The sequence below is a fragment of the Anarrhichthys ocellatus genome, unplaced genomic scaffold (genome assembly GCF_004355925.1).
Source record: "Anarrhichthys ocellatus isolate YVR2014 unplaced genomic scaffold, GSC_Weel_1.0 scaffold6, whole genome shotgun sequence".
NCBI classification, from domain to species: Eukaryota; Metazoa; Chordata; class Actinopteri; order Perciformes; family Anarhichadidae; genus Anarrhichthys; species Anarrhichthys ocellatus.
The window spans coordinates 11332253-11385379 of NW_022280036.1; the positions used below are offsets into that span (position 1 = coordinate 11332253).

The window sequence follows — 53127 nt, forward strand, 5'->3', positions numbered from 1 at the left end:
TCTATCTATCTATCTATCTATCTATCTATCTATCTATCTATCTATCTATCTACACACACACTTGACTTGGCATATTTTAAAACGGCTCAGTACAGAATTTGTATTCCGATGTTGTATTTACAATCTTCTGTACTTTAGATGTGCAGGTACTCTGAGTGGACCCGTCCCATCATCGTGGACATGACTGAGCTCGCTCTCTGCGCTGAGAACGACCCGTGTAACTTCACCTCCAAAGTCTGCGCCAATGACACAGTCCTCCAAAACCTGTTGGCCAATCAGGACAACACCTGGTTAATAAAGTACTGTGCCAACCATTCAACCCCAGGGGCATTTCCAAGTGGGGGACCAGGAACAGGCCTGACTGGATTCATCCCAGCAGAGCAGTGCCAGTACTCCAGCTGGAGCATATCTCTTCCAGATGCAGCACTTCTGGCTCTCTGCTGGGAGCACGACCAGACCAGTTTTGTCTCCTCCATCTGCCCTAACGCTGGTCTTCTCTATTTGCTGTCCCGGGAGCCCTCCAGCATGTGGGTCGGCAGCATGTGTACCACCTACACCAACTACACCACTACTGCCACCAACAGCAGCAGCAGCAGCAGCAGCAGCACTACCACTGCAGAGCCCAATGTTTGCCTGGCCAAAAGCCTAGTGAGTCAGTTCAACTGGACCTGCTCAGCTGACTTCACCTCAGCCTGCCAGCCCGGGGCCAGTCAGAATATGGCCCTGCAGATGGTAGTGCGCTGCTGGGTGGAGAGTCTGAGGTCCAGGGTGAAGGATCTGCTGACTCCACCTGTGGCCACAGTGTTGGAGCAGGCCGTCAGCACTACTGTGGTGATCCTGTTGGCCCTGGAGGAGGTCCAGAACACCTCCCTGCATGTCACAGACAACATAAGAATGAGTGTGTTAGCGTCTGTAGTTCGCTATCTCAAGACGGAAAACAACTTTGACAAAAAGAGGGTGTTGCTGCAGTGCTTTGGGGTAGGTAGTTATATGGTGCTGTAGGTGTTTGAAGGGGAAAGTATCTTGCTATCTGTGGTGGTGGAAGTATTCAGATGATTTTATCTAACAATTAACAATCCTGCATCGGAAATGTATTGTTATCAAAATGTGCTTTTACGATTAAACGTATTCATAATTAAGAAATATGCTCTGTGAAATGGAAACATTCCAGTAAAGTACCTCGAAATTCTACTTGTGTACAACAGTTGAGTAAATGCACTTTGTTACATTACACGACTGCTTGCTATATTATTTGTTACCACTTATACTGTATGAGTGACTAATGATGCATATTTTAGCACAGTGTGAATAGAGATTCTCCCTCATCTTTTATTCATATTGGCTCAATCAGTTTCTGTGTCAAACAATGAATTGACTTTATAGTTTATCTAATCATTCATCCATATCAGTTACCATTAGCGTCGTAGCAGCTGACCTCCAGTGTACAGACAGCCTGCAGCTGGTATACAGTTACACTCCTGTCATCGGTATCTCTTCCTCTGGCTGTAATCTCTACTGGCTCACACTTGATTTGACAATTACAAGAATGTGTTAAAACAGATTTCCAGATTATTTTCTGACATAATCCCCATGTTTTTAGTATCCTAACCCTGTGTGTGTGTGTGTGTCTCTTTCCTTTCTGTAGAGAGTCTTAACCAGCCTGATGCAGACAACAAGAGACGTGACCGGTGATGATATGTTAATCATTAAGGTGATTTATACCACACCAGCTTAAATGTTATTACCGGGTTTTAGCCATGCTAGCTGCATGGCTCTTGGGATGGCAAAGTCAGTCTGTTGGTCAGTCCACCACTTTGGTCCAGACTTAAATTATTTAACAATTATTGGATGGATTTCCGTGAAATGTTGTACATTCGTGATTCCCAGAGGATGAATCCTAATGAATTTGGCAATTCCCTGACTTTTCCTCTGGTGCTATCATGAGGTCAAAGTTTAATTAAAGAAAGTATAATTCCATTGGGATTTGTAAATCTCTTTTACAAGAGGGTCCTGGTCAAGATGGCAGCATGCATAAACATGTGAACACACAGATAAAGGATTTAAAAACAAAACAACAAATTGCAACAATCAACTGCTGCAGCTGCTTGCATGGCTATAGATTATTTTTCCAATGATGCCCTTGTATTCTTTCTGTCTTTTTGTTGGACTCATTTCTTTGTGTGTTCATGTGTCCAGGAGTACTTTAGGATACCGGTGAGCAGCTTGAGCTCTGTGCTCAATGCAGCGCACATCAACACCGTCAGACTGATCCTTCAGTACTACAGCGGGAACAAGGATACGCTGAAGGTGGATGAGCACACCATTACACCACCATGTGATTCCTACACTAACCTCATTTCTTCCTAGTTCACTGTAGCATCTGTTTAGTCTTAGTACACAGTTTCGTATTTGCTTCTGTTTGCCAGTTGCCCGATGAGTACCTGTCCACCATGGTGTCAGTGCTGCTCCAGACCCCCCTGGTAAAAGTCGGTAGTCTCTTCCCTGAGCTGGCTCCACTTCTGCCTGCAGCGAGCCTGGCTGACATCCAAGCTTTGCCCTCACTGCAGAACGACATCAATGTGTAAGTAAGGGTGTCACCTAATCATTTCTAATGATGCAATACTATAATGAGCCTGATACTTATTATTTTAAGGCACATTCATGAATGATTAGTGTGTCACTTATTCTAACTAGTATTGTTTCTCTGTTGTATTGGAATTGTTTTTTTCATACAATTTGTAAATGAGTTGATTTTGTGCTGCTGGAGTTTTTACCTCTAAGATTGCCTCCATGCACCTTGTCAGTAGGTTTAGACTCTCTTAGCAGCAAGAGACATCTTACTAAGTATTATTTATGTGTGTCAAACAAACAAGTTACTGAGTTTGTCTGTGTTACATCTGCAAAGAGTATTTAGTGACCACCATTATTTATTTCCATGGTGCACAATCATGCAAGCTTACTTTCCTACATATTATTATATTATGTTTCCATCTGAACACAGCACTGGTGTCCTCTGCTAGAAGTGAAGTGTCATTGCACCCCGAGGTGCCAGGAACATGCATTGTACATAGAAAGTAAAGTAAACAGGTTCACTGACTAGATTTCATTCTAGAAAGGGGTTATAATGTTTATATTCACTGAAGGGAAGTTGTGTCTGCAGACAGTGCACACATAACAAACGCATACAAAACATGTCTGACAAACAGTTTGTTTTCTTAAGGTAGAAATGAATGAGTCCACTGTCAGATGATACCAATATGACATCTGTATGGTAAATATGTAGCTGGTGCCAGAAGGCAATTAGCTTAGCTTAGCATTTAGACTGGAAACATGGGAAAAACAGTTAGCCTTGCACTGTGCATAGGCATCTAAACTAAATATGTAAATTCCCATCATAAATTCCAGCACACAAACCCCGTACAGCCACAAAGTGTCATCCTTACACTTAGGATTTTGTACAGATTAAACAAAAAAGATGTAATGTGTTAGTTAGTAAACTTAAGTCGGCAGATTTTTTTACATTTACATCCTCCCTGTTTCAAGTCTTTATGCTAAGCTAATCATATTGCTTCCTGGTTATGGATTTATACAGGGAGAGTGGCATCACTCTTCTGATCTAACTCTCACAAGAGTGAATTGAAGCGCATATAATAAAAAAAAAAAAAAGTAAAGGTTTTTCTTTATTATTTAGTACCTGGCTTTTCTCCCAACCTCACACTATGTTTAGATTAGTTAAATGCAATCCTTCAAGTCACATGCAAAAAAACACAGTTCCTGTAAATCACACACCTTTAAGCAACACCTATTATTGTTGTTTTATTTTATTATCACTTTATTTCTAGGAGGGAGACCATTAACAGACACTTGGCGCGCATGACTTTGGACCAGCGGCGGGCATTTGGCATGTGGCACAGCAGAGTTATGCCCCCCTCCCTCATCATCAGAGGCAAGCAGTCACTCATCAGGGACACAGGAAACCTGATCGCCTACCTGCCCTTCAACAACTTCCAACACCTCTCATCTGCTCAGGTAACATCCCTCTGAGCTTTGACACCTGGCTGGGAAACCCTAGAAGCCAGGACTCTGTCAGTTCTACTTGCCCCAGGGCACAGCATAGCTACTTGTCACGAATGGTCAAAGGAAAGCACAGACAGACTCTTTTTGTCTCCACCAATGTGTAAAGATAGGAACACATTAATTAACAATGACCTGAAGATAAAAGGGTAACTGACCTTTGAGTGCTCAACCAGGCAAGGTTTTAAAGGAATAGTTTGGGAAATACATTTCCTCGCTATCTTAATTAAGAAGCTACAGTCAGTAGTCAGTTAGCTTATCTTAGCGCGAACTGACACAACCACAAATATGCTTTTGTATGGATTTGATAAACAAGATGTCACTTTTTAATTTGTGAGCTTTAGAGGTGAGACAGATGTTGCTAACCTTTCAACAGAGCCAGTCTAGTTGTGTCTTTACACTAAACTATGCTAAGCTAAACTAAGCTAGTCAGCTGTTTAGGTAGCTTCATAAGCATATTTCCCAAATTCTACAAGATTTCATCCGTGCCTAGTAGTAGACTAAATGTCGATTTTTTTTTAAATTTTTTTTATTTTTATTTATTTTTTATTTTTTTCCACCCAACCTTGCAAGAGGACAAATAAGCACATTTCTGAGAAATGTACAACTATTATTTTGAATGAGTTAATGATTCTGAATAATTTCTTGTCTAATATTTATTTCTCACATTTGCAAAAAGTATTTAATGTCACATATTCAGACAGAGATTCTATTTCTGCATTTCGGTCATCATGCATCTCCACAGCTGTTGGACGGGCTGGATGTGTTGCAGAGAAACACCCTCACTTCTCTAAAGCAGGAGTTCGTAGCTCACAGCCTCATTGGTACCTACAGGAACTTGACAGCTCGGGATTTTACCAGGTTGGCAATGACTGATTGGAGGCACCTCCAACCTTTCTGTGCATGTACACTGTTTTCTAGACATGAGATCAGTAGGTGCAAACTTTGATAAAACCTGGTTTAACACTTTGAATTGAACATTCTTCAGAGAGTAAATGACCTCAAGGACAATGATTTTGTTTCACTGACCAAATTATAATGAATAACAGCAAAAAAAACATTTGTTTTTACAAAATGTCTACATTTTTTGAAAGGAAACCTCTCATCTGCTCCCGGGTTTGTGTTGTTAAAACGGCGTCTGTAATTTTAGGTTGGGAAATCTCTCATGCCTGGCAGACCCAGAGGACCTCCTCATGTACAAAAGCACTAAGGTCTTCAGTGTCATCCGGGACATCGTTATGAACTGCACTCGAGAGGGACTCAGTCTGCCCAGCCATCTGGTAGGAACAGAGAAGTTACTATGTGGTTTCTCTATTGTTTTCTTAATGTGTGTGCTTTCATTTAACAATTTAATTTAAGAAGTAAGTATAATATATACGCTGTCTTTGTGCTTTTTCTGAACCACATTTCCAGATTTCCAGTGTGTTACTGAACAGCGCAGAATTAAAGATCCCGTCTTTGCTCAGTTCTGATCGACTGGCAGAGCTCGGTCACCTCCTGCCCTTGCTGGGTGTGACTTTCCTGCAGGGTCTTACACCGTCTCAGCTGCTCGCTGCCCTCCCTGCCCTCGTGTCTGTTTCATTCAGCCCTGTGCAGGTAGAGGAGCATACTCAACCTGTAATGCACAGTGAAAGATGTAGCGGTCATCATTTAAAGCTTGATTTCTGTTGCCATCTAACACTCACAGTTTTTTCCTGTGTAAAATAAATGTCAGGGTAGTCGGTCCCTTTCACTGCATAAACTCCTATTTATTGTACATGGTTGGGTATCCTGGCAGCTGGTGGGCTTTGCATGCTTGAGGAACAGCTGACAGCCAGGCGGTCTTCAGCACACTGACCCCCGAAGTGAGACGGCTAATGAGGCAAAGACCTGAGCTCTACTCCACCCTCAGCTATCATATGAGCTGGAGCTTTTTACTCTCAGCCTCACAGCTGTCGTCTCACTTGTATATGTCATAAGGAGTCTTGAGAGGATGAACCTCTTAAAACCTACAGATAGTTTGGCAGGTCCATTATACAAACAATGTTGTGTGGGCAAGTTTTTTTTTCAAGTCCCAAAAAACTTCAGTAGAAATCAATGATATAGAGCTGAAGCAAGTATTTATTTATTACAGGTAATTCCTGGTATTCCTTTTCTGTCATTTGTTTTTCAGGCTTCCATAATTGTAGAAAAGATGTCTTCAATTACCACCGTGAGTGATTTTGTAAACACATCTCAATGTGAATTTAGTAAAGAGATGCTCTCTGCCTTCGTTGCACCTTAAGCCTCACACCTTCCTCCCCTCTGCCCAGCTGACCGCTCAAGGCCAGCTGCAGAAGATCGGCTCCCTCATTGTGGGAATGAAGACGGAGACCTTGTTGACACTCACCTCAGACAGGCTGCTGTCATCCCTGCCTGCCATGGCCCAACGCAAACCAGGCCTCAGCCCGCCACAAGTCAATGCTGTATCCACCAAACTATGGGTACAACACACACATGCAAAGAGCAGGGAGATACATTCACATTGAAATCTCAATTTTTTTTCTATAAATTTAAGGTGTCAGTTTGGCTTTGTTAAAGTCAAAGAAAAAATGATGTAATAATAAATGTACAGTCAAATGCAGGATTTATAAATGTCATAGTATTAATAAGAACACAATACCTTGTCAGTTACACTAGGTACTGTATATAACACAATTAAAAGAATAAAGCTTTTCCCTTTATCTCGGTAGATTTTATATTTGATCATCAGCATTCGGTCAAAGAGTTTTTGGGGTTGTGTGAGTTTTTTAATCTGAAAATGGCAACTGCAACACGTTTCCTTGTGTTATCGCACCTCTTGTCTGACCAGGGCTTCCCAGAAGTGGTCCGTTGGCTGGATGAAGTGGAGCCTTTGCTCTTGCGGACGCCCCTGCTCAGTGTCCTGCCCAGGACTCAACTGCTTGTGAACAACATCACCACTGCATCCACAAAACCGTGGAACACACAGCAGGTATCACACAGCCCACCTGGCATCAACACACAGCGTAGAAGCCATGTTACTCAAACTTTTTTTACTCAATACCTCTTAATAACTGTGATACCACCTCATGGGACATCATCGCAGGGTGCATATGCAGAGTGGTAAACAGTTGAGGCAAAAATTAATTTTCATTTGTCAAATATCAGAGAAGCCCCACAAGCTAGAAAGTATCAATATATTTAACACTATTCTGTAAAAATACGTGTGTCAAACTTATTTATCTTTGCTTGTTCACATCGGGGCAACTAATACAGTGTTGTATAACATTAATGCTCAATCTAACAAAATAATAAAAAGAAAAGTGTGGATTAACAGAGGGTGGTGGAGCGGGCCATCGAGTCTTTAGTCAGTTCACTTTCAGTTGCTTGAAAGCATCTAACCCTGAACCTGTGACTTCTACTTTGTGTTATGATCTCTTCCTGCTTCCTCTGATTAAATATGCTTCGTCTGTCTGCCATGAGAAGGTGTGTATGACAGTATCTTGATTCACTGCTAAATTATTAAACGGAAAAGGCAAAAGCAAAGATGTCATCATCCCTGACACTGTGAATGGACTTTCCTGTGAAGACAAACAAGACAGAGAAAAGAACTATCAATCACTATTTATATCAAGTTACCCTCTCTGATCATGGAAACTGGAAACGGAAGCAGCTCACAACCTGAATGAACCAGCATGTTGCAACATAACACCTAAAACACTTGTTTCCATTTTCTTCCCCAGGCTAAAGCAATTTTCAAAGAGGTGCTTGATACGAAACCAAACCTAATTGAACTGAATTTTCTGTAAGTACAATTAATTTCTGTGATGAATATGTATACACTATTTTCTCTTTGCATACTTCTTGTCTGCATCCAAAATGTATTCAATACTATTGGCAGATGCTTTCAATTTCCTGAGTTTCTTTTAACTGTGTTGGTTCTGGGTGGACACTCACTTCTTTCTGTACTCAGGAGTCTGGGAACAGTGGGTCAGGGTGTGAGCTGCAAGGTCTTACAGGAACGTTTTCGTGCTGACTCTTCGGTTTCTTCAGTGAGAAGAATCCTGGCCTTCCTCAGGCAGCAGCCTGGTCCTCTTCACACCTCACTGGTACACATGCCTGTTTGATTGATGCCATTCTACTGTCTATTAGATATATGCTTTTCGTCTATCATACATGTGATATATTTCCTTTGTCATGCGTCTTTGGTTTTCTGGACAGAAAAAGTGTGTGATCGAGGAGCTGTATCAGTTTGAGTTCTTCTCTGAGCTGCTCAAAGATCTTGGAGCTGAGATTGCCCTGTCCATGCCGTAAGTCAGAAGATGGCATTAGTCGCTCTGCTATTAATGTGTTAAGTTGTTTTCCAGACATTCAAAATGATTGCAGGACAATAGCCATCTCATTATGAGTAGACAAGAATTACATTTCAAACACTTTCACTACATGTTGGCAGGAAACATGGTAAACCCTTGTGTATTTATCACATTTAATCTATTAAAACAAAAAAGCATATCAAGTATAGTATATTATAGTAATATTGAAGGTAAAATGGCCACTCCCTCCTTTTAATAATACAATATGTATTGGATGTATTTATTCACAATATATAATGAAAATATTCCTTATCATTTTCTTTCTGTGTGTTTGCTTGCAGGGTGAGCACCATTAAGAAGTTTCCCACAGATATGATGGACACTCTAAGGAAGATGATTGTTCAGGACCGTCTGCACTTTCTCTTGCTGTCCAGAACAAAACAGGAGCTGCTGGTTGACAGAATGGTGCAGAGGATGGTCAGTAGAGCCACACTGTGTTGCTATACCGATCCATTTCCTCTGTTAAAATGTTAAAAGGCAAAGAAACAAGAAGAAAAAAAAAATTTTTGAGTTTGAAAACAAGAACATTTACAGGAGATCAGCAGTGGAGAGTGTATTGTGTTTGCTGTGTGATCAGTGTTTTGTGGACTCTTTCTCTGCAGGGCATGTACACGGGGGTGTTTACTGAGGAGGAGTTTCGTTCACTGGGCATTATGGCACCGTTTGTGGCAGATGAAGTTTTCATTAAACTTGACCGAAGCTTCTTCATCGACAACCTGGACTTCCTCCAGGGGCTCTGCTACAGCAGCAGCAAGATGGACATTGTGGCTCGTATCCTGCTGGAACCTGCAGCATTTGGGTAACAACAGTTATTATATCACATAGCCTGAAACTGAATGTTTTAATAGTTTGGGTCAAGAAAATCTATTTTTTAAGGCTTTTTTGAACAATGAATTAACAAATAACAAGACAGTATGACATTACTTGGCCCATGTCTGATTAGTAGAAAGCCATAAACATTCAATGACAAAAATAAAATATCAAACAAGATTTTTATATTATAAAATGCATTGAAAGTGGGCTTTTTTTTGTGTGAATTTGACTCGTGATATTTTGCCATTATGAGAACATAGCTAATCAGCAACATTTCTAGTTTCTCAAACTAAGCAAACTTATAAAATTTGCCTCTTAGTAGAGTTTTAAAAGTGTGTTTGTGGGATTCTTCAACCTATACATTAAGATTGATAAGATTACAGTTAAGGAGGAAAACATGGGGTTTTCATATATCAAAAGCTTTCTGTATCAAGGTGATGAAGTGTTCTTCTGTTTCCTCACAGCCCAGTTAACAACTGGAACCAGACGACACTAAGTCAGGTGGACCGGTTTCTCTTCTTCCTGCCGAACAACAAACTGCAGGAGATATCCCTTGTGAGTGTGCTGTTGTACGTTTGGTCATTTGGTATTACATCTTAATTGCTCATGAGATTGACTGACAGTTTGCACCCACGATTGTGGAACGTTCATTCAATGTACTAAAATCCATAGTGAGGCGTTGGGATTGTAACTTGATCCTGGCAGGTTCGCTAACAAAGGCTGTAAATAAATCCCTCAGGTGTCAAATCTCCAGTAGGTGTCAGGATCAGGGGATGAAGTTCCTGTTTTCCCGTAAACCATCAGTGTGTGTGTCTCTTTGTGTCCATATGTGTTGCTGTTTGTGTTCCCACAGGCGTTGATGACTGTGGGGCGTATCGAGAGGCTGTTCATGAGCCAGCATCGATGGCAACGTGGGAACGTGGGGATCCACTGTTCAGACGAGAACGAGCGTCAGAGACTTTCTGAAAAGCAGCAGTTTGTTCTACAGTTTTTCCTGGGCTTCCTGAAAATACATCCTTTGTCACGTGAGCATCACGATGGTTCCTAAAATCAAAAAAAAAAAAAAAAAAAAGATATATGGTACTCTGTAAAGGAATAGTTCAACATTTGGAGAATTGTGCTATGTTTGCTTTTCCAACCAAGGCAGTTATAGGAGAGCTATTAACATAATAGACTGGTATTAAAGTAACAGTTTCGACATTTAAATGGGAAGATCGATATCACTCTCTTATTTGTCTGTTCAGTATAAGTCTACAGCCAGCAGCTGATTAGCTTAGCTTAGCACAAAGACTGGAAACAGGGGGATCTGTCTAAAAGGTAACAAAATCCACCTGCAGCCCCTTTAAAGCTCACCAATTAACACGCTATAATATTACATGTTTGTTTAGTCTGTACAAAAACCGCAGTGTAAAAACAACACAATGTGGTTTATATGAAGAACTCTTTCTTGGTCGCACACAGTTACTTCCTGGAGTCTTGTCATGCAATGATGCTCCAATGTCAAACTATTCCTCTGATCTATGGCAATCATGTCAAAATTATTGTTTCAGATTTGATTTTATTCCAATAAAGTATAAATGAAATTAGTCATATATTGTACGTCAACAGCATCTACTTATCAGATATTTGTGTGTGTGTCTTTCACCAGCGACTCCTATGGTTCCTACTTGTGAGATTCTGCACACAACAGCTCCCTCTGCCTGGACCTCCAACAGTCTGCTTAGCATGTCTTCATTGGCCTTCTCCAACTGTCTGGAGCTGATGGGTCATGACCCGTTCTTAGCATTCTACCAACGCAGCTCGGTGCTCAAGAAAGTCAAACAGGTGAGATCCAACTGCAGTCCACCTCAGTCCATTAACAAGCAGGTGTGTTTGATTCAAGGCTGTATAGCGTAATTTCCCCTCCTCAGTCCAGGTCTTAATACTGTGTGTCTGCTCTTTCTTTACCGGATGTGAGAAGATATACGGCCCCGTCTCGTCCTTCTCCCAGTCTGTGATCTCTCAGCTGGGTGGAATAGCAATAGAGCTGTCACCAGAGGAGCTGAGCAGCCTCCGACTGACTGAGCGAAGCAGCATCGCTGCTCTTAGTGCTGTCAGAGCCTGGAGCAACAGACAGGTATAGCTGCTTTGGCCACAACAGTTAATATATCACATAGATTTACTGAACTGTCTGCATTAACTCAATTTGACCAAATATGCACATTTATTTTACCGTATATATTGCTTTCAAAATTTTCTGAGAATGCAGAGTGTAAAGTTTTCATTTTTCCATGACCACTGAGAAGTCTTGATTCTCGTTGATGTGCAGATGTTGATTCATTTGTACTCAGACAGTATAGCTGAGCTGGACACTTTTAATGCAGGTGTTTGTTTGACAAATAAATGTACCAATATTAAACTCTAGGTGCTCAGTGAGATCCACTCAAACTTTAATTTTTGTTTGTTAGAAACAGAAATCTGTCCTATAAGTAAATTAATGATAGATATTTTCAATTTGATTAAATCTTTGATTAAATTATATATGTAGAATAATAATAATAACCCAACAACTGATATACTACAGTTGTCATTGATGACAAGAACTGCAAACAATTACTATAAAGGTGACTTAACGTTTCAAAAACACTAAACAATGTCCTCATGAAAGTAGGACTTGTTGCCGTACTGTTGTTTTAGGGCTGTTGTATTGGAATAAATTAGTTTTAGCTACCTAATAAACTGAGTGTATGTTCAAAGAGCATATCTGGATCATAACTCTTGTTTTCATTCCAGCTTTCTGCACTGTTTACCACCGTGTTAAACTCCACCGAGCAGAGTCCGAGCCAGCTTGACTCCAGCACACTGGTGGCGATGGGATACATCGTGTGTGGAGCCCAAACCACAGAGATTAATTCTTTCAATGCCGTAGAGTTCAGGTGAGCAGATAAAAAGAGGCTCTTTTACAGGCCCGTTTTAATGGCTGCTTTCTGAGAACTACTCTGCTGCTGATAATATTCAGTCAAAGTAATCTGCCCTCCCTCCTCCACTTCCTCTGCTGTGTCTCTCCCTGGTGGCTGCAGTAAGGCGGTGCTCTGGCTGGGTCAGCTGAGGCTGTCCTGCTCAGAGGAGCAGCTGCTGGCGTTTGTTGGGCTTCTGACCCACCGTCTTGCTTTTGGACCCATGAGTTCATGGGGAACTGCTGTCTTCATTGAGATTGGTGTTCTGGCAGGTATTACGCATTCACCGACTTCCCCGTATGGCTTTTACAGATTTGGAATATTTTCACTTCTAAAATGAAATAAAACTATGAATTTGTTATGTTCATTCTGTAGCAGTGGACACAGGCGTATTAAATTACACTGTGTAAGAACAATGTGTCAATTCTCAATCGTGTTAATTGGACATCTGGTTTAATATCTGTGTGGTACAAATATCTTATTTTTGTTGCTCAGTCAAATGTTATGTGCTCACGTCCTTAAATGAACTCCATCCTGTTTTTATTATTTGTTTTCTTGACACCCTCTAAACGTATTCCGTCACTCTCATATTGTTGGATCCCAGTGTTTTTGACTCAGGCGACCTTTGTGCTGCTTCACTCTCTTTGAAACATATTGCACTTTTTACAGCTGGTCTCCCAGACATGGCCATGTCAGCTTTGGTGAATGAACAAATAGAAGGAATCACACCTGCGGCTGTCTCAATGATACCACCTGATAAGTTTGCTGTAAGTCAACATTTGATAAAACAACAAAACAGTATTCACAGCAGAAGCTCTTGTGATTTAAGAGGATTTCAGAGCTATTTTATAAGTTATTTCTCTGCAGTCCAAAATGTGTTAATGTTGGTGCATTTATTCTAACAGCGCCTTATGTTTTCTCATCTTGTCTCTGCCAATTGGCTCCTCTGTTTCTTTGTGTCCGTCTGTCTGTTTTGTCATTTCCTCAAAGGTGGTGTTTCACCAGAGACAGATCAGCATGTTCTCCTATGAGCAGGCTGCTGCTGTAACTGATGAGCAGCTCTCTGCTCTGTCAGATGTTCAGAGGACAGCCCTGGCTATGGTGCTGACACCGTGGGAGGACAGGCCTGTTAACTTCAGAGGTAAGCCACTCAAATCTTTGAAATTCTTATTGTCCACTGATAATTGTAAAGAAGGGTCATTTTCGGAAGCTTGCTATTTTTTTAGTTTATCTGGTGAACATGAACGCTCTAACTGAAGTTGTGTCCCAGTTCCATACTAATACTATTACAGTATGGCTTATACAAATAGTATTAATATAGTGTCTTTGACATCAGTATACAAGAAATAGAGCACTTAAGGTTTGCGCTTAATGGAAATCATACAAGATATGCGCTGACAGACATCACTCCAACTAAGATGTTAGACTATTGCCAAAATAAACTCTACAAAGAAAAAACGAAATGTTTTTTCAAAGATGTAATACTTAATTTTCTTTTTTTGAGATCATCCTGAAGCTGTTCATCCATCATCTGAAATTTGTTTAATTTTTTTACAGCTGTCATTAGCTTCTCTATGTCTTTTGTCTCACAGTCACCAAAGCCAGATTTGATCAGATCCTACACAAAGGGACTATCAATTTTATATTTTAGGTGTGAATGCATTTTATACACAAAACCCCGTGAGTAGGTAGTGTGGAATTGGGATGCATTATGGGACACAATTAGGCTGTTTGTATGTGCTTTAATTATTTATTTCACAATTACATTTATCTGTTTTATAGACTAAATTATGCAATATTAAAAAAAAAAAAACATAACATATCAGAATCGGCTTTATTGGCCATGTATGCAAATACATACAGTACAAGGAATTTGACTCTGTTTTTTCCGTTGCTCTCAACATCCATACACAGAAATAGACAAATAAAAAAACAAGGACAACAAAATAGAACGGTAAACATTTAACTACTATGTACACATATAAATATATATACAAAGTATATATATATATAAACATAAAACACAAAAACAATGAAATCTAGATAAAAGTTCAACGAATGCAGAGATATAGAAAGATTGTCACAGGATACTTTATGTACATGAGGTTGTGTCCAGGGCGTGACGGGTCTGCAGTGATGTTGTGATTACGTTGTGAGGGATTGTAAACTTCTTATATGATGATGTGCTTTTTATGGTGTAAAAAGAAACCGATTCAATTGGGATGAGTATTCTTCCATTTATTTCATGGCCGTAATAGAAACTTACCTCTAATACTGGAATATCCCAACTGGCCAACTCAAGAAGACGTAATGAAATACTCTGAAATTTGTTTAACAGTGTTTTTTCCTATGACATACAAAGACGGATAACTCACATTGCAAAACATTTGAATTGGTTTCACTGTATTCCTGCAGGGAAGTCACTGGGGCTGGCACTGAGCCACAGTCCTCTGTGCCTCATACTGGGACTGCTGATGCTGCTGCTACTGCCCTGCCCTGATCTGATCTGCCCTGGCACATGACCCCACTCACCCCTGCTGGATCGGGAAACACCTCCGCAACCACATAACCAAGATGATCTCATTTATCTGTGCAATACCGTACCTCTTTGAAATAAGCAGCACTTCAGGATTTCTATAAAGTGTATTTATTGAGATTGTAATTTATTCTGTGCAACTGACACTTATAGACACATCAACATTCAGCACTGGAGCAACCAAATGTCTTGTTTAATTCAAAATATATAAAAAAAACATTGTTGCAGTATACAATACAAACATTAAATCCATCAAGTCAAACCAACACTCACATACTTATTTTCATACACATATATATTTTGCTTATTTATTTATATATTTATTTTTTAATAAACTTGTATGAATCCCTACTGCCCTTCTCTTGGATGAGAGCCCATACCCAGAAAAGCAACTCAAACACTTAAAAGTTTTAAATGTAGTTATGAGACACTTACAATGACCAAATGAATGTTGTGATGCAAATATACTAGGTTATATATTTTTGTGAAATTATATAAAATGATATATTTTTGTCAGAGTAAGAGTTGTATTGTTTGCTACATTTATATATCTATTGTGAGTTATTTTAATTCGATAACAGGTACATAATGCTCAATGAGACCTCATTGTACTAGTGTTGGTCAACTTTTTGCTGTGAGTTTTATATTGTAAACACTTTCTGGTGTGATGGATCCAAGTTATTAAACTGAACCAGTCTGCCTCTGATTGCTATTTATCATAAACATGGTATATAATAAACTATGTGGACATAAAAAAATACAGTGGACTGCTTTCATCCATTTTCTTGTATTTATATAAACTTATTTCTTATTTATTTAGAATTTTTAAGTCAACATTATGTAGATTAAATATAATTATGGACATTGTATCAAAATAATGAGTCAATATTACGATATAGCAAGTCAAGATTGTTTTTTAAAGTAAAAATGAATATTGTAATTTTGAATTTTTTACTCAGTATTTTTGATAAACTAACAATATGACTTAAATCTGAAAATGTTGACTCGTAATTTTGACCAGTGTGGGCGATCTGTTAAAATAATGTATACAGTAACGTTAGTGTAAATGAATTCCACCACTGGTTGTCACATTATCCATCCCACATCATATCACCCTCCTTGTGTTTAGCGACTATTTAATTAAATAAAAGTACCCGGGTATCGGTGTCGTGCTGCCTGAAGTAACGTTAGCTCAGGGAGGCCGTGTCATAAGATAAGCGCTCAGAGTGACGTCGAGAAGGTGGGAGCACTTTCTGAACGTGGCCAACGGGCTGCTGCACTGACTCTACTGCGAGCCTGTCAAACACAACCAACACAGCCAACATGGCGGACTGGGGTGAGCAACTTAAGCTAGGAAGGATCGCTATCTGTACATCAGCCGTTTCACACAGTCATTGTTTTACGAGACTAGCACTTCGTTTTTTGTTTAACTCAGCCGTTAGATGTGGATTTGCCTAATGGTTTTCATGTTGTCGTTTTTTGCAGACGCTGAAACCTTCGAGCCGGAGGAACCGAATAAAAAGGCGGCATCGATGGACAAATGGGAAGGTGAAGACGACGAGGACGATGTTAAGGTACATTAAACACTCGTTCTGGATGAGCTCGGGCTAAAGTTAGCCTCCGCGTGTCGGGCTTAACGTTAAGCAATACGTTAAGCTCGACCAGTTAATGTCAAGCTAACATTGGGATGAACCATTGTCGATGTGATCCATGCTTCGTCGCGGTTCCAGGCTGTCTGGCAATCCTAACCTCCGAGCCCGTGCTAGCCGTCAGCTAGCACAAAGCTAACTCATGTGGCTCTATCTGGCAGCCTGTAGTAACTCCACTAAAGCTAGCTAACGTTAGGCTACCACTCGTTTTCAACTGGTGTAATGTACCGTTACCACAGTGAATGTTAAACTGAATCATCTGGACACTAGTGTAGTTTGCTTTCATGTAGAAGCTTACAAGTAACTAGGTAATGCTTGGCTAGCCGGTCTAAAGTTGGATAACGTAGCTTGAAGCTAATCTTTTACGGGCCACTCAAGTTAGCTAGGAAACTCGCTAGCTTGCGACTGAAAATTAGCTTAAATGGTGGATAACAATAGCGTCGTTAAGTGGTCTAGAGTAGTTGTGTGGTTGATGTAGATGATTGTCTCATCATTGCTCAAAGTTCGGGTCATTAAATGGTTGTAGAAGATGTGTCCTGTTGTGGATCCCCTCAGCTTGAGTTACGTTCAACATGAGGCGGCCTTAGCTTGCTAACCAACTTTAGCCACAATCGGATGAAATCATCATATGTGTTGATTACTCAGCTCAAGCCTCGGACAAGGCCTAGATCATTCCAGCGTTAAAACTGGCATGTAGTAGGAAACTGGTGCTCAGTTGATACTGTGGTATAAGTGGTTATTAGCTAGAAGTTGACATGGTTGCTGTCCAGAAACCTCTAATATTCACTCGGGGAAAGTGCTAGTAGAGGCCTCGTCAATTGTTAAGTTTTCTGTGGCATATGGTGCCCAAAGCCAAACAAACTGATGATGTCATGTCCTCCATAGTACAGTCTGTGGGCTTATTCAGCAAGCATGGTAAAATGTTTGACAAATTAGGGACCAACAATGAATTGCTTGTCAAAATATATTAATTTGTAAGTGGATTATTTTGAGGTATTGTAATTACAATATGCTCAAATACAATAGCTTGCTTTTCGAAGCTCATTGAGTAAAGTGTGTATCTCTTTGTAAAGATGAGTTAGTTATTTCGGTTTTTGGGTCATAGTTCGGTACGTTTTTGGTACAGTAAGGAAAACAGATTTATTGTTTAATTTTGAAAATGATTAACGTTCAACAATTACTCCTTGGCCATACTTCTTACTTTAACAGTTATGGCACTCTAATACTGACATATTGACAATAATTGACACGTAACAGAAATGTCTATTGTGTAAATGTAAAGTGTTTTTGATTCTGCTATGCTCCCATCATCTGACCTGTTGACAATTCCTGAATCATTGTTGCAGCGCTCATGCACTTAAACTATAATGCTTTAAATCTGTCTACAGTTGAGTGCGGTCGCATATACACAGTGATACTCTTTAGACATAAGCTACTTTGGCACAGTCTGAATCTGCAGACTCGCCCTTCTAATCGAGCTAAACCAGTCTACAACAGAAAACAACTTGTGTGTGTGTGAGAGAGTAGTAGACATAAACAGCTGTTTGAGGAAAGGATGGCACATACCAAACATATCATGTACCGAAGGCTTCAATACCAATATACATATTGTTACTTTCCTACTATCACAATATGTAAGATGTACGCTAAGTCTCACAAAATTATTAGGCAGCCTGATGTTCCCAACTGTGATAAACCTACCACTGGTGGTATGCGAGATCCTTGCTAAAATACCCAACAATTACACTCCAATTTGCCCAAGTCCTTAACTTAAAACCCCCAAAATTGTCATAAAATTTTTTATTATCCATTTGGTTGGACTAGTGACGTTAGCGTTAGCTAAATGTGGATGGCTTCGGACTCTGTTGTTTATTAAAGCAGAATTAGTGGAATTTTGAAATGGCTTCAAGGTCCAAAAGACGTTTAAGAGGCAGGTGAAAACACTCTTTTGGTTTGGATGGACCTAAACTTTCCCAGCTTAGATGCCGATGGACTTTACCTGTTGTGTCGTTGCATTGATTTAGGCCATTTACCTGTCTGAGCGCCTCATCACTCAGTGCTGGAATTATTAGGAACTGTTTTTTGTGTGCAGATATGTCCGTTTGTAAAATTAAGGATTTTTATGTTTTGTTTTTTTTGCCATTAATCTGATTTTGTTTAAGTGTGTTTGTGTAAGTCATCTACCGTTTGTGTGTTGTTTGAAAAGTTTACTTCCTCATAATTGTCTCAATTCATTTTTTTCCCCAGGACAATTGGGATGATGAGGAGGAAGAAAAAGAGAAAAAGGCAGAGATGAAGAAAAAGGGTACAGATATGTTTTTAATTTCTGCCTGTTTCAGAAGAACGTAATCCGTTGTATTGTATATTAATATTTAGCAAAGTTGTCTGCCTTTACTGCAAATTCACTTGTGTTCTTATTCCATTATTTAAAGCGTTAGAGAAAAAGGTTTCTGAAAAGAAAAAGCTGAGTGAGAAGATCAAAGAGAAAGAGAACCAGTTAAAGAAAGAACAGGAGCTGAAGAAGAAAGAGTTGGAGGATGTGAGTTAGTTGTTTTTTTTTTTTTTTCTCCCTTATGGCTGTAACAGTTCTATATAATTTACAAACTGTGTTCATCTATTGTAATGCTTTCATTTTGACTTTGGGACATCTTTTATTACAGGAAGAAGAGCTCGCACCTGAAGAAGAACTTGCAGAAAAGATAAGGGTGAAGAAATTACAGGAAGATGCTGACCTGGAGCTAGCAAAGGATACTTTTGGTAAGAAATGATCACACTTCAGGTAAATTAGAAAAAGATCAAAGCTGGAAAAAGTCGTTGGCTGGGGCTTTGCATCTGTGACTCTGTCCTTTTTTAACAATGAGTTTTTTTTTTTTTTTTTGGTTTTTTTTAATGGTCTTCCAGGCGTAAGCAGCACTTCAAACAGTGTCACTGGGATTGACGCCATGTGTCCATCTTCTAAAGACGACTTCACAGAGTTTGAAAAATTGCTGAAAGAAAAGATATCCCCGTTGGAAAAATCTGAGCATTATTCAAATTTCTTGGATTCATTGTTTCGGGAACTTTGTATTTCATGTAAGCAGCATTTTTTTACAGTTATTTTTACTGAACAATATAGATCATTAATTACACTTATTCACTATATCAGTACATTGCATTTCAATCAAAGCTGGCTCAACTAATAAATATTTTTCTTTCTCCCACTTACAGTGGAAGTAGAAGACTTGAAGAAAGTCAGTAATTCCCTGACAGCCCTACTTAGTGAAAAACAGAAACAAGAAAAAGTGAGTGACTGCATGCTTGTATTTACTCATATTCTGATCTGTAGTTTATATGCAGACGGGGGTGCTGTTCACCTGGCATAGCAGACATCAACTGCGCTATGCAGTCTTGTAGTTTGTTCTTAAACATTCATGTAGTTTCTTTACTAATTCTGAAAGATTTTATGTTTGTCAATTCAATTATAATATAGAACATGGTAATTTACCAGCAGAATCAATTAATAATTTAGTTTGTTGCATAGTTGAACCAGAGAATTCTCAGATCAATAGAACATTGTTTTGCTGTCAATGTGTAGTCGTATATTAAGTCATTTCTTTCAAATTTAATTTGTCTTTACAGCAAAACAAAGGCAAGAAGAAGAAGAAAGGGGTCGTTGCTGGAGGCGGATTGAAAGCACAGTTGAGAGATGACCTTGACTATGCAGAGTTTGATGGTGGCTACGCCCAAGACTATGAGGACTTCATGTGACACTGGCCCCATCGCTACTGCCCTTTACCCCTCCTAACCAAACGCAGCTGTACCTTCTCATGCTGTCCAGTGCCATCCTGGAAAATCTGAACTATGTGTTGCCCCCTTCATTTTGCTTCAATGACCAGAGGGACGATACCAGGGAGCATCCAGTCTCACCAACTCTTTGTTCATACATATGGAATTGCCTTTTCTCTGTCTCATTCAGCCTCAACTCACACATCATACATTATCTGTTGGGTGACCCAGCTTCAATGGAGAATATATTGTAACTGCTGTTGGCTGAGTTTTGTAGGCCTCATTTTTTATTAAATGTTGCTTCTTTTAAAACGGCAGATACAGTATTGCATTTATAAGTACAGTGACATAGAAACACAAGGTTCTATGTCATGATTATGTTATTGGTCTTGCTTACCTGTGGATGGTTCTCTTACAGGAAAGTATATAGTATCTATAACTTTGGTTGCCAAATTCAGAACAATTATTCATCTTTATCTCTGGAAAGGTTGCGTTGTGGATGATTTTGAGACTGACGAAACATGTAACTAGTAGTTGTATTTCTACAGAGAGCACATGACATTCACTCTTAAGGTTAAAGGGATAGACAAGTAGGCTATAATAAAGGTTAAAACTTTTAGACCTCATAGCCATTCTCTTGATACATCTCTGGAATATCCTTGAAAATATGGAGCAAAGAGTACTTGAAGGTATTTTTTGTGCATTAAGAAAAAAGTAGTTTACTAATTTGATTTCTACTAATGCAGATAAAGTATGGATCAGGCAAGTGGATTAACTTGCGTCATCTGGTCTCCTAATCATTGCTTCTGCAGGCTTGTATCAAGTGTGATGAGGAGCGGGGGCTTATGGGCTTCACCCACCATGTCTTCATATGGGCTACAGTTAATTGAAAGGGGTGTATTTCTCCTTTTTTCGAGCAATTGACCAGTTTCAATGTTACATGGAAAATTGGATACACAATGTGGAAGATACAGCATCTGCAGTGTTTTATAAGCATCCAATTTAATAAATCACTGGTTAAAAAGAAATTGTTTCTGTTCTTGTTTACAACATCAATGAAGAACTTAAATGCAATAACACAGCACCCTGATTATTGATTTTTTTTATAATGTGTAATAAATACTCTATTTACAGTTTCAAGTAAATATTTGCCACAGTACAGTTGAAACTTTTAAGGTAAAACAAAAATGCAAGGAATAGGTCTACGTTTGTTTAGTTAGATATTCCCTTAATTTGAAAGACAAGTAAATATAAAATGTTTATTAAAACAAGGTTAATCCTGTCGTCTCCATTGCAGGTCTTTTTTTTTTTTTTTTTTCTTTCCATACAGCCTTCATCAGTGTTGTCATTTAGCTTCTGGCCTTTGTGCGCCTTCCTGCAGGATTTCTTGTACTACGTCTGCTGCTGCTGCGGGGTGCGTTGGCCCTCTGTCGGCGCCGGTTCTGCCTACCTTCTCCTCTCACCACGGTTGTTACTGTTTGACCTTGAGAACTCTGCAGGGCCTGGAAGACACTCTGGCCTTTCACCTCACGATCTCCACAGGTGAACGTCAGCGCTACGCCCTCGTTGCCCTTCATAACACGAGATGTACCGTCAGAACTGCCGTCAAAGCAGCGTCCGAGTGCGATCTCTTTGGCTGTGCGGGGATCCTGGTCTGTCACCGTATAAATTCCGTAGTTGTGGCCCAGGGGGTCAAGAGGTGCTAGCATGGTGAACTCATTGGTGTCATTGTTGACGGCGAGGGGCAGATGGTTGACCAGATACTCCTGAAGGATTGTGTTAACCTGATCTCTTTTACAGCTTCCTTGTGGAATCACCTTCATCAGGGTACGATCTACACGTTCCTGGTCATACAGCATCCCACTGCACTTGAACTCCAGGCACACAGCTGAAACAGTTGCCTGGTCCATGTCACGGATGCTTCGGCTATCTCGGAGGCCATACAGCTGGCCTTTCGTCTTCGGGTGGGTGCCACCCATGTTACGGGACCGCACATTGATCTCATGTGGGCTGTTAACTTTTACTTTGATGTAACAGGCCCGGTATTCCATTGGCTTGGGCCACCACGTCAGGTAGTCCTCTGTCCAGCTCATTGGATCGTCTTCATTGAACGGCACTGTGTTGTAATCATAGCGGTCTCCTTCTACTCTTGAGAAGCGGAAGTGTGCTGCACTGAACGAGGCCTCCTCACATTCTTTCAAGTTCTCAAACGTGTACACTGGTCCATTGCTTTCTTCCGCTGTGTTGGCGCTTGGTTTTGCCACATTGATGCTGAATGCAGTCTTCTTCACTCTAGTGTCTTCATGGTCAGTGCGTCTGTAGTTCAGCCTACCCAGGTAAGGCTGGGGCACTCCAATTAAGTTGGGATTGAGTTTTGGAGCAGAAGAGACGGCCTCTAGCTCCTCTCCTCCAATGTTGGCCATGACATATGCAGAGTAGGCATCAGCTTTTTGTTCATCGCAAAAAGCAGGAAGACAGGCACCATTGGAGCCAGTTATGACACTATCGAAACGGCCCCAGGCACGTGGGTTAGATGAGTAGCCAGCTGTGGGCTCCATGTTTATAAGACTCACCACAACTCCCTCCACCTGCTCACTGGGCATGAAGCGTTCACTACGGAAGGTCCTCACTTTCACATAACACCTGCGGTTCTCTGGGACGTCCAAGTTAAAAAGACGTCTCTCTCTGATCTCCATGTTACCAATCAGAAAGGTTCTCTCCTCCCTTTTTCCTCTTCTTTTCTTCTCCACCTGCAGGCTTCCTTCCTCCTCCCACAGGCCAGTATCCGGGTTCAGTGACCACAGCTTCATGGTATTGAGGTGCTCGGACATCTTCACCTGGGCAGAATCTAGGAACACCTTAACTTCACCTGCGTTCAGCGGCTCATTGTTTTCTTCCCCCCTAAAGTCAACCGAGAACATCCCGTAGGTTCTCAGCGGCAGAGTATCTCCTTCATCTCCGACAAAGTTGAGATCACTTTGAGCTGCAGCAGCTGTGGAGACGTCTCTGGGGTCTAGGAACGTTACGCTAGCATTGACATTACCAGTGAAGACTTCTCCTTTTTCTGTATAGAAGGCATAGGGAGGAATCTGGATTTGAACCATTGCCTCCTGGCCCTCTACCTCCCCAAGCTCCAGAGTGTTGATTTCTGTTGGGCTGATGGTCACAGGAAGTTTCTTTCTTAGAAGTTTGACCTCATGGTAAACAGACCCTCCTTTGGTGTTAAATGGAAGTACCTTTGTGGTGTTAACAAATTTCTGCATGTTGTCCACAAAAGTCAGGACTAGCCTCTCTGTGTCTGGAGGAACCTGGATGGAGAATGTACCTTTGTAGCCTGTGCGGCTGATTCGGACTCCATTCATAAAGACATGGCCAAACCTCATTGGCTCACCATTGTCTGCAGCAACGGCCCTACCATGCACAATGGCCTTGGTGTCCACACATTTCTGGCAGCCGCACTCAGCCACCACCATGGTGGGCAGTTGGTAGCCCTGGCATGTTAGCTGCCTCTCCTCCATCTTTTTCACTCCACAGCAGTAAGCCACTTTGTCTTTGCACCTGATGCCATTGTCCAGCTGTCCAGCACATGTAGTTGAGGGGCACTTGCCAACATCATAGTAAAAGGAGTCTGTGCTATTTTGGTGGCAGTCATGTGGAAGACGAATGAGGTGGGATTCAGGCTTGGGATTACATGAATGCTCGTCTCTACCTGTGTAAAAGATGAAGTGTTGAATTTAGTTTGATCATACTGCCATCTATCTGATGTAAAATATAGTAGGAATCCCATTTATATTACTTTACACAATGCTTACAAAGTGTGTGCGTTCATATTCCTGTGTATTTAATATACATTTATTGAGAACACACCTAAGACTTTGAGTGTAGCTGGTTTGGTCTTAATAGCCCCAGAGGGACCGCTTGCTTTGCAATAGTACTGCCCAGTGTGCTCAGGGTTCAGATTTTTCAGGACCAAGGTGCTGTCAGACTGCTTCCTCAGGAGACTGTTGTTATGAAACCTATTGGTTCACACAGAAGAAAAGGGAAGCAAAGTCATTGATTATTCCATACTTTATTACTCAGATATTTGATGCATCCATGAAGGGCTGTAGTATTCAAGTCTGGTCTCAAGACCACTTTGTTGAAGTCTAGTACTTGTCTCGGGCTCAGCTATTGAGAACTGGTTGAGTTGTTCCAGTCTGCTGATCAGCATTCAGTTGTAAAGAACGCTGCTTGATTCTTCTCATAATCATGCGAGAAAAAAAAAAAACGCACCTCTGCCGCTTTCATAATGTACCTGTAGAAACCTGTTATGGTCCTCAAACTTAATTCTATGCATTGATTAGTTTGATGTTAGAAGACAGATGAATATTGTTTATAGATAAATTATTGCTGTCCATCCTTACTCCTTAATCACTATGTTAGCATTGGACAGACACTATTGCCTGTTATGGTCCTGAACAGAACTCGATATCCTCTGGACTCGGTCTTGACTTGGTCGAGACTCTGACTTGTCTTGACTACAGCCCTGCGTCTCTGTGACTCAAAAACATTTGTGGTCTATAAATTCACTGTCACAAGTCTTACCATTGGTACTTGTCTGGTTGTGGTGTTCCTGCCACTTTGCAGCAGAAGGCAGCAGTTTGTCCTTCCCTCCTGACCTTGCTCTCAGGGTTGCCCAACACATGAAGCTTCTCTAAAAAAAAAAAATCATAATCGGAGATAAAAATAACATTAACTATTAGCTTCCTTACATGTGTAACAAACTTGTCAATAACATGCACCTAAAAACGAATTTATTTGTTAACTGCAATGAAATATTTTGGTGTAAATCTACAGATATCCACTGTACCTATTCTTTTTAGCTGGACACTGACGACAGAGGTACGTTCAGCACTGTGAGGCACAACAACACTGAGGGTGGCGTGGCCCTGCAGGCTGACTGTCAGGGTAGTGTTGCCATCAGGGCAGATACCAGGGATGCGGTAATGCCCGTTGTGGTCGGTAAGGGTAAGCAGCTTGCCAGAGCGAAGGATAGTAGCCCCTTCAGCAGTGAGACCCCCCGCACCACGAACAGAACCCAGAAGGATGTGTTTCTTACACATGCATGCGTCACACTCAGCATTTACCTTCCCCATCACACACTGCAGGGAGCAATCTAAAGAGTAAAATATAACAAGTTAGCCATTTTATGAATACTGGGTCTCCCAGATTTGATGATGAATAAATAGAGAATTGCAGAAGAAGGGTCTGTCTGAGTAATCTAGGGCTAGCTCACCTGTTTTGGGGCACTCAGATCCACTGCATGCTCTCCCATCTACTTTAGGTCCACTGCAAGGCATAAAGCGTGACTGGCAGGTTCTAGAGCGCAGTTGGACCCCCACCTGACCACAGAGGGCAGGGCATGGGTTCCAGTCTGACCACGGACCCCAGTCACCCCGAATGTTCACACTGTTATCTATTGGAAAAGTGCAAATAACACTCAAATAATCACCTGAGAAGAAGGACCCTTCTTATTTGCACCTGTATCACCAGCAAAGTCAGGAGTTTGAAGTACACGACTCAGAGGGGTGAATTCACAAAGAATGGACTGTGGAGGCTAATATTACAATGAATTGCACATCATTTGCAACAGCTGAGTGTGATTTGGCCTTTTTTCGCATCTGATTGCAATTATCCATATGGCAAAGGATAAATGCGCTTGAGACCGATGCTTTGGTTGTGAGGGGAGAGAGGCAGCCTGAGCCCGTCGGCACCCGATACACTTAGTCGATTCAAGTTGGGCGGGTGAGTGAAATAATTAATCAATGAGGAAAATATGAATTACATTTCTCTTATTTTAAAGGGACAGTTCTGCCAAAAATAAACATATTTCCTCTTACCTCTTACCTCAGTTTAGATTGTTTTGGTTTGAGTTGCCTAGTTTTGGAGATATCAGCCGTAGAGATATGTGGTTTCTCTCAAGGAGCCAAAATGATACATTTGATAAACAGACCTTGTTGTGAGCAATTTTAAATGCTCACAACAAGGTCTGTGGATTATGTTGAGTAAATGGGTCATGACCTCTGAAAAGAGATATAGCTGTTGAGTTTTTCAAAAAATATTTGTGGTGCTTGTGAGCACCACAAATATCTCCAAAACAAAAAAAAGAGTAAAATATGCATTTTTGATCTTGAGGTGAACTGTTTTTGAATTATTTTGTGATATATACGTATCTATATTTTTTTTTCTCATGCATTTTCAAAAATGACATGCACTGGAGCTTTATTTATTGATTTCTTTTTTTGGTGAGGCAACATGCCCCTGCATGAACTGCATCTCAAAATAAAAGTTTGAGCGAACACTCCTTAGGCACTTAAGTTTCCACCAACAAATAATTTCACTTAAACTTTAAAGAAAAGGGGTGATTTAACACCAAAAGTATGCATATTACCTTATTTATCTCTGTGCAAATAGCAGAGAAATGGTACTAGCTTGGCTCCATAGTTAGGGTCGCATTTCACCCTATGTCGGTGCTTTGAGAATTACAAATTTTCTTTTTGTCTTATTTGCACAGGTTTAGCACAAAAGCCGCTCAATCCTTTATGAATTTGCCCCAGAGTGTAAGGGCCTTACTGTTATATTGAGACCAATTTTTGGTGACTAAATGAATATCAAAGGTGTTATAAGATCAAACCTTTGGGACAGAGGAAACGGACTGCGTAGTTGGAGCAGTTGCGTCCAGGACCCTGCTCTTCGTTAAGGCACCAGAAGCCTACAGTGGGGTCTGCATGGACCGTCTCCCCACTTTCACGGGCTGGGATCCATTCAATGGTTCTGGCTTCGATTGCCTTTGGAGTCTCACACACTCGGGCACGGTAGTAGAAGCGAATGGCCTCCAGCTGCTCATAGTCTCCACGGCCTCCGGGGTGATCGACATTGAACCATGTGGTCCACTCATCTAGACAGAAAACCTGTTAGGAACTTTTTATAGTTGACATATTCAGTACATTGGGAATAAAAGCTACCATCAGAGTGGAACACAGAAAGGGATGAATCTTTGTTGTCTCTTCTCCATGACTCTACAAGAGATAAATCCAAACGTTTGACAGATCCTTTACTGTATCTCACATTATTTTTGTACTGTGCACTACAGTAATATCTGACAATGCACTTAGCTCTCACCTCTCCAAAATGAGTGAGTTGTATTTAACCTCAAACATGATATCAAACCATTAAATATCTAAAGTCATGTTGATCTTGAGGATAATGTTTATGTATCTGAGAATTCTGGTTGTGAAATCCTTTAACTAGTCAAATATTGATTTTCTTTCTGAAAGATTTAGAAAGACGTTTTAGGAGGGAATACTTATTGCAGTTGACAACAGCCGTCGGTAAAATCTACAAACTGTAATTCAGTTGTAGCTGTCAAGCACAGTCAATTTTGAACATAAAGGCTGACCAGTTCAACTTGGTCAGGATCACAGAAGAATACAGTAGCTAATTTAGAAAGACGTGACTGCCCACACACACATTAACACATTTAACACATTAATATCCTTTGACTGTACTCTCTTTTATTTTTTCTCCAACCTTGTTTTGCAATGCACAACTATTTGTCTGTGTTTCGATCTATATACATTTGTAAGTGTCCCCATCTGCTGTCCAAGTTTGTAGGAAGGGCGCTGTGTGAATATTGGTGATTGACCCACCTTGAGCTGTGACAACAATGGCTGTGGTGATTCCCAGGGTGAGAAGAAGAAGAGGCCTCACTGACATTCTCACACGTTCTGCTACGTCTGACCCTTGAACCTTCACCTCTCAATTCACACCGGGAACTCTAAAGAAGATAGAGTAAAATTTGGATTAAATATGTTGTAAAATAACAAAAAACAAGGTTGAATGTTGCATTTACATTTTCTTTAAGTCACACAACGCATCCCTAACACAACTGTTAAACAGTTATATGTAATAAAACACGCTACTTTCTGAAATTTAGTTTTAATGTTTAACTTAACAAAAGTGAATGAAACAATAGTTCACATCTGAAACTAAAATGTTTCTTTACAGATAGATTCCATCATCTTTGTCTATTTTGTTGAAAAAAGAAAAACATGGTAGGACAGAAACCCCCCACTCAGATTACACATCTGTGTTAGCCATCACCATTTGTCACCGGACACTGAAACATCTTTGCATCCACAAACGAAGCACTGGCTACACAATCCAAACACCCCCCCCCACAAGGTTTGCTTTTGTACAGTTTAAATGGAAAAAAAGAATTCACTGGCAAAACCCCACATTAGACTAATTTGTCCTCTTTGCTTTTAAATTGAACGAGCAGAAAGTATATTGATAAAATTAGGATTGGGCAGCCTGGGTTACATGCAATAGCAGTAATTACAACAAAGGCTATTATTAGACATGTAAGTTACCAATCGGAAGTAAAGATGGATGTATTTTAATGATCATTCACATTGCAAAACTATTAAAATTACAGGCATTGACACTTTAACAAAGTCTTCACTTGTGACTTATTTTAAACACAAACCTCTAATTCAAAGGACTATTTCCTGATTACATTTTAAATCATATAAATAAGTTGCATTTAAGATGGAGATATTGCTGTGCCTATATGAGTTTAAGTACATGCTTAGTTAGATTGATGTGGACACATTAACGTATGTATTAATCTGTTTCTTTCTTACCTTGTTGAGTAAACTGAACTCCTGGCTTCAGATTTCTGTATAGAAATGTCCTCCTTTACTCTTTTCCTACTTTTCTCTTTCTTTATATTTCACTCACACATCTGTCTCCTCCTCCTCTGTTCTTCACTCTAGTGCAGCTCACTCCTTCACTGTCTCATTTATACCTCTCTGTCACCAGCACCCCTCCCTCCGCTTTTGACAGTGTGCCACAGTGTCTTTTCATTACACTGTTATCCATATAACTAATCTCTCACCCAATGGTTATTAGATCGTGCTTTGTATAAAAGGACAGTCATGGGATCCTGTAAAGTATCTGTTGTTTTTCTACACATCATTCATTAGCTGAACTCATCTGTCAATTACAAGGCAAAGAAGACCTAACAGAGGAATACTGTACCATGGTCCTGCACCTCAGTCTTTCTAGTCTTCTCTCAGTGAGGGGACACATGACTGGTGTACAGAACATTGTGCCTGTAGTGCATGGCTACTTGAGGTGAAGACAGTGTTCTCCTCAGGGAAAAAAAACAATTCGGTTCAACAAGCATAACATTGCTTCATACACACCTTCCACCGCTTGCTGTTACCTCAGCAGGGGTGATTTGCTTTTGGTAAGGTGTAAGGAAACACGTGTCAATGTGTAAAAGGAGCGCAATGCTCCTGGGAAATCACTGCTGGGGAAGCAACATACATCCTCAATTCAGTCATTCTTTTTAGTACAGGAGAAGAAGAATTGATGGAAAAACATTGATTTATACTGCTGTATTCATATTACATGCCTGCCTCGAAGATAGTACAAATGTTTTCAGTGACATGGTTAATTGAGTTCAGTTGACTTTGGTCCTAATATCCTAATTTTACAGCAGTGTTTCATCATCCTCAGTAAAACAGATGTATTATCTACTTGAAGTGAATTCTTTGCGAAAGTCATTAATATTGCTAATATTAATTTAGATATACATGTATCCGTTAGCCTACGTTGCATAAACTTGAGATGTCAGGTTATTATCATGTGTCATGACTTCCAGAATATTTCTAACATTCACACGCAGTTTAGTGAGGACAACTTTATGGTACATTTGAGCTCCTCAAAGGACTTTATGTCTTTCTTTAAGCAGGGAGGAAAGATGTGGTGGGTGATGATGTGAGGATAGGAAAGTGAGAAAGGTGAGGGATTGGACACACAAACACAAAGTTCAGACAGGAGAGGACACGGCCTTCTTTCAAACAAACTGTCTGATTTCAAGGCGGGTAAATCACATTGGTCAAAGTGGAGTTGCATCAAATAACACAGATTTTGGTTTGCTTTAAACACGCTACACTATGTTGTGCAAAAGGTGTAGTTTTGTCTATCAACAGGCTGGTATTCACTGTAAATACTTTACTACTTTCCAATGACAAACGGAAAGATCTTTCATTGGCTTGTTCAGTTTCACCGTATGTTTCATGTTAGTGCTGCATTGGACACTCATCTGGAACAGTGTTTGGCAGTGATGGAAAGTAACCACGTAGATTTATTCAAGTACTGAAGTATGTTTTTTAGATACTTGTGCTTTACGTGATTATTTCCATTTTCTGTTTCTTTAAGCTACTAATCCACTACAATTATTGTGCTGTTACATTTATTTGACAGCTATGGTTATTTACAATATGATTGCATTATCATAGATTACAGTACCCAAAAATATGTTAGGCAGGTAGTAGTAGTACTGGTAGTAGTTGTAGGAGAAATAAATGTCTGACCATCTGCAACTTTTAAATTCTACAACATTTAGTAATAAAATATGTGATAATACAACACTGACAAGGGACATTCTGCATCCAACTTTAGGTACATTTAGTTGACAATACTGTACTTTTACTTACTGTGAGTTCTACAATGTAGTGCTTTTATTTATATTGGAGTATTGTATATCATTTTTCTACTTTTACAAAAGTAAAGGGATGTGAAAACTGCTTCCACCACTGGCATTTTTGTCTTTCTTAATTAGGGACCGATTCACAACATATAGACAAATTAAATGAGTTGTCATACGTGTTGGAATACTGAAATGTTTGAAAAATATACTGTAACATAGTACTGTCTTTGAGAATAAGTTCTCCAACAAAATAGGGGATTCTTGAAATGTTTGTGGTTGACACAGCATCAGCATTGAGTGTTTTCACATGTGGAAGATACCCGTCAGTCAAACAGGACAAACAGGGGAGGCTGGCTGCCTTCTTCCATAATACTAAATATGGAGGTTTTTACACCATTGTGCTCAGAACAAAAACAAAAATAAAAGCAACATCCTGACCTGACACGCTATAAATTGAAGAGGTTGTAAAGCCAGAAACAGAGTTTACACAAGAATAAACAATGCAGAACTACAACCACCATAAGATGTGATGACACCAACTCACGTCTGCCTTGAGTCGGAAGGCGGAAAAGGTCACATGAGCACAGTTTACCAAGATAACTGCAAAGATGTCAGGATTTTTGTTAAGTTCTTCAACATGCCATTATTCAAATACACGATGCAAGCAATATTAGTTTTCATTTTGTATCAGATACAGCTTCTCTTTTAAAGAAAAGTGTTTGAAAATGGACAAACTCAAATTATCTTAATAGTCTCAACCAACAGATAATTTTTTAATCATTCAATTAGTGGTGGACAGTAACTAACTACATCTAGGTGCTGTATTTAAGTATTTGAGGTACTTGTAATTCACGTCAGTATTTCCATTCCATTCTAGACTTTATACCTCAACTACAGTTCAGAAGTAAACATTGTACTTTTGAATCCACAACATTTACATATTATTATCATTATTATTATTATTATATTTTTGTATTAGAGCCTTTACCAGCTGCAACCTTAGAGTAGTGCACACATTAATGCATCAATAATTATAAACCAATAAATATTTTGATGCCATTACTTTTGTGCTTTTACTTGAGTCAAATCTTAAATGCAGGACTTGTAACAGAGTATTTCTACACTGTGGTATTTCTTCATTTACTAAAGTAAAAGATCTGAGTACTTCTTCCACTGCATTCAAATGAAGATTACCGTATCTAATCGCAAATAGGTTTAAATCAGTGACAGTGACAAATTACTGTATTATGAAGAAGGAAGATCTCAGTCCAATCTTAACAACAATCTGTAAGCGTTGGGATGCAGCTCTTGAGATTTATTCTCATGGGACTCTCTGTGGTCCAAACCAATTTTATCCTCAATGAAAAAACCTCTCCTGGTAATAGAAGCAGTTCCTTTTCATCATCAATGCAACTCTTGTACAATAAAAAATGATGTCCTTCCCCAAAAGTCAAACGTGTGGACTTCTAAATATCTTTGCAATATACACGGATCTGAATGATTCCCCCCCCGAAGTTACCTAAAGGAAGTGGAGTGGACTCCCTCTCCCTCTGTGTGAGGCCGGGCCCCTAATGACAGAAGCAGAAGTTGCTCTGCATACTTTCACTGGTAGAGTCATTAAAGGGATCAAAACCAAACCCCCAGTGCTCTCTGCCTAACCTCTGTCTCAGCTACAAGAGTCTGTTCTCTTTAACCTACCCTCCTGGGAACCGAGGGAAAGGAGTGTCTTCCAACTTCTTATTTTTTGTGATTTCCTACCTACTTAGAGTTAAAAAAAACATCTTACAATTTAGACTTTTCAAAAATTATTTTAATTTTTAATTTTACAGCATGTCAACTGTAGTGGACCACAGGACCATTGTATTGTGAAAAGACAGCCAAATATAGAAGATAACAAAATTAACAAATTATGGCTGTAGAGTGATATATAATTATTGTAAACCAATAATACATTCAACTTGATTAAAAAACAAAATCATTCATCCATCTGATTTATTTGAAGAGTGAACAGTATAACTAAATTAGAACAGATATTTACCTAAACCAATCTACTTTTGTTCATCATTCTTTATAGTATGGAATCCCATTTCCGCCACTGTGAGGAAAAAATAAAGGCCCTGTTATCTCGAAATTTCGACTTACTATCTCGAAATTTCGACTTACTATTTCATAATTTCGACTTACTATCTCATAATTTCGACTTACTATCTCATAATTTAGATTTACTGAGATAGTAAGTAATCTCATTATGAGATAGTAAATCGAAATTATGATAGTATGTCATTATTATGAGATAGTAAGTCGAAGTTTCGAGATAGTAAGTCGAAATTTCGAGATAACAGGACCTTTATTTTTTCCTCACAGTTGCGGAAATGGGCTTCCATACTATTGTTCTTCATTCCTTCTTTAGCATGTTTTATTTTTAGCGGTGATAATCCTGGAAGCATTTTCTCTTTTTGGTGATGCAGAGGAACATCTTGCATGTGGTACACCTCATGTACATCTTGCTTCTGCAGCCCTTATTTCTGCATCGTTCTGCATGCTTGGTATCCATCATCTCTGGCATGTGCCTGGCTCCTACTCTACACACAGATGGCTCTGGTTGTGGGATCCTCATTTTGGTTGGTGGCTCATACTCTTCTTCACTGTCTTCACTGCTGTCATCAAGCTCTTGACAATCCAACAGCTCTTCAGCCAGGTGCAATTTGAAGTCCAAATACTGTTGGGTGTTCTTCGCTGGTCGGTTAAGCGCTTTGCTGTCAGACTTGTATTGGATCCAGGAGTTTGTGATGACAACGTCAAAGAAGTGAGTAATCACACGCAATGTCCATTTCTTGGTCCTGCTTAACATGTGATAAAAGCTCAGCATGCGGTCACATAGGTCCACGTTGTCATTGTACTGTCTGATCACTGCTGTTCTTCTCACCTGGACATGGACTTTTTCTTTCTTGGACCATCTGGCGCAGATATCTTCAGGATCTTTCCCATGTACAGTGGAAGCCATCAGCACTGGTTTGTTGTCGAACCATTTCGTGATTGCCAGGTCAGGACTCTTTCTGACCACAGACACTGATGCTCCTGTCCCCTCTTTTCGCAACTGCTTGTCTCCTGGCAGCTGACACGGCTTTGGGACTCGGTTCTTCATTATGGTTCCAGTTGCTGGAAGGCCCTTTGCCAGCAATGCATCCATGAGATCGATTGTTGTGAAGTATCGGTCGAAGAATAGGTACTTCTGTTCCTGTGGGATCAGATTCAACCATGCGTAGGACTGATGCTGCTCCAACGCCCAATCTTTGGCCCCTGAATGTCTTCTTCCCTTGGTACACTTCGAAATCCAGCATCAGACCATTTGAAGAAGCAAGGACAAAGACCTTTAGGCCAGTCGGGTTTGGCTTGCCTGGAACATATTGCCTGACTGGACAGCGGATTGTGAAAGGGATGATTTGCTCATCAATGCAGACCTTCTCAGACTTTGTAAGGCTGAGACAGCCTTGCGTCATTCGGTCAAGTAATGGCCTGACTCTCCAAAGAATGTCTGCCTCCTTTGTTTCATCTGTTACATCCAGGTCATCCACAATCTTGAGTGAGCTTCTCAGCTTGAAGAAACTATCCCTTGCCATTTTGCTGCTTATAACTGGCACTTTTGTTTTTTTGGCCCAATACATTCTAATTCTGGGGTAGCCAAGGCAGGCCATGTGGACTGACATGCCAAAGAAGATCTTAATTTCTTGTGGAGTAGTATTCAGAGCCACTCCTCTAGTTTGCAGCTCTCTTTGATTTGTGAATGCTGCCAAATCTTCAAAGACTTTGTTAATGTACTGGGAAAAGTACTGAATTGGGCTCCAGTCTGCACGGGTTGTAGAGTCATCTTGACAGTCAGGAAGCCCAGGTAGCACAGGTGTGAATCTATTATGATGGAAAATAACACCAATAAATTAAAGGTAATAATAGGAATAATAATTAAACCTCACAAAAATCTATTTAGATTAAATGCAGTCAGGTCGTAGTGCATCATTGGGTTAAAACATACAGTAGGCCTACGTGCTACTCCTGGCCCACAGAGGACGACGTCTTTCCTGCTCATCCCTGTCTGTCTCTGTGTCTGTATCATCTGAGACTCCTGTATCTTCTTCTTCTTCTTCTTCTTCTTCTTCTTCTTCTTCTTCTTCTTCTTCTTCTTCTTCTTCTTCTTCTTCTTCACCAGACTCACACTCATCCTCATCTCTCTCATCATCTGAAAGCTCCAAATCTGACTCTCCCTCAACTATCCGGTACAGAATCCTTTCAGCTTGGGTTCTGTCTCCTACAACAATGTTGAGTCATCAAATACATTAATTTGGTCCTGGTGTCCACTATAATTGACATTCATAAAATGACTATTATTTCAAAAAAGAAATAACTGAAGTGCTTTCAGAACTAAATATATCATTCCTGACATGTTAATAAACAAGAAAATATATGAATATCATAGTAAAAAAACAATAACTAAACAATATTTGACTTACCCTTTGACTTTCCATAAAGTGTGCTGGCTGATACAGACGCCATCTTGTGTCGAAAGGAAGAAGAAGTTGTCATCATCCCACCCCTACCCATGTGTTATCACTGGAAAGCCCAGGATGTCCTCTTTAGAGTACAGCAGGACTTGATAGGGTAACTCAAATGAGTAAAAGGAGAGATGCAAAACCAAACTGTCCACTACAGAGAACAAAAAATAATAGGCTGGGCCTCCTTTATGTTCCCAGCTCAGTAAAGCATGAAGACATGCAGAATTAAGGGCTAGATTAGGAACATGTGGGGCTAACCTGGAAGACGGATGGTATGTGCTCAACGAGGTCTTCCATTTTCCTCTTGGACAGTTGTTCAGAGACCTCTGGAGACCCCAGTTCTAAAGGTCTGGAGGAGGAGGATGACATTTGATTTAGTGGAGGAAAAGCAGAATATTTTCCCTGAAAACCTTTCGTCTTCACATTATTTAAAATCGAAATGTAATCATTGCAGTCTTAAAAATGCCTTCAATCGCAACTCAGTTGCAGAAAAAAAAAGATGAAGTTCGGTAAATCTTCTGTGAAATTTGTAAGCTGAAAACTGATCTGTTAAAACGTTTCACAGATCCCAATTTCACCCCACTGCCACAGCTCTACAACTAACATAGTGAAGTTGTATCTGCTTGTTTTATGATCTTGACTGTTATTGTAATTTTTCAGTTTCAGGTGATGTTTGAATTCAAGACTCAACGACAGGGCTGGAAGGAATGCAACAAGGTTTACTTAAAGTCAGCAACATGGCAAGCAGTTATAGGCAAACAAATCCAAAAAGTGAGCAGGCAGGCATGACTACACAACAGCCTGAGTGTTGGTGGGCAGGTTTATATATGCTGATTATGGGGAATGAGGGACAGGTGTGCTGGAAGGTAGAGGTTAGGTGACTGAGGACTACTGCTGGAGAGGCAGGGAAGGACATGAAGTTGTGAAGTATTGATTGGTTTTGTTTTTTTGGAATTGTTGACAATGACAACAATATAGAACATTATTCAGATTTATCCTTCAAACATATTTTCCTGTTCACTTTTTTGTTACATAATGCTTAATGCAAAATCCTCTTAGAATACCTTTGGCATGAATGAAGACAAATGTTCAAGACCACTGGAATTATGTTCTTTACAGAGGATAAAATGAATGTGGAAAAACAATAGGAAGAATTACAGACTTTGATCCAGATTCACGTAGGAGAACATTTACGTGAAGATAATCAGTTATTCGTGCTTTTCGGTCCCACGATAAAATACAGGAAACTCGACAGCTGGAAAAAATGCATAAGATCATGAGTTTTCACGAGTCGTTTAAAACCTGGCTTGATTCAGCAGTTCAGCTGCTTTACAGGAGAAGAGAGGAAGATGTGTTGGACAAGGATCTGTTCCCCAATCAGATGACTCACGCATAGACAGAAAGTTATTGTGAGATTCAGACAAGAAAGACAGGAAAATGCTTTGAGAAAATATAAAAAAACCTGACCAACAAAACTCTTTATGTCCATCCCAGTGTCTCTCTCTCTGGCTTACTTTAATTTAAATCTCTTTTTGATATATACAAGTATATACTAAATCACTGTTACTGAAATAAAATATCTGAACTTTTCTGCTTTCTGTGCTGATCTGAAAAAAAAAGCCTTTTTGGCTGCCAACAAACTCCAATTGGCTCTGACTGGATGTGCTTAAAGAGGAACAGGAACACAATGAGGGGAAAAACAAATCTGTTCTGGGTCAGATGATCTTTGATCTTTGTGTTGTTTGTTGACAGAAATCTTAGCCACACTAAACATGTATGCTGTTTCAGCCATGTCAGTTGGTTGTGCAGTCAGCTGTTGGATGGATTTCCATGAAACTTTGACAAGACATTCATGGGGCCCAGAACATTAATCCAGATGATGTTTGGAAAGCCCCTTCATTTTTAAGCTAGCGCCTATTTTGCTTTAAACCTATTTTGTGAAATATTCAACATCTAATATATTGACAGGCAGAGGAAGAAGTCCTGTGACTATTGTGGTCACCTGACCTTTTCCTCTAGTGCCATCATCAGTTCACATTTTCAACTTGTCCAAATATTTGGTTTAAGACCAAATACCTTCTAAACTAGCAGCCACAGCAACAGCTTTGTGTTTGTGATAATTGGCGAATATTAGTATGCTAGCATGTTAGCAACACGGTAAACGTTACATTTTAAAGCATCATGCTGCCATTGTCATTTTGAGCTTGTTGGCATACCGGTGTTAGTATTTAGCCCAACGCAGTGGCATGGCTGTGGACTCTTGTTACATGTGCATAACGCATATCACAAGTAAAACTGGTAAAACTACACTGGTATGGTCTCGTAAACATTGCTTCGTCCAGATAATAAAAAAGTCAAAAAATGGTCATTCCTTTTGTTCACCTACTTGTTTATTTCTATAACTGGACTGAACCCAGTCACCAAGTCACACAGCTCATCAGCATGGCATGAAAGAACAGTAATTATACTACAGAGGAATTCAGGGTTACTTAATGAGGAAAACGGTTGCAGGTTGTAAATCAGAGAAAAAACTGAACTAGCCAAGGACAACAGAAGACAGAGCTCAATAAGTACAGAGTAACCCAGCGAACCCTTCCTGAAACTAAATATTGCTTCCCCAATGTACTTTTGCCATTAATGCCAATCAAACCTACCTATCAACACCATGTCAAAATGTTATTCAAAGTGGAAACAGCAATTTAAAAGGGCAAGTGTGGAGTTGGGTAGAATGTTTCAGAGACAAAGCAATACAAATGCTGTGGTGCTTCACAATAATTGCTTAAAACAGCCATACAGACAGACATCTGTTTTTAAGTGATTACTTGTTGGATTAGAAACATGTTTGGAATCTTAATCAACAAACAATGTTGCAATATTCGTGTTTAATCAAACTTTTGTTGAGATTAAAAAATACATTTTCTGAATAAATTACATAAAAAGATTTAAGTACACGGACATGTGATATATCAATACAACGATTGATCACAGGAAGCCGTTTTTTCATTACTGTATTGCAAAATACCCTTCATAACCAAACCTCATTAGTGAAATAAGCAGAATAAGTTGCCACAAAAGCTCACAGCAACCTTTCCAACAAGGAAAGAGATTGTGCAATCACCTCTGGTGCATGTTTTTCTGAGATGTATGACATCACTGTCTAGGAGCTCATTCCCTCATCACGCTCACTACTTATCAAACCAGCCACAGTCATAGTGGAACACTCATACTCCCCCGTCGGACAGTGATTATTATTCACTCTCACAACACAAACAAGAACTTAATCTCAAGTGCTCGAGTTTCCCAAAAGTAGCTTGAAATGTTTTGGACAATCTGGTAATGTTTAATAAATCCAGTGCTCGGCTTTCATCTGTGGAAGTGAGGACATATTTTTTCTATATGATAAAATGTCACACAATTTTCTGCTTGTAATTACTGTGTGAAACATGCTTAGGGTTTTTTTGGAAACTTGTAGGTTATAATATCGGCACGCTGATCTGCGTGAGTGTTATACTGGCTGCAGAGATGAAATCTATTGTTTGTCCTTTTTGAATCAACATCTGCTTGCAATCTGAGAAACAATGTTGGCTCCTGGATGGAGACAATATAAGCTGACCTGCTGGGAAATGAACACAGCTTTATCATTTTATGTATGTCATGTCTGTGCTTTTATGGAAGGAAAGGTCATTTGAGAGAAATGTTCTTCATGCAGACAAAAAACCTTTAAACTCAAATATATTTTAACTGTCATCTGAATGTGTTTGATAGACATTTAATACTATCAGTTGTAGTACTGTAGTTTGGCATACGAGGAAGTTATGAACTCTGACATGAGAGGATGTAGCCTCATTCCTGTCTCTTATTTCCCACCTCTTTCACATAATCTATCCTCCAACTGTAAGTCACTGAGCCAAAAGACAAACCCAGTATCAAAAACATGCAGTCCTCCTTTAGTGATTGAGATATTTTAGTTGTTTATTCATTTAGCCGTAACTTATCTTCTGAATAACATTACATTAAGTCTGCCATAATGTTTATAACACACTATTTGTAATTCATCTATTCTGTTTTTAATAAAAAAAAAAAAAATTAAAACAGAGTGACTATTGTTTGGATGATTGTCCGTGTGTAATGAGGATTGATCTGTGTCAGCTGTGTGGTTATAATAAAAACAAATTTATCCATGTCTCTTTGCTTATAATTCGAACAGTCCATAATTCATTCAAAAGTTCAAGACCTTTCGGAGTAGAGCCAAACACTAAACACTTTCCTTTGCAGTCATTTATACTCTGCAAGCAGGAAATCCTGGGACTGGGAAAACCATCAGGCCCATATGCTCCAACAGGCATCACACACATCCTTGTCTATATCCACATCAGCAACTTTAGATAACATGTGTGAACAACAATACTTCTGATCCTCATTAACACATGAGAAGAAGGTATGGTCAAACTGTAAATCGCTTTGTGCAGCTGTGTTCACGCAGCTTCTTTTCCTCTGAACGCCAAACATTAATTTAGCTAATCTTGCTGTATTTCTTCTTTTTTTCGGTCTTTATGCAGGTCGCAATCTGCAGCACAACTTCTGTTTGTGAATTTATAGATTGTTTACATATAATTAATACATTTCCATGTTGCAGCTGACATAGAGTTCAAACTCCAGTTTCTATCGAGATCACAAATAGCACTGCTGCTCTCTAGTGGTCGTCCTTGTTTTGAGCTCCACACACCAAAGAGATCTGAAAAAATATCACATAACATGTCAGGTTGTGATTATTTTCGTGTCAGTACTTGTCTTCCATGCTTGTGGCTACAAGTGAATGGACAGAAAAAAACAGTTCTTTTGTGTTTAATTCAGCATCTCACTGTTTGATTGGAAACGTAGTTATTACTTTCTATCAGTGGCGGGCCGTGCATTCTATACCTAGGCCTTCACTGCTGTCCTGCAGCTGAAATACCACCTTATAGCCACATTGTGGCGCCACAGCTGTTATTCATTTTTAAGGCTGTAACTATGTACATCTTCGTATTAAACCGTTCGGTAAGAGTCGTCTGAATAGCGGTAGAGCATTTAGAAAATGCAAAAGCCTAAATTCAGGAAAATATAATGTTCTCAGCTGGTCTGGCTGTGGGATCCACAGTCATTCCTTAATGACAAGCCGCGACACAAAGAGATTATCATTGGACTTTACTTTCACAACTTCAACGTTGAACTTCCTGCTCTGCAATGTCTTTCCTCGGCTCAGGTTCCTCTATCATGGTGCATCTCACTCAGTCAGAATGCATTTTGATTGGCTGAGCTGCATCACGTGATGTGATTCACTACCCATCAGCCTCTGCTGGCTGTTAAGTTTCGTTCCACGATAGTCACGTGCTCGCCCACTGAACAATCACAGCACACTCTGTACCTCGCGGGAAAGCTACACACCGACACTGGCGGCATGTAATGCTGACGTCATTATAGGCCGGCGTGTAGGCTCTGATAGTCAAAGAATACGCCCAACATGTCAAACTAAAGATCTGATTGGTTGAACACTATGAGAATCAAACAATATCGTCCCCATTTACTTTAATCTGCACTGGCTGCAGGTGAGACTCTGCAGGCCTCGGGCCTCTCTTCTTACCTAGAGACACAGAGGTGAAATCTGATTGGATAAAAGCTCTACTTAAAACAAGCTACACTGGAAGCAGAGCAACTGAGGAAGACAGTAGCTGTGTAATGAGAACATAAGATAATGGGAAAAATATTTTTATAAATTATAATACATGTAGTGTATTTAAGAAAAAATATTAAATTATAAAATATATATATATATATATTTTTTTTTTTTATTTTTTTTTTTATGTATATAGCTTTGCGATTCTGTTTAGGCCAGCAGAGAAGGCCTTGCAGGCCCTGATGGCCCGCCACTGCTTTCTATACTTATCTAGAAAGAGTGAAGTCAGTATGTAGTGCTCTCTGTTTTGTTATTGATCTCAACAACTGAGATTTTGTCCAGTAAGAAAAGTTTCAGTGTCTTTTTTATTCACTGGCAAAACTAAATCAGTTAACTTCAATCTTTCTGCAACAGAGTGTTTTTCAGGTGGGATTCCTGTCAAAATTATTCAAAATTGGAACATCAAACTCTGTCATTTGGCCAGTAGGTGTCCCTGTTTGGCAGTAGATTTCCTCCAACACCTCTGACACCATCTCACCGACGCATCTACTAAATGACAAATGAGAGTTCATATGAGATGCATCAGTCAAGAAAAAAAGGATCTCTCCCAGCAGAGCTCAAACACAGAGCTGTGGTGAAAACAAAAGGTTGCACTGAGTGAATCCACAAAGCCAGCCAGCTGTTCCGTCAAGAGACCAGATCCACAATAAAACATGATGGCTTTTAAAGGTTAGAACGCACAACTGTAAAGGTCAAAACTGGCATAACCTATGAGTGCAAATGTTTTCCGAGGAGGACATTTTCTTTCCTTAACATTCAACAAGACCGTATTACTCAGTTCATGGAATCAATCATTCTTTTCTAAAACATGGCTGCAATAATCAGCCTATGCAGAAATAAGAAACGACTGGGAACAGTCACTTCCTGGTGGAAAACACGAGTAGACTGTTTACCACTGCATGTGTGCGTTCTTTTGAGAACAAATGTGACCGTATATCATCCGTGTGTATGTGTGTTTCTCCAGGTATGAAGTTGCCATCCACTCCTGGTAATGGATGTATAACTAGTCACTGGAGCATAAAGTCTTTACATACTATAAGTAATAGTCTTGTTTCGAGAAAATCGCCAGGTAATGGGCAGTTCTCCTCCCAGCAGGGACACTTAGTGCCTCATCTTGCTTTTCTTAATTAGCCAATTAAAGCTTATGCGGCAGATTACAATATTTAATGTGTAACGTGCGAGGTGTTCCGGATGAAACCTCAGGATATCATAGTTATTTCAGCCGAGAGAAGACGTGGATGAGCTTCCTCAGCCAAATGAACTAAAGTGAACAGTGAAGCATGGCTTATAAAGTAAATGTTAAATATATATATACAGTATATATATATATATATATATATATATATCTGTTTGGTGAAATAGAAAGTATATCTGTGGTGAAGCATGGCTTATAAAGGTAACTAGAAAATTTCGCAAGAAATTTTGACAGTGTGGCTTCTACTGCCCGAAGACGTCGCAATATATAACTACACACGCGATGTTACCAGCAGTATCGTTGAGGTTCGATTGAGATATCACTTTTCTCTTTTCTGCATTTTAGATTCATACTCTTGGATTCAATCTTGTATTTGTGATGGACAGTCCACAAATGGCTCCTGTTTGGACAAGTTTGGATTTGGCCATTTGTTCATCAATTGGGTGAAAACCCTTTACCATAAACCCTAGAGCCAAAATTACCACAAATGGACAGACTTCGACAGCATTTCCCTTGAGTAGATCGAGTCGACAGGGCTGCCCTCTGTCTCCAGGACTCTTTGTCCTGGCTATTGAACCACTTGCTGAAGCAATTAGACGGGATCCAGATATAAAGGGGTTCAGAGTGGACCAAATAAATCATAAAATTAATCTCCTGGCAGATGATGTAATTTTGTATCCAACAGACCCGGTTAACTCTCTCACTAAATTACAGACGCTACTAAACACCTATGGTGCTATTTCAGGATACAAGGTCAATCTGGAAAAAAGTGAAATTATTCCACTCACGAACTTCGATCACACTGAATACCAACAAACAACCCCATTTAAGTGGCTCCCGAATATTAAATATCTAGAAATAATTATAGATAATGATCTTAAAAATTTGTACAAACTTAATTACCTCCCATTGCTGAGTAAAATCGAGGACGACCTAGACAGATGGATGAATCTACCCATTACTCTAATTGGTCGAATAAACTGTGTGAAAATGAATATTCTCCCGAGGTTGCAGTATCTTTTCCAGTCCTTACCCATTCCATTACCTCAAACCATTTTTAAAACCCTCAACAAACACATTAGGCAGTTTTTATGGAACTGTAAAATGCCAAGGGTGTCAATGGAAAAATTAACATGGGATTATAGTCTAGGAGGTTTTCGACTACCCAATTTGAAGAAATATTATTTAGCAGCCCAGATGCGATATATTTTGTCATTTTTTGACGGTGATACTGCCCCCTCTTGGATACAAATTGCACTTCATCCTCTGAAAGAAGAAACCTCCAGTGATTTTATTTATAAATGGAACTCCAAAACCATATCCAAGAGGACAGACAATCCTATTTTGAAACATTTTATTAAAATATGGTATGAAGTTCACAAAACCCTTGGACTAAATATGAGACTATCACCAAAAACACCTCTAATACAAAATTAACTTGTGCCCATGACTCTAAGTAACAAGATTCTGAAGACTTGGCATGACAGAGGAATCCAGCATCTCGAAGATTGCTTTGATAAAGGACTCCTCATGTCTTTTGAAGAACTGAAGAGAAAAAATGATTTGCCCAGTAGAACTTTCTTTTGTTACCTCCAGTTAAGATCCTTTTTGAGAACCAACCTGGGCCCTGGAATGACTCTACCTGTGTTAACTAACGTGGAAAAATTGCTTCACCAGGGAAATGTGTACAAATTTATTTCTAAAATGTACTCCATGTTGCTGAATGAGGGCCCAAAACCAGGATTACACAGATCCAGATGATGAAGAACTCTGGTCAGATTTGTGCAAGAACAGTTTGTCAGCAACAGTTAATGCCAATTGTCAGAAATGTGTTTCAGATGTGGTATAGAGGTCGGCTCCTTCCTACACTGTACCTGGCTTTGCACAAAGGTGAGATCCTTTTGGTATGACTTTTGTAATATAGTAACTAAGATCACAGGGGTTACCTTTCCATTAGATCCTGAGCTATGTTTACTGGGAAACTTCACAACTCTCAACAGGTCTTTAACAAAGCTCCAAATTAAACTTACAGAAATTGCTTTATGTGTGGCCAGGAAATGTATTGCAATGACGTGGAAGTCTAATTCTCCCACTCTCATCGACAAATGGTCTGTTGAAATGAACAGTTGTATTCCAGTTGTGTCACTTTATGCACCAACCTTTTTTGTTTTGTTTGGGTGGGGGAATTATTTATTTACTTTATTTATTTACTTAATTTTAGTTCATCTATTTGTGTTTTTTTTTTTCTTTCTTAACTTGTTATGTAATGTTTTGTAATGTTTAATGTACTGTGTTCTGTACACTCAAAAAATAATTCATTGGATGAACTCAATTAAATTGTGGGCAGGTTTTCCATCCAATAAATATAGTTAAACCTAACTTAAACTAAAAACATCCATGCAATATAATTGAATTGAGTTAGTCCGACTCAATTTTATCAAATACAGCCTAAATAAAAAATACCATTAATGAAATGAAATTGATTTATGTTAGTTCAACTCAATTTAATGAAATACAGCCTAAATAAAAAATACCATGAATGAAATGAAATTGATTTATGTTAGTTCAACTCAATTTAATGAAATACAGCCTAAATAAAAAAAATACCATGAATGAAATGAAATTGATTTATGTTAGTTCAACTCAATTTAATCAAATACAGCCTAAATAAAAAATACCATGAATGAAATGAAATTGATTTGTGGTAGTCCAACTCAATATAGTATAATTAATTGGAAATGAATTAATCAGGTAAAACACTTTTTATTTGATCCCCATTTAAGGCACACATGAGACAAAACCTAGTTCAAGTGTTTTTATTGAAAATGCTTAAATACATTAAATTTGGTAAATATCTGACCATCCATGATACTGGAGCCTGCATTTCATTTTTTAAATATATATATTTTTTTTTTACAAAAGCACTGATCAGAAAAGGATAGCAACAAAAACTCCAGAAGGAACTATACAGTGCATCTTTCATCGTTTTTAAATGTTAAAATATTGAAACAGTAGTCCTGTAACAGCTCCACAACTGGTGAAAAATAAATACCAAGCTATCCCAAATCCCTTGGCGCCACAAACAACAAAGACGCCATGAGGGTGGAGGCTATGCACTGCTCTCCAAACAGGGAATATCATTGCACTGCAGTGTAGTCATTCACCATAAGCTGTCATTTCCAAAAAGCACAAAAATTCCTGCTATAGATATGTACAACCACTATTGCAAGTGCTAAATTCCCACTACTTTGGTTTGTCAAGAGCAATACAGCTTTGTTTTCTTTCCTACCAGTACAGATGGTAGTACAAAAGGACTCCTTTACACTGAAGAATAGCCTATGATGTATTATCATGTGCAGAAACAGGCAACTTGGACCACTTTTGGGCTACAAAAGTAAAATCACAAAACATCCACAAACTAAAACTTATAGATTATAAATAACAAGGATACCCATAGTCAATGGAAGTTACAGCGTATTGGACCGTGTTAGGGTCCATTTCAACTCGAGTAGAGAGTCATTCAATCAGACAATGAGGAAAATAGACGTGCAAGTTGACATTAGAGAGTAGTCACACTCGAGTTAGGATGTGATTTGGGCAAAACTTTCTGTGCGTAAACACTCAACCAAGCTTGCAGTGACATGTAAAAGCTCCATAATTTACAGTCTCTGGCTTGCCTCTGTGCAGCTTAGTCAATTTTTTCAAAATGTCAGAACCAAGAAAACATCCATGAGGTCATGGATTGTCATTGACTGGACGGAAGATGAAAGGAGAAAACATCCAAAAGATCTGACAAGTTTCTTTGGCTTTGTCACTTGGTGTTCACATCTTGATTTTCAGCTCCTGTATCTTAGAATTCAGCTTGTGCCCATCCACATTCATTATGACCTTCTGGAGAAGCTCAAAGATGTACTTGAGGTTGTCTGGAAAGCTTAGATTAAGGGCATAAATGAACCCAAAGCATGATGAACGCCATGATGACACCGTCTACGTTGTTCAGGACTTTAATGCAGTTGATCACAAGTCCCACGTCCTCTGGCTCCCCATCTCCTTCTCTTTGGATCATGTAAATCCTCATGACAGTGAATGCGATGTCCCTCTCTGCATCCTCAGCGGCAGAAGCCTGACAACAACACAACTTGAACTCGCAGCTCAGTGCCGCAAATCCGAAGTTGAGCGAGATGGAGTCTCCTCTAAAACAGAAAGAGGCTGAGAAGAATGTGGGAAGGGTTTCCTATCTAGTCGAAAAAGTCAACGCTGCCCTGAGAAGGTTAGAGAGTAAATTCCAGGAGACAGAGGAGGAGCTGAAGGCTCTATTTGATGGAAGGCAGACGTTTCTGGCCCAGGCAGCGATCCATAAAAAAGAGATTGTTCAGTTCATGGCCGACCGTCTCCAGTGGGAGGAGGAGAAAGCCTCCCTGCTGCAGGAGAACAGAGACTCCTCTGTGGCTCGGCTCAACCATCAGAAAGAGGAGGCCAAACTTCAGGAGGACCTCCTTGCTGTGGAGGCTGAGCTGCAGGAGACCAAAGTCTCCTTTGTGGGTCAACTAAACCAGCAGAAGATGGAGAATCAAAAACTCCAGAATGTTCTGAAGGAGACCGAGGAGGAGCTGAAGACTCAAGTTGATCAAAGGCAGAGGGTCAAGATTTACCACCTGGAAGAGATGGAAAATTCCAGAAGCACGTTTCTGGCCCAGGAGGCGATCCATAAAAAAGAGATGGATCAGTTAATGGCCGACCGTCTCCAGTGGGAGGAGAAAGCCTCCCTGCTGCAGGAGAACAGAGACTCATCTGTGGCTCGGCTCAACCATCAGAAAGAGCAGGCCAACCTTCAGGAGGACCTCCAAGCTGCGGTGGCTGAGCTGCAGGAGACCAAAGTCTCCTTTGTGGGTCAACTAAACCAGCAGAAGATGGAGAATCAAAAACTCCAGAATGTTCTGAAGGAGAAAGAGGAGAAGCTGAAGACTCAAGTTCATCAAAGGTGGAGGGCCATATTTTACCACATGGAAGAGATGAAACAGTCCAGAAGCATGTTTCAGGCCCAGGCAGCGATCCATAAAAAAGAGGCTGATCAGGTCATGGCCGATCGTCTCCAGTGGGAGGAGGAGAAAGCCTCCCTGCTGCAGGAGAAGAGAGACTCCTCTGTGGCTCGGCTCAACCATCAGAAAGAGGAGGTCGACCACTTTGCGGCTGCACTGAGGAATGCCGAGCAGCAATTTGAGGGTTTTCGAGAGTGGAGGGAGGAAAAGTCGCCCCTCACTCGGGCCGCGGAGGAGCTCAAGCAGACGCTGCAGAAGAAAGAGCAGGACGCCATCCTCGCTGTGAAGACCCAGCTGGAGGATCTGCAGAGAAAGGTCGCTGAAAAGAAAAAGAACAAGTGGTACAGGTTCCCTGGTAGTCTGTTCACTCCGCGTTGAACTGCAGCTAACCCGCTAACTGATTAGTTCAGCCTGCTGCTGGCAATGAGGCTGACTGTGGGAGGCACAGACACACCACCGGATGACCAGTTTTCACCCAGCTTGGCTGTCAGAGGGGTAATACTCCCCCTGGCTGATCTTGGTTGGTAGGTAAGTAAGTAAGTAAATAAGTAAGTAAGCAAGTAGCAAAAGTTCAGTCATCGGCACAGGCAGTTTTACTGCCTTTGTGCCACAAAGCCAGACTGAATCAATCTGAACCAATTTAACTTACTGTTAATACTCGATGCTGATTAGACATGTCATGTAGAGGGTGTTGCTGGTTCAAAAAAAACATTAATAGCCCAGGTAGGGTTTGCATAATGATACATAAAGTTCTGAGCCTTATGGTGCAGGACCTGATGAAGCTGTCCCCGAGCCTTGTGGTACAGGACCGCTTGATGTTGTCCCTGAGCCTTGTGGTGCAGGACCTGATGAAGCTGTCCCCGAGCCTTGTGGTGCAGGACCTGATGAAGCTGTCCCCAAGCCTTGTGGTGCAGGACCGCTTGATGTTGTCTCTGAGCCTTGTGGTGCAGGACCTGATGAAGCTGTCCCCGAGCCTTGTGGTGCAGGACCGCTTGATGTTGTTCCTGAGCCTTGTGGTGCAGGACCGCTTGATGTTGTTCCTGAGCCTTGTGGTGCAGGACCGCTTGATGTTGTCCCTGAGCCTTGTGGTGCAGGACCTGATGTTGTCCCTGAGCCTGAAATGGACTGTGCTTTTGTCAGGGATAGACCAGACATCTGACATGCCAGTACTTTGTCGCATCTCATAGGGGGACGTTGAAGTGCACACGTCTCCAAATGAAGGTTCACATCTGTCACGTCCAAGGGGCAGATCAGAGACTCAGACACAGAGACACAGGAGGGAGCCGGGAGGAGACTAGGGGCGGAGCCACACAGACACAGAGACACAGGGGGCAAAGCCTAAACCGTGACAATATCAGTGTGTTGACAATTTTGGGGAATATGTGTCAAGAACAACATTATGAAGACATGTTCCAATAACTTTACTGAAGCTTTGTTAGAGCTCAGTGTTGACCTTAAAATGAATGTAGTTAATTGGAACGTTTAAACTGATAAGTGCATTGAGTGTCTTGGTTTTTTGTAAAACTGCATTCATTGACAACATAGTATACATAGTACTAGAAAATTTCGAAAGAAATTTTAACAGTGTGGCTTCTACTGCCCGAAGACGTCGCAATAAATAGCTACACACGCCGATGTTACTGGTAGTATCGTTGAGGTTTGATTGAGATATCGCTTCTCTCTTTTCTGCATTTTAGATTCATACTCTTGGATTGAATCTTGTATTCGTGATGGACAGTCCACAAATGGCTCCCGTCATTTCTGTACTGGACATATACATCTTTGTTTCTCTAAAAATATCTAAGACCTGAATGACTGTATGATAGAGAGAGAGGAGAGAGAGAGACTGAGTGAGACAGACAGACAGAGAGAGACAGACACAGAGAGAGAGAGAGAGACAGACAGACAGGAGGTCCATGCTTCCATGTCATGTGTGTTTGTGTGTAGAGAGAGAGAGAGCGCGTGCCTGCGTGCGTGTGTGTAACTGGTTGCCATGGTGAGGACGCACCTGGTGTTAGAGGCAGACTGATTAAGAAACATTGCAGTAATCAGTGATTTTGAACAAACCCCCTGCCTCCTTTTAACAAATTAGCAGGAGTCTGAGTGCCAAAATATGGATACCGTGAGAAAGATAAGACTCTGCCAAACATGCTGATGTGTTTTTTATGTTTGTGGTGTTAAAAATGTGAGCTCCAGAGCAATAGACAAAACTGGTACCGTCTGCTTTCTTTGAGAAATTAGTGGTGAGATTTAACATGGAGTCTAATGGAGCAGTTGGTTGGAGTTCATGTCGCTCTGCGGCTCTTTAAGCCTAATGTGTAAGTCCGTTGGATTATATAGACACTTTACTGTAACCAGCACAACATTTCCAAGCTTTTTGGCCAAAATGGTGTACAAAGAGTAAAAATTGTGGGAGCTGGAGCAATTTGTTTGGAAAAATCACAGAAGATTTTCAAGCTCCGCTCCACTCTGACAGTTATGCTCTCACTCTAGCTCTTAACGAGCCGTGCAATACACACCCATTATAAAATCTGAAACAGATCCAAAATTTTCCTGAAACTTAATCTGTGACTTCATGAAAACTGTGCTAGCTATTAAAATGTCCCTTTGGCTCAATAAAGTGCAGCGTTTTGTCTACGTTTTAAACTTTGAATCATGTTTCTACGTTAATGTACGGCTAGTCAATATGGGCCCAAAGTTAAGTGTGTTTTTAGCTCTCTTCACGCCGAAACCCCATTCAAGTGAATGGAGAAATTTTGCTCAGTTTTTGGGGATTTTCAGGAATTTTTGGGAAAACCGCTAGGCGAATCCCTCCGGAAAATAGATAGCACACTATTCTCGATCAAGCCGCACGTTTTGATGTATTTTTCACGCCGCTGTTGGCAACGCTGTGTGAGGAGAAGCGCGCCAAACTTAATTTTGCTCCGTTTTTCGGGGTTTTCCGGGATTTTCGGGAAAACCGCTGGGCGAATCTCTCCGAAAAATAGATTCCGCACTATTCCCGATCAGGCCGCACGTTTTGATGTATTTTTCATGCCGCTGTTGGCAACGCTGTGTGAGGAGAAGTGCGCCAAACTTTTGGATAAACCTGATTATTATTATTATGATTATTATGATTAAGCCCGATGGATAATATACAGTGTGCTTTGGCACAGGCAGTTTTACTGCCTTTGTGCTACAAAGCCACACTGAATAAGAGAGCACAGAGTCCAAGGGACTGAGGAGATCCCACATGTTGTTGTCAGCTTGTTACCAGCTGTGAAGCAAAGTGTGGCTCCTGTCTGTCAATGATAATAGATGAGCTGGGACTTGCAGGGCAGGGGCTGGTCAGCAGGAGGGCCGAGATGTTCAGGGGTTAGATAGACTGGAGGGATGCACCTGTGTAGCTGAGAGAAGTGTGAGGGGAGGAGCAGCTGTCAGACAGCAGTTCACGGTCAGATGGTCAGAGGCTGTAATGATGGAGCTCTCCATGTCAGTCTGAGCATTTCAGGCTTGACAAGATGTGGATGTCACTCTTTCAAACAATGGTTAAGACAGATAGATAAAGAAGCTGTGGTTGAAAATTGAATGGTAATCGAACATAAATTGTTGCAGTAAGCCACAACAGCGTCAGTGCTGATTAAAACTCTGCTCAGGTGATTAACAACATTTTAGTTGGGAGTAAGTTCCACAAATTCTACCTTTGGCTTCTTCTACTTGCTTTTGATTGGTCCCTCACTTTTGTGACATAGTGTCGTCTCTCTTCACATGTTTGAATTCACACATTTAAGTGTTTAAATATTTAGTAGTTGATACAGTCTTTTCTTTATTTTCTTTAGATCTTGCACAGTAATAATACAACCCCAACATAACATTTGTTGTTGTTGTTGTTGTTGTTGTTGCATTTAACTGACCACTACCTTGTGAACCAGACTCATAATGCTATTTTTTGGGGGCAATGTTGATTTTGTGCTTCATAGCCAAGAGAGAAAGAGAAAGCAAAGATGTAAAAAAGTATGCCACTTTTTGAAGATGGAGGAGTTCAGTAGATGTACAAACAACTCAATTCAATTCAATTCAATTTATTTTGTATAGCGCAAAATCATAAATATGTCTCAGGGGGCTTTACAATCAAAATGTACACATGCGACATCCTCTGTCCCAGGACATCCTCTGTCCCAGGACCCTCACATCGGTACAGGAAAAACTCCCCCGAAAAAAACATTTAATGGGGAGCAAAAAAGGAAGACACCTTAGGGAGAGCAACAGAGGAGGGATCCGTCTCCCAGATGTGCAATAGATATCATGTGTACAGAATGAACAACATAACAGAGTTACAACACATTCAATGCATATGTCAGAAATTATTCATATAATGAGAGTAGTAAGGAGAATAATGATGGAAAAATTACGACTACTAATAATAACAGCAGAAGTGGATATAGTAGAATAACAATAATAATGATAATGTGGGCGACTGTGGCTTAGTGGAGAGAAGGGCTGTCCTTCAATCAGAGGATCGGTGGTGTGTAAGAACTAATGATAAAGATAGTAGCAGTGGGTGTCAGGCAAGACCACGGTCCAGATATAACCACGATTCACGGGAACCTGTGAGGTGAGAAAACACAAAGACTCCAGGGAAGAAGCAAAGTTAGTAATGTGCATTAATGGGGCATGAATTCATACAGAAGGAGATAGAGAAGAGGAAAGAGGAGCTCAGTGTATCCTAGGAAGTCCCCCGGCAGTCTAGGCCTATAGCAGCATATCTAGGGTCTGGTCCAAGGCAAACCTGAGCCAGGCCAAACTATAAGCGTTATTAAAAAGGAAAGTCTTAAGCCTACTCTTGAATGTGGTGAGTGTGTCTGCCCCCCGGACTGAAACGGGAAGCTGCATGGTTCCACAGAAGAGGAGCTTGATAACTGAAGACTCTACTGAATCGCCAGTGTCTAAACAAATTAGTAGTTTTTACCTACCTGTCCCCTTGCTGGTGACAGGTAGCCTTGTTTCAATATTCAAAGACGTAAATTTGGTTAAAGGCTTACTGACAAAATCGCAAAAAGCCACAGACATGATCATGATATCGTGAAAACTGTTACAAATGGGCAGCTGCTGAGCTATTAAACAGTGCAGCTGACTATACCCCCTGAATTGAAGACAATCAGAATCAGTACCAAACACTTTGGCAGTATATGAGCAGTGATGTACAGACTGAAGTGCATTTGAATGGTGATGATGACTTTGAAGTACCCTTAATGACAACATGCATTTGTTATGTTTGTCCTTACATTTATTAATTCAGGTTTTTCCTCTAATTTGTCAATCGCCTGTAAATGTGTCAGTTCCTAGTTGCCGGTTTGAAAAGGTGGTCTGTCTTTCTATCCTCCCTGTGGGCCGTTAGCTATGCTGTGCGTCTGTCACAGTCCCAGCAGTGTGTTGCAGACACAGAAGAGAAAGAGAAGAGGCCATCTGGACTGGGTCACACTGTATCAGCGACCACATGAGACGCAGCCAGAACTCCTCTCCAAACCATAGTAACCGTCCGGGTGGGAAGAAATAAGGGCAGCGGCTATGGGAATGTTTCCCCTCTCTACTTACAGTGGCGCTCTTTCTTTCCGTACAACCCCCCCCCCGGCTTCTCTCTGGATCTCACTCTTTCTTCACACCTCTTGAGATAGCTATGCTTACATGAGTTGATAAATCCTTTTTTGTGTCTCCCCCCGGTTTATTCACGCTTTGTCTTTGCACTACTGGCTTTGCTTCATTCAAGAGGAAAGCAGTGTATCTGCAGAGAGCGAAAATTTGGGAAAGAGCCTTTTGTTGCTGATTTGAAAGAGCCAGCTTCCAGTCTGACAATTGGCAGCATACCGATAGGGGACAAACAGCAGTCTGTGCACATTCACCGACACACAATTTCCGAGCAGATACGCACGCTGTAACACTCATCACACACACACACACACACACACACACACACACACACACACACACA

The 53127-nt window shown here is 40.3% G+C and overlaps 3 protein-coding genes across 3 annotated transcripts; 2 read left to right on the top strand and 1 right to left on the bottom strand.

Annotated features, from left to right (window-relative positions):
• Window positions 1–1990: 1990 nt before the first annotated feature.
• strc1 (stereocilin 1) lies at window positions 1991–15108 on the top strand. The gene is made up of 22 exons (XM_031846367.1): window positions 1991–2307; window positions 2427–2581; window positions 3843–4029; window positions 4820–4935; window positions 5225–5354; window positions 5488–5670; window positions 6339–6536; window positions 6905–7045; window positions 7797–7858; window positions 8027–8162; window positions 8275–8363; window positions 8708–8843; window positions 9029–9225; window positions 9704–9794; window positions 10093–10264; window positions 10888–11063; window positions 11200–11355; window positions 12012–12154; window positions 12299–12447; window positions 12845–12942; window positions 13166–13316; window positions 14591–15108. Exons 1-22 carry the CDS (start codon window positions 2110–2112, stop codon window positions 14695–14697), a joined length of 3171 nt encoding a protein of 1056 aa, XP_031702227.1. The 5' UTR covers window positions 1991–2109; the 3' UTR covers window positions 14698–15108.
• An 812-nt stretch (window positions 15109–15920) lies between these two features.
• Window positions 15921–21153, top strand: eif3jb (eukaryotic translation initiation factor 3, subunit Jb). Its single transcript, XM_031846868.1, has 8 exons — window positions 15921–16047; window positions 16197–16285; window positions 18608–18665; window positions 18799–18899; window positions 19021–19117; window positions 19262–19432; window positions 19568–19641; window positions 19979–21153. The coding sequence occupies exons 1-8, from the start codon at window positions 16035–16037 to the stop codon at window positions 20105–20107; spliced, it is 732 nt and encodes a 243-aa protein (XP_031702728.1). The 5' UTR covers window positions 15921–16034; the 3' UTR covers window positions 20108–21153.
• A 266-nt stretch (window positions 21154–21419) lies between these two features.
• Window positions 21420–27903, bottom strand: cilp (cartilage intermediate layer protein, nucleotide pyrophosphohydrolase). Its single transcript, XM_031846867.1, has 7 exons — window positions 27814–27903; window positions 26799–27062; window positions 25401–25580; window positions 24975–25280; window positions 24710–24818; window positions 23993–24141; window positions 21420–23834 (listed from the first exon to the last, which is right to left on the bottom strand). Exons 1-7 carry the CDS (start codon window positions 27878–27880, stop codon window positions 21475–21477), a joined length of 3435 nt encoding a protein of 1144 aa, XP_031702727.1. The 5' UTR covers window positions 27881–27903; the 3' UTR covers window positions 21420–21474.
• Window positions 27904–53127: the final 25224 nt, after the last annotated feature.

Excerpts from the sequence above, each read along its gene's own strand:
- eif3jb (XM_031846868.1), top strand. Across the intron at positions 18,666-18,798 it reads GGCAGAGATGAAGAAAAAGG|AGAAAAAGGTTTCTGAAAAG; the intron begins GTACAGATATGT and ends TTAAAGCGTTAG. Across the intron at positions 19,118-19,261 it reads GCTAGCAAAGGATACTTTTG|GCGTAAGCAGCACTTCAAAC; the intron begins GTAAGAAATGAT and ends ATGGTCTTCCAG.
- cilp (XM_031846867.1), bottom strand. The coding sequence starts at position 27,880 with ATGTCAGTGAGGCCTCTTCTTCTTCTCACCCTGGGAATCACCACAGCC. Across the intron at positions 27,063-27,813 it reads CATTGTTGTCACAGCTCAAG|ATGAGTGGACCACATGGTTC; the intron begins GTGGGTCAATCA and ends TTTTCTGTCTAG. Across the intron at positions 25,281-25,400 it reads ATCTGAGTGCCCCAAAACAG|ATTGCTCCCTGCAGTGTGTG; the intron begins GTGAGCTAGCCC and ends TTTACTCTTTAG.
- strc1 (XM_031846367.1), top strand. The coding sequence starts at position 2,110 with ATGGCTATAGATTATTTTTCCAATGATGCCCTTGTATTCTTTCTGTCT. Across the intron at positions 11,064-11,199 it reads TGCTCAAGAAAGTCAAACAG|ATATACGGCCCCGTCTCGTC; the intron begins GTGAGATCCAAC and ends GGATGTGAGAAG. Across the intron at positions 13,317-14,590 it reads CAGGCCTGTTAACTTCAGAG|GGAAGTCACTGGGGCTGGCA; the intron begins GTAAGCCACTCA and ends GTATTCCTGCAG.